General features: G+C 32.9%; 4 protein-coding genes and 1 pseudogene across 10 annotated transcripts; 3 read left to right on the top strand and 2 right to left on the bottom strand.

Moving 5' to 3' along the window:
- The first annotated feature begins 2,193 nt into the window (after positions 1 to 2,193).
- LOC105629127 (F-box family protein) lies at positions 2,194 to 6,626 on the top strand. Of its 2 annotated transcripts, none has more exons than XM_012210654.4 (3): positions 2,194 to 3,546; positions 5,777 to 5,862; positions 5,955 to 6,626. In XM_012210654.4, exon 1 carries the CDS (start codon positions 2,330 to 2,332, stop codon positions 3,512 to 3,514), a length of 1,185 nt encoding a protein of 394 aa, XP_012066044.1. In that variant the 5' UTR covers positions 2,194 to 2,329; the 3' UTR covers positions 3,515 to 3,546; positions 5,777 to 5,862; positions 5,955 to 6,626. The 2 variants fall into 2 exon arrangements, with proteins under 2 accessions (XP_012066044.1, XP_012066043.1); XM_012210653.4 differs by having other exon boundaries at positions 5,632 to 5,862.
- Positions 6,627 to 23,265: 16,639 nt separating this feature from the next.
- On the top strand, positions 23,266 to 36,108 carry LOC105629128 (serine/threonine-protein kinase STY46). 2 transcript variants are annotated; one of them, XM_012210656.4, is made up of 16 exons: positions 23,275 to 23,935; positions 24,639 to 24,753; positions 25,837 to 25,949; positions 26,158 to 26,277; positions 28,413 to 28,485; positions 29,499 to 29,609; positions 30,181 to 30,231; positions 31,457 to 31,596; positions 31,692 to 31,799; positions 32,957 to 33,030; positions 33,606 to 33,781; positions 34,057 to 34,152; positions 35,039 to 35,119; positions 35,236 to 35,286; positions 35,450 to 35,590; positions 35,682 to 36,108. In XM_012210656.4, the coding sequence occupies exons 1-16, from the start codon at positions 23,751 to 23,753 to the stop codon at positions 35,709 to 35,711; spliced, it is 1,665 nt and encodes a 554-aa protein (XP_012066046.1). In that variant the 5' UTR covers positions 23,275 to 23,750; the 3' UTR covers positions 35,712 to 36,108. The 2 variants fall into 2 exon arrangements, with proteins under 2 accessions (XP_012066045.1, XP_012066046.1); XM_012210655.4 differs by having other exon boundaries at positions 23,266 to 23,935; positions 35,450 to 36,108.
- A 562-nt stretch (positions 36,109 to 36,670) lies between these two features.
- LOC105629194 (DNA-directed RNA polymerases IV and V subunit 2-like) lies at positions 36,671 to 42,596 on the bottom strand (annotated as a pseudogene). Its single transcript, XR_016322590.1, has 7 exons — positions 41,839 to 42,596; positions 41,057 to 41,277; positions 39,734 to 40,611; positions 39,222 to 39,405; positions 38,087 to 39,043; positions 37,595 to 37,866; positions 36,671 to 37,331 (listed from the first exon to the last, which is right to left on the bottom strand). The product of XR_016322590.1 is annotated as a DNA-directed RNA polymerases IV and V subunit 2-like (transcript).
- A 2,693-nt stretch (positions 42,597 to 45,289) lies between these two features.
- LOC149493567 (uncharacterized) lies at positions 45,290 to 48,904 on the top strand. The gene is made up of 5 exons (XM_089725941.1): positions 45,290 to 45,815; positions 46,759 to 46,913; positions 47,311 to 47,823; positions 47,923 to 48,563; positions 48,628 to 48,904. The coding sequence occupies exons 1-5, from the start codon at positions 45,290 to 45,292 to the stop codon at positions 48,902 to 48,904; spliced, it is 2,112 nt and encodes a 703-aa protein (XP_089582067.1).
- A 3,916-nt stretch (positions 48,905 to 52,820) lies between these two features.
- LOC105629129 (Tetratricopeptide repeat (TPR)-like superfamily protein) lies at positions 52,821 to 57,731 on the bottom strand. Of its 4 annotated transcripts, XR_001046594.4 has the most exons (6): positions 57,448 to 57,730; positions 56,554 to 56,754; positions 55,034 to 56,461; positions 54,291 to 54,408; positions 53,758 to 53,798; positions 52,821 to 53,588 (listed from the first exon to the last, which is right to left on the bottom strand). XR_001046594.4 is itself a non-coding variant. In XM_012210658.4 (4 exons), the coding sequence occupies exons 1-4, from the start codon at positions 57,559 to 57,561 to the stop codon at positions 54,400 to 54,402; spliced, it is 1,752 nt and encodes a 583-aa protein (XP_012066048.1). In that variant the 5' UTR covers positions 57,562 to 57,730; the 3' UTR covers positions 54,035 to 54,399. The 4 variants fall into 4 exon arrangements, 2 of the variants coding, with proteins under 2 accessions (XP_012066048.1, XP_089582176.1); XR_001046595.4 differs by lacking the exon at positions 53,758 to 53,798; XM_012210658.4 differs by lacking the exons at positions 52,821 to 53,588; positions 53,758 to 53,798 and having other exon boundaries at positions 54,035 to 54,408.
- Between the last annotated feature and the right edge of the window lie 14,358 nt (positions 57,732 to 72,089).

Genomic DNA, 72,089 nt, shown 5'->3' with positions numbered 1-72,089 from the left:
TGATATTTGATTTTATTTAGTTGGAAAATTTAGATCATGGTTTACTAATGTGTGTTTTCAATCAATGGAGTCTATTGTGTGGCATGTTCATCCATTAATATTATTAATGCATAATGGCATGAACTCACCTGTATACGTCATATACAATAAGTTTTTGGAAAAGCAATCCAAAAGTAGAAGATTCGAAAAAGTTATTTTGTAGTCTAAATCAATTAAAGGACCAACTGCTTCTATGAAGATTTATATCTTCAAGTAGAAAAATCCTTAGTTTTAGTTTTATTATTCATAATAATATGGATAATTTTTTTGATTTGTTAAATGATATTCTTTCTCATCCAATTGAATATTTGTAATACTTGATTTTATTATTAATAAATTATATTTCTAAAAAAATAATTTAATAATTTAATTTTTGTTTTTAAAAAAATACATGTAAAGTAAGAAAATCTAATAAAAATTATAATAAAATAAAATTGAACAAAATAGTAAATCAAAGGTGTTAAAAAGTAAAAATCTTAAAAATTTTGACCAAAAATATAAAACTAATATTGATGGCTTTCTAATTTTTAGGATATCTATTTTGTTTTTTAATGCAAAGGAGGGTATTAAGCCCTTATGAAATCACACGAGGTCATATTGCTCCACAGGATCCACATCCAAATGATGTTTCACCCTATGAACAGGTTTTGCAAAATCTTTAGTCCCAGAGATTCAGATAATGCCCCACTCGCCAATCAGTCAGCCGCTGATCAATTAACCTCGCTGTACGCCTTAACTGACTTTACACCTTGCCAAGACCGTTGAAGAAGGCACTTACACTCTCTAAACAAAAATTAAATTAGCCTAAAATAATTTTATTAGACGAAGATACATCTAGAGATTAAAAATTAAACCAACATTTATAATCAAAATATCAAAAATATATACCATTTTTTTCATAAATAGATACATTTTTAGTAAACCTTGGTATAAACAGTCGATTACACCTCTTCAATTTGTAAATTCTTAGTTTTGGGTTATTGTTTAAATACATAAATGTTTTTTTTTTTTTTTCACTCTTGCATGAGTATGATGGTGCACTGTTAATCGTAAGGGATCATTTGATACCTTGTTGAACAATAAATCCCCTATCAGACAGGACTTATTTTCTAACTTAATGTTTATTAAACCATAATTTAAATATTTTATTTTGGTTTCTGAAAAAAAAAAAAAAAAAAAAAAAAAAAAGATAGCTCCATCATTAATAAAGCTGAGGGTGATACAACAGCAAATACTTAGAGGCATCCATCATATATTAATTTTTTATTGCAACTTGAGAATCAATTCTAATATTTTTAAATATATAATAAGAATTCTAGATGAGATTCAATTAGATTTAAATTCTAATAAAATATTATATATATTTTTAATGAATTATCAAATTATGATATGTAAAGAACCACAAAATTTTTTTTAGTTAATTTGCTCTCTCTCCTTTTTCTGAAAAACTAAAATCTCTTTCCTCTTCTTCTATGAGTGGTCATCGGTGGTTACCCATTTTCTTTTTTTTGTTTATTTTTTTTAAATAATTCTTAAATCTGTTTACATATCTGAATTATTGTTGTCTATATATTAAGATTTATTATTTTCTATATATTGAATTTTATCCTCAGATTTAGTTTTGAGTTATTATTATCACATTTATGATGATTTTGTCTAACACATTTTATTATTTGGATAATTATGTAGAAAGAAGTGCAGATATCCTTTCCAACAAAAGTAAGAAATTTGAACACGATCAAATTGGACTTGTAGACCATTGAGTTGAATAGCGGTCACCTGTGACACAAATATTATGTTCTGTCAACTCGATCTGACACTTCAAATCAAAATTATGTTTTTTTATTCTTTATATAATACAAATGGTTTATTATTAGGTTTTCCATACAAAAATATAGAAATATATTATTCTGTATCTATATACAGTTTTTAATTAATGAAATTTTAGTTTAATTTTTCTAAATAAAAAAAAACCACAAAATTGTATGACTTTTTCAAAAATACATTATCTTATTATTTAAAAATCCAAATGAAGATTATAAAAAGTTATCATAAATTAGATATTATTAATTCGCTGTAATTATAGAGAGTATTAAAATTATTTATATTTACATAATACTAATAATTTATATAGACTATAAATTACTTCAATTTTTAAAATACTTGAATCCAAATGACCGGAAACCCACGAAATTCCCTTCCTCACTTTCCTCGTTTATCTATTTCTTCTTCTTCTTCTTCTTCTTCTCTTTCTTGCTGATCCAGTACGTCGCCTGCTTATCTTAACGAAATGGATGCGTCGCCGATCAACAGATTACCAGAAGACACACTTCACCAGATCTTCTCATCTCTTTCGCTCCGTCAAATCATGATCTGTCGATCAGTCTGCAAGTTTTTCAATCAGATGTTGACTTCAGTACCCTTCATGGACCTCATCTCCACTAAACCTCCTCTTCGTTTCCTTGCTTTACGGCCTCCTCATCACCACCATCACCACCACCACCACCACCACAACCATCATCGCCAAGTGTCTCCTCCGCCTTCTCTCCACGTATACGACCCCGAGCAAAGCCAGTGGATTAGATTTAATTTAGGCTTTTTACCTTTCAGGTCTCCGCACCCTGTAGCATCAGCTGGTGGACTCGTTTATTTTTGGGGCGACTCACCTAACTCGACCGAGTCAAACAAGTCTCTTGTGGTCTGTAATCCGTTGACTCGTCAGTTCAAGGTTTTACCTCAGCTAGGCTCGGCCTGGTCGAGACACGGTGCTGTTTTGGTAGACTCAGCGAACCGAGTTATGGTACTTACTGAACTCGCTGCTTTATATTTAGCAAACACAAATGCAAATTCGTGGCTAACTTTCTCTGCAAATCTTCCATCAAAACCTAGAAGTCCGATTTTAGTTTCAGATTCGGTTTTCGCTTTATGTGATGTTGGGTCTCCTTGGAGATCTCAATGGAAACTCTTTACATGCAAGTTATCGAATCTGAATTATCCAAACAATCTCAAAAACAGCAACACGTCGTCGTGTTCGTCGAATCATAATCGTTGGGTTTGCTTGGAAAAGCACGAGTGGGCTGATCTGTTTGATATCATAAAACGGCCCCGTCTGGTTCGTGGGAAAGGGAATAAACTTTTGATGATTGGAGGGTTGAAATCGACATTCTCATTGAACCCTTCGTGTTCGACGATATTGATATTGAGGTTAGATTTGGAGAGATTAGAATGGGAGGAAGCTGGAAGAATGCCAATGGAGATGTACAAATGTTTTAAGGAGTCAAGTAAGCTGAAGGTGTTTGGTAATGGTGATAGAGTTTGTTTCTCAGCCAAAAGGGTGGGCAAATTGGCTCTATGGATTGATTGTGGTGGAGAAAGGACCATCTGGAGGTGGATTGATGGGGCGCCTGGTTGTGGTGGTGGAGATGGACTTTGGAGAGGGTTCGTATTTGAAGCCAGACTTGCTGCATTGCCTTGAACTGATATTGTTGATATCAAGCTTAATTCAAGGTATTTGTATCTGTACTTGTATTCACATGAATGTTTGATTTGAGAAAACTTGTTATCAATTGTCGAGCTATCTGTACTTGGTCTATATATGAAGTTTTAATGTTAAGAAAATTGTTGTATTTCATTTACAGATGTAAGTTGATTGCATGTAATGTTCTTTGGTTGTCCTGCATTTCCTTTGTTTCTTGCTCTGAATTTGGCAATGGGCAAACTTGTTAGCACCATCTTTGATGATTGATGAGACAAGTGAGTGTGAAGGGGGTTTTTTTTTTCATTCTTTATGGGTGTGTGTATGTATATTCCAAGAGAGTCGCACACTTGATACTTTTTGTTGTCATCATTTGATTTCCATGTCTTTGAAGTCAATGAGAATAGTTTTGTTTCACTTTTTTGTAGCATTTCAACGTCCAAGCTTTTCTATTCCCATTGATTTTCAATTTAGTACTTTTTCCAGTTTTGGCTGGTGTTCATTGCAATTCTATTTTTTTTCAGCTCTTGTTTTGGGATACCATATTGCAAGCCACATTTTAAAATTGTAACATTTCATATTAATTGTCAAGTTGATAGAAGTATTTGATTTGAGAATTGGTAAAGGCATATTGTCTGAGCTCTAATTTGTATCATCATCTTTTAGGCTTTTGTATAGTTCAAAGATGCCTTTGGTATACATGAGAGTAAACATGTTGGTATTATAAGCATTATACTTGGGAAATGCTAATATGAAATCCGGGAGTTTCATCTTGCTATATCAATTCTCCTTGCTATTAAAGTGATGTTTTTATTTGGTCTGGAGTTGATTTATTTTCTAGTTATAGAGCTTATTAAGCCTTTTACCATAGAGCTCATTTTTCATCTTCCCTTTGTGATATGGTCATTAATTTGGGATGTGCATCGTGGTTGTGCTCAAAGTTCACATGGTAAAAACTGGTGAACAATGGATACAGTGTATCTGTAGAAGTTATGTGGGTTCAATAACCAAGGAGATGGACATTTACATTCGACGATAGCAGCTTTCCTGCATTAACGTCTGTTTTTCCTTTTAATTCATAAGGGGATGTATGGCTGCTGGCTCAAATGCAAAACCTATCGGGGAAGAATGGATTTCTGCTTTCAAACATTAAAAATATGCTTAGCATAAACAATGACTTGCAATTCTTCTTCGGACTTGCACTTTTAGATGATTTGGAAATTTCATTTCAAGCATGTTAGGGATCATAGACTTTTTGTGGGCAGATATGGTAACCAAGTAGATAAAGTGCTGCAGTCACTTTCTGACATCTAATTATTAGGAAATGGAAATGCTATGTTCATGCATTGAAACAGATATTTAAGGATGAGAATTTCATAACATATGGGCATATGGCATAATTTCGGATCAGTAACTGCTTATGCCAAATTTTGAGGGCTTGAATATAAGGAAGCTGAAATGTGGTTAAGTTGTTGTTCAAATTGAAGTATGTTTCTTATGTGTTTCTGATTCTTCGTGGACAAGAAGATGAAAATCAGTAAAATGCCCTGAGAAACCCTTCCCATTATTCTTACTGTATTAGTCTCTTGCTTCTTTTCTATTTCTTCATAGTCCTTTTGTAGTAATGTTGGATGGCCTTATAAAAGAACTTTATGAAGGACATCGACGAAAATTAACAAAATTTGACACTTCTTAATACCTTGACTCGCCCTTGCTAGGGATAATTTACTCACACCATTTAACTCTTCACAATCAACAAATCTTAGTTGGTCATCTGAAGCTGTTGGATCATACAGTAAGGCATTGGCTATCTGTGTATTTCTCACTTCAATCTGGTTAGGGTCTCCCTCTTGCTCCATCACCATCAAATCTAAAAGGAATAGTTGTTTCTGCATGCTATACCAGTCTTCCGAATGTTGTCGCATCAGACCTGTATTTTGCGGGATTTCAACAATTGCTGTTCCTCTAATAGAAATAACTCTTCCTCTGCACACTTGCATTACTGTTGGTCACCAGATTCCTTTAGTGATGTTAATATCGACTTGAAGTTCATTTTCTTCTTGGTTTCCCTCAAGGATTTCTTGCTTGGTAGTGAATTTTGCAAATGTTATATGCAGGGAGGACTCCAGGAGCTTCTGGAATGTGAACATGGATTCTTTCTGTATAGTGACATGCTAATGCAGTATCAATCAATGAGAACCCTTGAATGAAATAAAAGCCATGTTACTGAATGGTTTTTCTTTGTCTTCTTGCTTTAAATAGATTACTAGTTCAGCAGCCATGTTTGTTTAAAAGCCCAGTTGGAGTCTTCAGCAGTCTGGACTCCTCATATGGAACATCAGTCTGAGGTATTGTCACCATAAATTCGTGGAGCCATGAAAATAATTAGCATCTCCAATTGAAGTAAAGTAACGATATGCTCTATTTTCTTGACTCGCAGGACTGTTTGATCCATCGTCACATTTTCAATACTCATCTCAATACTGCAGTCTGATCATATATGAAGTAAGCTTTTGGCTTTTCCACAAAAATATCATGGACAAAATAGTCTTGCATTGCATGCTATCTTGAGCTAAAGTTATTGCTTTCTCTGTTTGGCAATCTGAAGCAATTTCAGAGCTGCATTCTTGTGCAATATTTTTAGTTGGATATGCATGATTGGGTGGAGTAAACTGATACTTCATTCGTTGTATTTGGTAAAATGATTCATTAGAAAATTATTTTTGTTGGAAGACTGCTAGCACAAATTTGAGAATTTTTTGTATTTGGATTTGATCACTCACGTACATGTGCATTATTTTCGTGTATGCCCAGATGCATTCAATATTTTCTCCAGAAATTTGGAAAGTGAGGACTTTTTTTAATGGGTTTGGCCCAGAATTTTTTTATCCAATAGGTTTGCTCCATTAGTCGTTGAACTAAGTCCAAATGTTGATGGGCTTTGAAGATTGAATTTGAATTTCAATATGGCCATTGTTTGTAGTAGTTCTCTTTTAGTATTGGAAATTTTTGGTTGGAAGTTCGAACTAACATTATTTGAATTTCTCTAGAGCGTTTTACTATTGTACAAAATATTCTTATCTGTGTAGTATTACATTGTCTCATTCTTCTATTTAGTTTGAATTTCATTTACTGTTTAGAATCCGAAATTTGATGTATTTAGGTGGATATTATTATTAGATAAATTATATAGAAATGAGGATTAGGCTATTGAAAAATCTTCAAAGAGTAGAGCCCTGTTTGGCAACATCATCAAAATACTATCTATATTATCTATGGTGTTCGGTGGTGTAACATTTATATTAATGCTATCTCCGTTCTCCATTATTTATAATGTTCGGTAATATAACGTCTATAGCAGTGTTTAAAGTTTGAAAGCAGAGTATGAAACATTACTTCTTTTAAGGTTTGATAAGATAATTACTAAATGTGATTTTTCGAGAATTGGTTTGATTTTATTTGAACATAATAATGGAACCAATGTGCCATATTTATTTTACATATTTTAAGGACTTGTCAAAAAGCCCTTGAGAATTCTTTTTTTTTTTTTCCGTTTCTTCTTACTTTTCCATTTTTAGCATTTCTAGTTAGGGGTCAATTCCTTTTTGATTATCACAGGATTATCTAATTATCTTCATGTACAAGTTAAAGTGATTACAGTGATTGGATCTTTAGTAAAAATATCAATGGAAAGGACCGTTACAAATTTCAAAATGAAATTAGTCTCGTGTCAAATAATACAGGAACGCTTGTGAAAAATGCCAAAAAAGAAAGGAACCCCATAGCTCTCCATCATTAATTTTTCCAGATCATCTTGATGAAGAATAAACCTTTGACCCAGTTAATTTCAATGGTCTGTATGTAGAGTATAAATTTTAAGGAATTTGTAGATTTCAAAACTTGTTTCATCTCTTACAATTGGACTAATAACCTAGTAAGCTCAAGAAGTAATATAAGTTTAGTTAAATGCAAAATGCACCCTTCGAATTAAAAAGGAGATTAATGTTTTACTCTTTCTCTCTTTCAACTCATTATCTCTCTTCCCCTTACAGGAAATTAAAAGGATAGTGACAAAATAATCATTATATTCGTTGTTGTCACTCGTAAATCTAATTTGCTTTTTGAGTATGCTCATGAAGAGATCGATAAATTTTGAGTACCTAAAATAGAAAAGTCATTTTAAGATGAAATAATTAGCGGGTAACGTATTTTTCAATTTTAGGCTTTTGGAATCGATGTTTAAGAAGTGAGGTGGGTTAATAGTATTGTTCTCAAAACCAAACCGAACCAACAAAAACTGAATGAAAACAGGTTAAAAATCGATGAATCGAATTAACAAAAGGTTTTTTTTTATAAACGTGGACCTTTTTAAAATTTGGGCTTCTTAAAAATTAGATCCAGTGATTTTTAGTTTTAGAGTCTCTTTATTTCTGAACCCAAAGTCTTAATATGTTAATTAAAACAATTAAATTGACTAACTTTAAAGCCACATGTGAAAAATAATAATATATTTTATGGTAATTAATTAATTTTTTAATATTAAATTTAGTCATATTTTATACTTTTATTGAAATTTATTTATTAATTTTTTATTCTTTTTGTAAAAGTCAAATTTGAAACCGTTTTTTATTTGATATAGAAGTTTTTTTCATCTGTATTTTCAATTTTATTTAATAAATATATAAAAAATTTTAATTCAACTATATTGAATTCGGTCCAACTTTTCATTTCATTAAATTTTTATCTTTATCGGTTCATTAATCTCTCATAACACTAGTTAATAGTGCTAATGGTTTCACTTTCACGTTCTAAAATAATAAACCTGTAGACAGTAGTCACCAATAATAGTTAAAATGAAAAGGCCCAAAATTGAGGAATTATGCTTTTTTTTGTGTGGTCCCTCTCTTCTTTACACGTCTCCTTTGACGTGCATATTTCGTAGAAAGAGACATATATAGTAAAATAAAATTCAAAATCACCCTTAAACAACTCTCCTTGGCTCCTGTAATTTTAAATTCCTCTAATTACAGAATAAAGAAGGGGAAGTATGACTCATATATTCTGCTAATGGGATACAATAGTTACCACTAATGACAGTGAATTCCTTTTTTTTTTTTTTTGTATTTTCCAAACAATTTTTTTTTTTTTGACATTGAAATATTGCTCATATATTATTAAGAGAAGAAACAAGCAATATAAGCGGGAACAATATTCCAAGTTCGAAAATAAGCCCCACTAGGAACTGATTTAACTAAAACATGAGCTATATCATTAGCTTGTCTTCTAATCCAAGCCAAAATGACATTAGGCAATTGGACTAAGAGTAACTTACATTCAGAGATGACAACTCCAAACTCAGACAAGTCTTGGACAGAACTCCTCATAGCATAGTAAACTTGCAGGCAATTAGTCTCAACCTGAAACTGCAAACTAGAGTAGTCCAACAGCAACCATGACAAAACATTTCTAAGCGCTTGAGCTTCAGCTAATGCTGGAGAAGAACAACCCCGCAATGATGACGCTGATGTTGATGCAAATTCACCATGACAGTTTGAAATTACAGCACCAAAAGCTCCATGGCCAACAGAGGGGAGGAGAGCTGCATCAAAATTAATTTTGAAGGTGCCAGCAGGTGGCGGGAGCCATTGATTACCCGCAAAAACATCTATACCAGAATTAGACGACTTCAGCTGGGCTTTCTTCCAAGAGGCTAGCATGTTTCTAGCTCGAGTAATCACATGATACGGTCCTTCTGCTACTTGGTTCCATTTCAACTCATTACGGCTCAACCAAACACTCCAAAGTCCCATAATAAAACTCTCAAAGAACTCAATCTCCCACACCTTGTGTAAATGTTCCAACATCTGTAAGAAATTTGGAAAAATGCCAATATTCAGCTGAATACCAAAAAACTGCCAACAAAAACTTGCTCTTGGACACTCAACAAGAGCATGGACTAATGTTTCAACAGCCCCACAATAATCACATCCTGTATCAAGCTCCAAACCCCTTCTTGCCAAAGTTGCTTTAGCTAGCAGAATGTCTCTACAACACCTCCAGAGGAAATGCCTCACTTTCGACGGAACTTTCAGTGACCAAAGGGTTTTCCAAAAACCCGACTGCCAAGCTTCTTCAGTTTCCACATAGTGAGATGCTATTATTTTATATCCAGATTTCATGGAATATATCCCCGAGTCTGTCCAATGCCATATAAGGATGTCGTCCTGAACGGTTGTAGCTAAAGGAATAGAGGTAATAGCTTCAGCAATTGAAGAGTTGAAAAGACCATTTATCAACGGCAAGTTCCAAGCACGATCTCCTTGTGCCAAAATAAGATCTGAAACCCTTATATGCTCAAAACCAGGAAGGATAGGCAAGTTAACCTGAAACTGATTATCCCTCAGTAGCCACGGTTCATTCCAGACATTTACTGATTGGCCATCTCCAATTCGCCACCGAAAACCTGAACAAATAGCATCCTTAGCTGCACAAATTCCTCTCCATACAAAACTTGGATTGCTGCCAGTGCCTGCACCAAGGAAATCCCCATTTGGGAAATATTTGGATTTGAAAGAACTATAAAAGAGAGAATTTATATTGTGTAAAAGTCTCCAGCAGTGCTTTCTTAGCATGGCTAGATTGAAGCTTCGCAGATGTCTAAAACTCAAGCCTTCTTCTTTCCTCGCTACGCACAGCCTTTTCCAACTCAACCATCTCATCTTCCCTCCCCACCAATAAGAATTCATTAACCTCTATAACTCCTCTAAAATAGATGTCGGTATAAGGAAAGCACTCATATAGAATGAAGGAATAGTTTGTGCCACAGCCTTGATTAGCACCTCTTTACCTGCTTTGGATAAAAGTTTCTTGTTCCAACCACTAACCAACTTCCTCACACGATCCTTCAAAAAAGAAAAAAATATGCCTCTTGTCCTGATCAACTAATGAGGGTAGGCCGAGATATCTTCCATAGTTCAAAGGAGCAATCACATCAAAAACCCCTTTAACAACATCCTTATCCACTTTAAAAGTATTAGAGATGAAAAAAATACTTGATTTTTGCCAATTAACTGCTTGACCCGAGGCTGCTTCATAAGTAATTAGAATATGTTTAATCTCCAGAGCTTGAATTCGTGATGCCTCAAAAAATAACAAACTATCATCGGCAAACAACAAGTGAGATAACCGAGGAGCAGTTCTCGATACTCTACAACCTTGGATACGACCTTCAGTTTCAGATCTACTAAACAGCTTGGACAGGCCTTCAACACAAAGTATAAATAAATACGGAGATAAAGGATATCCTTGTCTCAACTCCCTTTTTGGGATAATTGGGCCAACCTCATCACCATTCACTCCAACCCAATAGTTAACAGAGGAAACACACAACATGATCAAGTCAATCCAGCGCTGGCTAAAACCCAATCTTTGCATAACAGCCTGTAGATAGCACCAATTAACTCTGTCATAGGCTTTAGAAATATCTACTTTCAGTGCGCAAGCTCCTTGTCGACCTTTCATTCTTGTTTGCATAGAGTGGATTAACTCGAAAGCAACTAACACATTATCTGAAAGCAAGCGGCCCGGGACAAAAGCTGACTGATATAAAGAAATAAGACGAGGTAGAATGGTCTTCCGCCTGTTCGCCAATACCTTAGCAAAGACTTTGTAAACTACATTACAGAGTGAAATAGGTCGGAGGTCCTTCACTGCCTCTGGTTCCTCTACTTTCGGAATTAACACAATTAAGGTATCATTTAGATTATCCGGAAAAGCACTTGCATTGAACCAGTCTCGACAACCTTGAACAACATCATGACCCACAATATCCCAAAACCTCTGATAGAATCTAGGATTTAGTCCATCCATCCCTAGGCTTTTATCCGCATGCATTTGGTGCACTGCCAATTTAACCTCATCCACTGAAATATCTCCAAGTAGCATAGTATTATCATTATCCGAAATCAAAGGAGAAAATAAATCCACGACAGGACGTAAGTCGACATCTCCTGCCTCGAACAGATTAACAAAGTAATCCCTGACCATACCTGTCAACAAATTACTGTCGTTTATCCACTCGCCAGTAGCATCCTTGAGCTGAAAAATCTGTTGAGATTTCTTCCATTTTTTAGCAGTTGCATGGAAGTGCCTAGAGTTCATATCCCCAGATTGCAACCAAAGGGATTTCGCTCGTTGAGACCAGTAGACCTCTTCGCGGTGCAGAACATCATCTAGCTTACGCTGCACAGTTTCAAACTGTTCAATATTCCTACTGAGCCGAAGGTTCTCGAGCTGCACAGTCAACTGCTTTGCTGCCTGTCTAAACCGAAGCTTGAGTCTCCTACCCCAACTTTGTAAACAGTTGCCACAAACCTTTATCTTCCCCGTTATATCAACACCATCATAACTAGTCCAACTCTCTCTAACCACAACACCCACATAAGATTCCTCTAGCCAGATATTTTCAAACTGAAAATGTTGATACCGTCGATTGTTGATTCTTGGAGAAGTAATGATGGCGTGGTGGAAAGGGCTATGGTTTTGATACAGAAACACGAGTGCTACAGTAACTTGCTACAGGAACTCAGAAGCATTCGTGCTACAGTACCTAAAAAAAAGATAGATGATTGTTTTTGGAAACAAACAAAACCCAATAGTTTTTGGAAACTAATAAAACCCAAATGTGATTAACACTTTCTTGTTATTCCAAATCTATCTTTCAAAGTACACAAAATCCCTTTATATAGGGAAACAAGAGATAGCCATAAACTCCCTTTGAATGTGTTGTTCAAAGACACAATTTCAAAGGACACCTAACTAGGTTGAAAACAACACATTCAAAGATACACCTAACTAGGTTGAAAACAACTTATTCAAAGGACACCTAACTAGGTTGAAAACAACTTATTCAAAGGACACCTAACTAAGTTTGAAATAACTCATTCAAAGGCACAATTCAAAGGACACCTAACTAAGTTTGAAAAAACTCATTCAAAGGCACAATTCAAAGAACACCTAACTAAGTTTGAAAACAACACAAATGAGCTAGAATTCATAGTCAATGATCAACCAAGTGCTCCTTGATTGTTGTCTTCAAAGATGATGGTTTGAAGGAACCTAAATGGCCCTAAAAGGAGCTGTATCTTCAGATTGAACATGTCACTCCCACCAAGCCCATCTTCACTTGGACTGTCTTCATCAACTTCACTAATGGAATCAAGACCAAGGCCCATGTCTAGGACAGCTTGTAAGGCTAGGCTAGATGGACCTCCATCATTCTCCCCTTCTTGAAAAGTTTCAACTTGGTCAGAAGTTGACATGGTGTCTTCCTTGTATTTGGCTAAGTCACTTACATTGAAGGTGTTGGAAATCTTGTAAGACGGAGGCAGCTCTACCTTGTAAGCATTCTGGTTTACCTTCTTGATGATCTTGTAAGGACCCTCGGCTTTGGGCATAAGTTTATTCTTTCTTTTAGAAGGGAATCGTTCCTTCCTTAAGTGAACCCACATTAAGTCACCTTCTTTAAATTCCACAACAGTTTTTAGCTTGGCTTGCATCTTGTAGGCTTCGTTCTTCTTCTCAATATGTGCTTTTGCTCTAGCATGGAGTTTGACAATTTCAGTAGCTCTGTCCTCGGCCTTTAAGTTAGAGGGGATACTAGAGTGTGCGTTGCTCAAATCAAGAGGAACAAGTGGATTAGCTCCATAAACTAATTCAAAAGGAGTAAAATTAGTGGTCTTACTCTTCGAACTGTTGTAAGCAAATTCAGCATGAGCCAACAAAGAATCCCAATTCTTTACTTTCCCCTTTAGCAAACTTCGCAAAATGCTGCCTAAGCTTCGATTGACCACTTCTGTTTGTCCATCTGTTTGAGGATGAAAAGCCGTACTGAACTTCAAGGTAGTTCCTAACCTTGCCCACAAATGTCTCCAGAAATGACTCAAAAACTTTACATCCCTATCACTTACTGTGCTCCTAGGAATTCCATGGAGTTTTACAACATTTTCAAAGTACAAATTCAGAATATGAGATGCATCATTAGTTTTGTTACAAGCAATAAAATGAGCCATTTTTGAGAATCTATCTACTACAACCATAATGGAATCATTATTTCGTCTTGTTCTCGGCAAGCCAACAATGAAATCAATACTTACATCTTCCCATGGTGAGCTTGGAATCGGCAAAGGCATGTATGGTCCATGAGCTTGTAAGGTCATCTTGGATTGCTTACAAGTATTACAACCCTCAACAAGTCTTGAAATCTCTTTCCACATCTTTGGCCAATAGAAATTTTTGCTTGCCAATTCATAGGTTTTGTCTCTTTCAAAGTGACCGGCTAGGCCTCCACCATGGACTTCCTTAAGAATTGCTTCCCTTAAAGAGTTTTGAGGAACACAAACAGCATCAAGCTTGAAAAGATAACCATCATGAATAGTGAAGTCCCTAAATGCACCATCTTTCCTAACTCTCTCCCAAATTTGACCGAAATCCCCATCACTCTCATACAAGGTCTTAATATTCTCAAATCCTATTACATGAGCATGCATGGTACTTAGAACCTCATATCTCCTAGACAATGCATCAGCCACTCTATTACTTGGACCATCCCTATACTTCGCTACAAAATCAAAGGATTGCATGTATTCAACCTAAGAAGAATCTCTCTTGCTTAACTTAGCTTGACTTTGTATGTATTTGAGGGCTTGATGGTCAGTAAATAAGATGAAAGAGTTGGCCAACAAATATGCACTCCAATGTCTTAGAGCACGAATCAAGGCATAGAACTCAAGATCATAGGCAGAATATTTTCTCCTACACTCATTCAATTTTTCACTAACAAATGCAATAGGTTTGCCTTCTTGACTCAAAACAGCCCCTATCCCAACCCCACTAGCATCACACTCCAATTCAAAAGGTAAGTTGAAATTAGGCAAGGCCAAAACAGGAGCTTTTGTCATTGCATTCTTTAAAGTGTTAAAAGCAAGGGTGGCTTGAGGTGTCCATTTAAACACCCCTTTTTTCATGCAGTCTGTTATAGGACTTGTTATAGTACTAAAACCTTTAATGAATCTCCTATAAAAAGAACAAAACCCATGAAAACTCCTTACTTGAAACAGATTGTTTGGAATAGGCCAATCAACAATGGCCTTGACCTTTTCAGAATCCATACTTATACCATCTTTAGATACAACATACCCCAAAAAACTAATGGTGCTATCACAAAAATGACACTTCTCTACATTAGCATACAACGATTCACGGTCCAAAACCTCAAAAACAAGTCTCAAATGCATATAATGCTCATGTAAACTAGTACTAAAGATCAGAATATCATCAAAGTATATCACCACAAATTTGTTAAGAAAAGGTTTGAGTACCTCATTCATGAGTCGCATAAAGGTGGAAGGTGAATTAGAGAGTCCCATAGGCATGACCAACCATTCATACAGCCCCTCATTGGTCTTGAAGGTTGTCTTCCACTCATCACCTTCTCTAACACGAATTTGGTAGAATCCATTTGCAAGATCAATCCTTGAGAAAATTGAAGCTCCATGCAATCGATCAAGCATATCATCAAGCCTTGGAATAGGAAACCTGTACTTGATCGTTATCTTGTTAACAGCCCTTGAATCTATCACCATTCTCCACTTGCCATTCTTTTTAGGAACAACAAAGGCTGGCACAACACAAGGAGAAACACTCTCCCTTATAAAGCCTCTCTTTAACAATTCATCAACTTGCTTTTGTAATTCATCACTCTCTTTAGGACTCATTCTATAGGAGTGCTTATGAGGAATTTGAGCTCCCGGAACAAAACTGATCTCATGTTGTATTGATCTTAGAGGGGGCAAACCGATAGGTAAAGTGTTCGGGAAAACTCTCTCAAACTCTCTAATAAGAAATTGTACCTCTTTTGGAATCACATGATTCTGTTTAGGCTCATCCTCCACATCAATTGGAACATAGCTAGGCAGCTTTTTCATGATCTCACTCTTCTCATCATTGGATAACAATCCAACCATTCCAACTTCTCTTTTCTTCTTCCGCTTCTCGGGTAGTAACGGTGTGAGCAAGATGGTGTTACCCTCATGGAAAAAGGTGTAAGTATTGGCCTTTCCTTGGTGTTGCACATCCTTATCATACAACCAAGGTCTCCCAAGAAGCAAGTGACAAGCTGTCATTGGGATAACATGGCAACTCACCTCATCCACGTATTGCCCAATTGCAAAAGGAACTAGACACTTCTTAGTGACTTTAATTTCATGCTCAGAATTCAGCCAAGCCAACCTATAAGGGTTGTCAATTGGCTCGGTTTTCAATCCCAACTTCGCAACCATTTCATTGGATACAACATTCTCACATGCACCACTATCAATAATAACTTCACACAATTTATTTTTTGTCAAACATCTAGTGTGAAATAGGGATTTCCTCCTCCAATCCTCCTCATTCTTTTCAATATTCAAAATACGCATCAACACTAAACACTCCCCATCTTCCATTGCATCACAAACTAGCATATCTCCCTCATCAACATTCAATTCACTATTTACTGCAACAGAATCAGCATGGTATATTTCTTCCTCAATCTCCTCTATCTCTCTAAAGGTCATTACTTTCCTTGAAGGACATTCAGATTGGAAGTGTCCATACCCTTGGCATTTGAAACATTTCAAAGCATTCTTAGAGGTATTTTTGGATGGTGGGACAAATTGGGTATTTCTTGGTGTGTTGAAAGTGTTTTTAAGAGGGGGTTTTGGTGAGGGTGTGTATGTGGTCTTGATAGGGGCAGAATTGGGGCTACTAGAGCTCGGTTTGTGGTTATAAGGTCTGATATTGGTTTTGTTTTGGTGTGAATGCTTCAAACTTGTCTCACTTCTTAGTGCTAATCTCTTTAATTCAATAAGAGATTCATAAGGGTAGAAGCTTACCATGTCTTGGATGTCGAATCGCAATCCTTGGAGAAAACGCCCCATGATCAGCTCCTCGGTCTCCTCGACCTCACACTTCAATAAGAATTCCTCAAATTCCATGGTGTATTGTTCCACGGTTTTAGTATCTTGTTTGAGGCTCAACATTTTCTCAATCATTTTCTATCTATAATGGGGTGACAAGAACACTGCATCCATCTCTTCTTTCATCCTATCCCATTGAGTAATTTGAGGCCTCCCTTCCCTCATCCTTCGTTTTTGCAAATTATCCCACCAAAGGGCAGCATATCCCTTCAACTTCATAGCAACAAGCTTCATTCTTTTGTCTTCGGACACCTCCCTCAGTTCAAAGGATCTCTCCATTGAGTATATCCATTCAAGATAGGCATCAGCATCGATCTTACCATGAAATTCAGGTAATTCGATTTTATAGTTGAAAGATTCTTCTTGTCTTTCAACACGAATGGGTGGTGGCAAACGCCTTGCCCCTTGGCCAAATCCTCCATGTAACAATCCTCTCCCTCTCCCTCTAAAACCTCCACGTCCCAACACAAGGTGTTGGTCCTCTCCATTGAAATCTTCATTAGTCAGTTCCTCTTCATGAGGACTTCGGGTATTTGGGGGAGTATTTTGGATGAGTGTTTCTAAGACTTCATTCTTGGCCTTAAGAACCTCCATTTCCAACCTCATTTTCTCAATTGCTGAGGCTAGATCTTGATCTTCTAACATGACTTGTTTGTCTTTGTTAAGAGATGCTTGTTGGTTATTAAGCATAACTTGAAAACAAATAAAAGTGAAAGAAGGTAAGATTGTTGGCTCTGATACCAACTGATGGCGTGGTGGAAAGGGCTATGGTTTTGATAGAGAACATCGAGTGCTACAGGAACTTGCTACAGGAACTCAGAAGCATTCGTGCTACAGTACCTAAAAAAAAGATAGATGATTGTTTTTGGAAACAAACAAAACCCAATAGTTTTTGGAAACTAATAAAACCCAAATGTGATTAACACTTTCTTGTTATTCCAAATCTATCTTTCAAAGTACACAAAATCCCTTTATATAGGGAAACAAGAGATAGCCATAAACTCCCTTTGAATGTGTTGTTCAAAGACACAATTTCAAAGGACACCTAACTAGGTTGAAAACAACACATTCAAAGATACACCTAACTAGGTTGAAAACAACTTATTCAAAGGACACCTAACTAAGTTTGAAATAACTCATTCAAAGGCACAATTCAAAGGACACCTAACTAAGTTTGAAAAAACTCATTCAAAGGCACAATTCAAAGAACACCTAACTAAGTTTGAAAACAACACAAATGAGCTGGAATTCATAGTCAATGATCAACCAAGTGCTCCTTGATTGTTGTCTTCAAAGATGATGGTTTGAAGGAACCCAAATGGCCCTAAAAGGAGCTGTAGCTTCAGATTGAACATGTCACTCCCACCAAGCCCATCTTCACTTGGACTGTCTTCATCAACTTCACTAATGGAATCAAGACCAAGGCCCACGTCTAGGACAGCTTGTAAGGCTAGGCTAGATGGACCTTCATCAAGTAAGAATTAAAAGAGGAGAGTGATCGGACTTACTTGAGACTAAATTCTGAACCTGATAATTAGGAAAGTGAGTCTGCCAAAAGACATTTCCCAAAGCTCTGTCCAATCTTTCCTCCACCTGATGTTGACCACGACCGTGAGCCCAAGTAAAAGGGTACCCCGACATGCCCAAATTAACCATATCACAGTCAGCCACAGTGTCCCAAAAACCCTGTAATAAATATGGAGGATGAGGAAGACGCCCTTTCTTTTCTTCAGCGTACATTAGATCATTAAAATCTCCACAAATTAGCCAGGGGAGATTTTCCAAACGAGCTAAGGAGCGAAGAACATTCCATGAAGCTTGTCTACGGTATCTTTCCGGCATTCCATAAAATCCAGTGAGGAGCCAAATAAAACCTTCAGTTTCAACAATTTTCATATCAATAAAATTTGGAGAATAACGTAGAACTTCTAAGTTAATAGGAGAATTCCACAAAATGGCTAAACCACCACTGTGTCCCATGGCATCCACAGTAAAACAACAATCATAATGAAGTCTGCAGCGGAGCTGTTCTATTTTGTTCAAAGCAAATAAAGTTTCAGATAAAAAAATGACAGTTGGCTTATGACATCGAATAAGGTCATTAAGTGCATTTACTGCCCAAGGGTTGCCAAGTCCTCGACCGTTCCAACAAAGAATATTCATGATATTCGGTGGGCCTGGGTTTCAGGTCCCACCGAAACAAGGATAGCATCTGAATGAACTCCAAGAATATTTTCATCAAGAGAGTCATCCGCAACCTCCATATTTGTTGCTGCAGAGTCATGTAAAATAATCACATGGTCAACCCTGGCCCTTTTTTTTCCTTCTGCCACAAGCATCATTTCATCTTCATTTAAATTCTTACCCACCAAATCTAGTACTCCACCTGCAGAATCCGTCGACATAAGCCCATTATTCGGTCCATTTTCAAATAAAGTAGGTGCAGTGGAAAAAGGTAAGTTGACTTTCAAATTTAAAGGATAGTTCTGATCCTTTGAACCATTAGGAGCATGCAACTGCACAGAAGCATCAATCACAGAACCAGCATACGGGGTTATCTGAAATTTTATGACCATATTTGTCACGGAACCAGCGTCGATCATCAGCTGCAGCACCTCCTTGCCGGACATTCGCCCTGAGCCAAGGACCCCAACCCCTCTCCACTTCACCGGCGACTTGAAACAACACTTCACAGATACTGTCACTATGGCCTAAACGACCGCATATGAAACAAAACGTGGGAAGTCTTTCATAGGAAAAAGCCACAGCGAAGATACGTCCGTCTGCCCTCCTCATCTTCTTCCACCTTTTGATCGGTTTTCGAATGTCTATAGCAACTCGAATTCTCATATACTCCCTCCTCTCCCTGTCTGATTTACCAGTGTCAAACAAAATAAATTTCCCAATGAAATCACCTGTCTGCTTCCCAAATTGCTCAATCATCATACCCACCGGAACTCCTTTGAGTTGAACCTAGACCTTCATGAAAAGCAATTCGACAGTTCGGGGATCTTATCCAGGGTTGATCTTTTCAATCATAAAAAGTTGGTTGTTGAACGTCCAAGGGGACCTATTCCAAACTCTATTAAAATCCACGTTCTGGAAGAAACGAATCAAAAATACCTTTGGATCAATCTCCTCAAAATGGATTCCTCTACCTGGTTGCCAAATTCCAGCCAAGGTGGACTTCATAGCACCTAAATTTACTCTTCGATCGGACAAAAGACGGCCCACCAAGCACAGAGAATAATCAACTGATGTCTCCTATATTACTGGGGCATCAATGATAGCATCCTCATCCTCATCAATCATTAATGCTGCAAGGTTTGGAACCTCATTCGGAGCCACAGAAGAACTAGCCATAATTTTGAAAATAAAAGACTGCTCATGCAAGAGACGCAAGACAACTCTGATCAAATAAACAGCTGCTCATGCGAAAAAGACGCAAGACAGCTCACATGCGAAAAAGACGCAAGACATAATAGGCTCACGTGCCAAGAAGACATAAGGCATAATAATAATAATGGAGGGCCAAACAACATGTGAATCGCTGCTTCTGTTCCACGTTTATAGTAATATTTGATTTTTTTTCAATATTAAGAAAATGATTGAAACATGTTGGTTTTTTTAAAAATACATAGTGAAATGTCTAAATTGCTTTTCTTAAAATTAAAAACTTTTTATTTAATTTTACTACAAAACACCTGATAAATATAAATAAAATTGAAAAAAAATTATTAATATATTCTCAAAATCATAAGTAGTTAAAGTGAAAAAAAAATGATTACTTGTTGCTATTAAAGTGGAACAGAGAGAGTAATATCTTTGAATAAAATATATTTGAGTCACTAAATTATATATTAATTAATACTGTTACCCTTTATTTTGAAAAAGTTATTACTAACATCTCCAAATTTTACTTAAATTCACTATCCGGTTTTTTCCAAAATTTTCCATTAGACAAATAGACTTTTTAGACGAAATATGCTCACTTTTTTTAATGGGATAGGTTATTTTTTTGACAGAAAGACTAGATAAAGAATTTAAACAAATACTACGGAATGTTATAGTAATTTATCAAAAATTGAGAGATAAAATATTAATTAGGATATAATTTAGGGAGCTAAGTATATATTTTACCAATATCTGGTAAGATTTGTTGGAGAATTTCTTAATCAATATCTTAAAAAAAAAAAAAAAATCCTTTGAAACAGTAATTGCACAGGCAGAGATTCAAACCCACTAACCCAATAATGCAAAAGCAGTTAAGCAAAGAGTCAGGATTCTGGCCATTTCTTGATAAAGAAACATTACAACAAGATAAATTATAGTAATGACAGGTCCCTATGCCATTGTCTATAATGCAAAAAGAAGACATATAAATTGACAGGAATGGGCCATTAGTATCTTCAGAAACAAACCCATTTATGAGAATCAAATCTTCATCGTCACTGTACTTTATTTAACCTACATCAACTTCAATCGCTTAACTAATTCGAAGCAACGTAAAATGTTAAAATATTTCGAATTAGATCGATTACATATTTATTAAATAATTTAAAAATATAAAAATTATTATTTTAAAATTATATATTAATTAAAAATTACGAATTAGATCGATTAAATATTTATTAAATAATTTAAAAATATAAAAATTATTATTTTAAAAATTATATATTAACCAAAAATTAAAAATCTTTAAAATTGTTGATTTTAGCGTAAAGAGATATTAGATTATTACAAAATAAATATCTATTATAAAATATTATAAAATATCAGTATTCCGAACTATTATAATCTTGCAACTTTTTTAGTTACAAAATATTTGAAAATACATATTGATAAATAAAACTATCATTGGGTAAACCAATAACTTAAACAAAAAAATAATAATAATATTAGTATAAAGATTTATGTAAGTTGAATTTCCTCAAACACATGGTAGAAAATTTCAAAGAAAAGAAAATTAAAGACGATGACCTAAACGTCGCATGCGTTGCTGAATGTTTAGTTACTTAAAAAAAAGAAATTTTAGTTCATGCGCATTGGACCTCCCTTTAGGCTCTAACAAACAAATAAAGAAAAGATAATGTTGAGAACGTCAGCTACCTTGCCGAATACCCTTTTATTTATTCCGACAAAAGCCTATTATTTAGGGAAAGAGAAGTCTGAACTAGTTGACAAATTCAAGAAATAGTATATTCCCTTGCAGAAAAGTGGAGGATTCCATGGAATCACTTCCCCCAATTTATAAATAAATAGCTAAGAGATAACCCACGATTTGAGGAACCTTCAAACAAACGCAAAATTACATCGGCTACGTGACTAGGACTTGTAACCAACCTAGATATTTTCTTAGTAATAAAGTATATAAATAAATATTTTTTAAATTAATTGCTTACCAAACTCGTTTAAATATACATGTTTAGTTGTAGAGTTCAGCATGTAAAAGACTTTTTTAAAAAATAAATAAATAAATAAACAAGTGGAATTTAAATCTACTTATTGATTATATTTAATAAATAAATAAAACTCGGATTCATACTTCTAACGAGACTTTTTTCTTTAAATTATAAACAAGTGGAATTTGTTTTTGATATATGTTAAGAATCTGAATCTTAAGAGTAAATTCATTCAATTAATAATATATTTAATTTAATATCTAAGTTTATAATAAGTTTGATTTACCTCTCGCACAAAAAAATTTAAGTCTTTTTGGTTAGTATGTCATTTAGTCGATGTATATTTATTCAACTTGGAATTACCCATGTCCTTCAACAATATGAAATTAGAAAAGTAATCTAAAAAGTATATATATATATATATATATATATATATATATATATATATATATATATATTAAAAAAAATTTGATAAATTTACTCTCACTTATTATTTACTTAACAGAGTGAGACAATGTTTCAAAAAAAAAAAAAAAAAAAAAACAGAGTGAGACAAACATCCATTAGAGAAATTCGTTGTCATTTGAAGAATGTTGTTGTATTATCAACCAAATAAATATAAAAAGGGGTGAAATGGATGGAATTATTATCCTTTCAAAAAGGAAAACAAATTAAATTATTATATGAAATTTATCAAGTTTTATTTACTTATTTAAAGAATAAAATATCAATTTTTCATTTGAGAGAAATTTCTTCTTCTTATGAAAAAAAGAAGAAACACTTATTTATCTAAGGATGACTATGCAATTAATCAAATCAAATTAGTTCAGTTTCAATCTATTATAATATATTATTATCGTAATCAAATTTGGTATGAAATTGTTATAATAATCGATTCAAACAAATGGAATTAGTTAAATTCAGTTTCGAGTCAATTATTTTAAATTAAATTAGTTATTTTGAATTTAAAAATAAATTTAATTAATTAATATATAGTAATGCAACTAAAAATTAAAAATTAAAAAATAAATAATTTTATATATTCAAACTGATAGATTGATATTCGAATTCTTAAAATAATTGTTTGAGTCACGACCGAAATCACTTGGTTTGGTTTTGTTATCTGTTAGAATGCGAGGACTGCTCACCCCTAATTTGTCCCGCCATAGAAGGAAATTCTGCACGTGGCTAATGAACAAGACGAACGAAACATAACCATACCCATAAGACGCCTGTCACTTTATATTATAACCATCATGTTATGTTATCGCATTCTCATTTATGAAACGCGTGTAGCGTGGGCAACGTAATTATAGCTCGTTTTCCTTTTTTTGTACGAAATAGCTATTCGAGTAATTTTCTTCCTAAAACCAGTAAATCCCCAAAATTATTGAGGGCAGTTTAGACATTTGCTCTGACACACCAAACTTAACAACCCTATCCATTTCACTTAAGAAAAAAACAAAAAAGAGAAGGAAATACAAAGGCGAAAACAGACCTGCTTCTGCTCTTCTTTGTTCAAACTTCGATTGAATGTTGTCTTTCTCTTTCCTAGCTCTAAGCCTCCGTAGCCTGCAACAGTTTGTTCAGAGGACGAAGTTGCCCTCCCTTTTGCTTCAATACTCCCAATTCACCCAATTTTCTTTCTCCTTATAGATTCTATCATCAGTCAAAGATCCTTTCTACTGATCAAAATTTTCTCTCTCCACACTGAACTTTCTCGTGCTTTCCTTCTTTCCTTCACTCTCTCCCATGGCAGGAGTAGCTGCTGGAGGCTGCAACTAGCAGAGAAGAAAAAGAAAAGAGGAAAAATATCCAATGGATTTGACGGAAGGAGTTGGTGAGAGCTCGTCGCCGCCGAGGAGCTTTGGGAGCTACAGCAGCTACGATGTGAGAAATGATGTGTTTAATCGCTTTATGGAGAGTGGACAAGAGGAAGCTGTTTCTAATCCTGAGTTGTTTCGCGAGTTACTCGATGCTCACTTCAATCGATTGCCTCCTAGGTTCGATTTTGTACCAGTAAAATGCATATTTGCATGTCTTTATGTTTCTGTATTTGGTTTTGAAATGGTGAGGCCGTTTATTGTTTTGAAAATTTGAGTTGTTACGACTTCTTGAATCTTTTGTGGCTATATATGTATATAACTAGAATGTGCATGTGTTATTCTATCTAATTTGTCTTTTAATTTTTTGTGTATATAGTTTTGAATTTCTGGTTAAGTGTTCGGATTTTGAAAGTAAGAACTGGTTTAGGTTGATAAAGCTGATTATGATTCAACAAGTTTTGGTAAGATGGTCTATGCTTAGAATTTTGGCTGGCTGTTTTCTTTAGGCATTCGGAGCATTTTTGTGCACTATAGTTACTGGAAAACCATAAGAATATACTTGTTAAGTTCGTGTTTATATAATTGCTAATGGTTTTTCATCAAGGGAAATTGAAATCGGGAAGAAAATCTGGAGTGTTTCCAAAAGGTAGGCTGTGTTTGGCGTTTAAGCATATATGCTTAAAATCTGAAAGGTTTTTTTTTTCCCCATAAAAATAGAAAGCAAGTTTTGGCCTGAGATTTTCAATGCCCTTGTGTGTCTGTGCTTTGCTGCTTATTTGGGTTCATCCGTATGCTAATACTTGGCTTCATGCTTTCTGCACATGGCTTTTGTCTTATGGACTGATGAACTTATTGCTTTCTACTTGCTCATACATTTCAGTTATGGACTTGATATCAACATGGATAGAGTAGATGATGTTCTGATACACCAAAAACTTCTTGCATTGGCAAAGGATCCAGAGAAACGACCAGCATATCATATTCGTTTCTTGGAGGTACTACCTTTTTATTTGGTTCATGCCAATTTTTTTGAACTTTTGTTGCTGAGGGAGCTTACGAAACCTGTATTTGTTTTTGGGTATGAATGTCACGTAATAGGATGAAGTGTCTTGATTTGGCTTTCCTTTTGAGTAATGTTCATAATGAAAGGATTGGAGAGAAAAATGGGACGGAAAATACTCCAATCTGAGTTTTTTTTTTTATTTTTTATTTTATAATTTAAGAGAGGATGCTATATGTATGCATATTCTCATACTGAAGATTAGAGATCTGTAAATATTGAAGGTGTTTAGTAGCATAATAATCAGGCATTCCAGAGGAATACAACTTTGTGTTACACTCCCTCTGTTTCAAAATCGAATCATGGCAAAAAGTTGTTTTGCTTGATGGAAATTGTTTACTGTTACGGGAATTGTTAAAATAGTAACATGGTTAAATGCTTGCTTTAAATAAAGGGGAATAATCATGTCAGTGGATGTTCAGTCTGAAAAACAATGAAGCTGCAGATGTTCAAACACATGTGTTAACATGTTCTTGGAGTGTACTATCATGGGAACTAGCTTTACTATTGGAACTTCCTCTGTACTGCTGAGTTGATTGAAGATATTTCTTTCTCTTATTTAGAAGTTATCTGACATCGTACTGTTACTGGGCCAATCCATGTGCAGAAGCTCCATTCCCTGCTTTCGGCTATTCAATTTTCCTCTACACTGCTTTTATTAAATGAAAATTTATCTTTTTTGGTTGGCTGGAAAAGTGAACTTGTTCGTGGTATCTTTCTCCTTCTCTTCTTTGTTTTAATGGGCAACTCTGAATGATGATTGTCTCATTAATTTCATTGCCCTGTAGAAGTCTCAGAAGCCTATTTTCAGAATATTTTATTATAATACTACATGTATTTCCACTTAACTGCTTAGAAATAAATTCAAAGTCCTATAATTGTGTTGAGATTTGAAAAATCACATAGAGGAACTTTTCAGCCAGGGTATATTGGTTTTGATCTCAACCTTTTATTCTGTTTCAATGCTGCAGCTAACATTTATTGTTTTCTATTTTTTTGTCCTTTTCACTTCTGGAAGGATCTTTGCACTAGGGCAGATGATGGTGATGACCAACAATTTATGGATATTATTTCTGCTGAAAGGCCAGATATTGATGCAGATAATGGAGGAGTTGCGTCATCGAATAAGAGGTATTCTATTTTATAGAGATCTCACTTCATGTGTGGCTGCAGATTTATAATACGTTTCTCCACTTTTCTTCAAGTGAGCAAATTTGTATATTAGGATATAAATGTTTGCACATTTTATGCATCACTGATAAGGTTTCAGTATGCAGGAAACTGTCAATTTGTCAATTTATCTTCTCCATTTTTTTTTTTTTGTCATTGTTGTATGTAGAATCAAGGATTGTGCAATTGACTTTGAACCCTGCTCCAAGCTCGAGGATTTAAATTTGGATGTCAGAAAGACTTCCAAGGGAAGGGAAGAAACATATGATCGAGAGGATGTTTCCAGAAGGTACTTCAGTAATGCCTATTCCTATTTCTTGTGTTTACATTTTTATTCTAAAAGTTCAAAAAGGCCATTGCTCTTTGTTAGCTGTACATGAAGAAATTGGGAATTGGAATGAATTTAATGCAGTGAGTTTATGATGTATATCTTATGTAACTGTGAATGCTTTTGGCTATTTTAATACTAGCATGTTCTTGTTCCTTGTTGGCATTTGGAATTCTCTCTTGTTAATGAGCAACACTAATTTAGATGACAAGTTGAAATGAAACTTATTTGGATGACAAGTTCAAATGAAAATATTTTCAATGATCTTTTCTTGTTCTGTCATGTACCTCACTAAGTCACTATAAAGGGTTAAAAAGATAATTAGTTTTTAATATTTTAAATACTTCAGAAATTTTTTTTCTTAAATATGTAAATTTTAGGAAAAAACAACCAGGAGTCATTATTCCAACAATCATATTAGAAAGGCCTAGTTGGAGACTAATTAACACGAAAATAAAAAATTTGTGTTAGAATGGAAAAAGAGAACTCTTTATGGGGGACAGGAAATATAAATTTTAATAAACACAAACCTAATTTTCCTTTTATTTTCTAGGTAATTTGGAAAATACATAAAATGAAGACATGTATACATTACATGTATACGTTTTTTTTTATGGCTAAATCATTAAATATATCCCAAACTTTGCTCTTGTAACAATTTCACCCCAAATCCAACTTAACCCCTTAGGCACTCCAATTGGAACTTTTTTTCACAATTATACTCTCATTCGAAATTGGTCAAAATTATTGAATACAATATATTGAATGTGGGACCTATAGCTCATACTTGAGTTAACTTAACCTAAAGAATGAATTAACTTAACCTAAAGAATGAATTGGCCAAATTATATAAAATATCCCAAAGCTTTGGCGGTTGTAACAATTGTACCCCAAAACGACTTTTATCACTTAGATACTCCAATTTTCACTTTTTGTCACAACTTCACCTCAAATTCAAATTATAGCAAATATATTGTTATAATTACACCATAAATTCAAATTAGGCGTCCCATTTAATTACAATTTCACCTTAAATTAAAATTTTATCATATTTTAATAGAGCAAACCCTAAATTACTAGAAAAGAAGTGATCAATAAGAGATGGGTTCGGAATAAAGCAAATTATGGCAAATAATTAAACTCTAATCAAAATTTCATCTCATTTTGATGTGCAAACCCTAGATTACTCAAGGAAACATGGTTTACCACAAAACAACCTTAAACCTCCAAACATCTAAATACAAATTATGACAAATTTATTGAATAAAAAATAGAAATTGTGAGTCCTACATCTACACATTACGTTAATTTAATCTAAAAGGTTGGTTAAGTGAAACTGTGTGTTTCATAAAACTTTTTCTATAAAGCCATTGCAAAGTATTTTGCTTTATTCTGAACTTATCTCCTCTTGATTACTTCTTCTCCAGTAATCTAGGGTTGTCCTATTAAAATAAGATAAAATTTGAATTTAGGATGGAATTGTAATTAAATGTGACCCCTTATATGAATTCAGGGTGAAATTATGACAATAAGTTTGCCATAATTTGAATTTGCGGTGCAGTTGTGGTAAAAAGTTAAAATTGAGGTATTTGGAGGTAAGGTCGTTTTGGGGTGCAATTGTTACAACCGCCATAGTATGTGGTATTTTATATAATTTAGCCAACTTATTCCTTAGGTTCAGTTAATTCAAGTATGAGTTATGAGACCCACATTTAATATATTTTATTCACTAATTTTGACCAATTTGGGATTAGGGTACAATTGTGACAAAAAATTAAAATTGGGGTGCCTGAGAGGTTAAGTTGGATTTGGGGTGTAATTATTAAAAGATGCAAAGTTTGGGATATATTTGATGGTTAAGCCTTTTTTATCTTAAATACTTATAGGTTGGCTTGAGATGGTGCTGTTTTTTTTTTTTTTTTTTTTTTTTTTTTAAAAAAAAAAAAATACCAGATAGCTTGAGATAGTGTTGAAATTGCATATATCAACAATAATTGTTTGTACACATTATTGTAAAAATAAAAATCTGTTCTATTAGATTTTTAATTTGCATTTTATGCTGGGAAATAAGCTGTATGTTTGAAAATTAAATGCAGGCAAAAATTTATGCATGTTCCACTTCATGAAGTAATATTTTCTACTGTCGACAAGCCAAAGCTTCTTAGTCAGGTATGTTTGGGAAGAATTATATTCAGTACTTGTTTGTTGCCAGGGTTTGAAGCACTTTTGATTGATCTTGTATGACAATTTTTTGGGATCTGTAATTGGTGACATCACATGAGCAAAATATAGATATGAAAATAGAAGTAGGATTTAATTTTCTTCCTTTTTTATTTTTTCCCCAAAACCTATGTTTTTCTTTTTCTCTCTGTATTTACAAACCAACATTGACAACTGTCAGTAGTAACATTAATAAGAATATTTTTCTATTTCACAGCAAGACCTAAGTATTGTACTCCCTCTATCCCAAAATAATAGTCCAGATTACTGATTTGGGATGTCCCAAATCAATTGCTCACTTTTCTATTTTAGTTAAAAGTCAACCAGTCAAAAGCATCCCAAATCAATTGCTCCCTTTTCTTTTTTAGTTAAAAGTGAACCAGTCAAAAGATCATTTATCAATACTACCCTCCAAATAACTCACATTCATTTCTATGCCACTCCACTAAGCTATTTATTAGGTTTCAGAGAACACTTTTGTTGGTATGGGTGTCCTAGCTCTTTTTTCATTTGCTGGTGGCATTACAACCAATGTTAGGGCATGGCACTGTCACTTTGGCTGTCTGCTTGGTAGTTCCCCTAGATGCAGTTTGCTGGATATTTTTAATTGTATCTTATTGCAGTTTAGTATATTCTTTCCATTTCAAACTTTAACTGAAGTGTTAAAGGGTAGGTGCGGTTGTTGTGATTATTAGGTTCATTATGGGAAAAGGAACAAAAACGAGATGCCCCCTTATAGGTATATCTTTAATGAGATCAATGGAGGTTGTGAAATGCTCTTGAAGCAGAGTAAAAGGACTCTTGGGAAAAATGTCAAGTGTTTAAAATAACAAATTTCTGGGAACTGTGGGAATGTGTAACATGGAAAACTATACTGATGAAATCAAACAGCTAAGCTTGATTAAATTTGAACAGAATCAATAATCATGAACTATTTCTGACAAGGTGCAATTTTCTTCTAGCTTTCTGCTTTGCTTTCAGATATAGGACTTAACATACGTGAAGCGCATGTGTTCTCGACATCTGATGGCTACTCTTTGGATGTGTTTGTGGTGGATGGATGGCCGGTTCAGGTATTTATTACTTGATATTTATTTGTTATGCAGCTTGCTTTTAATAATTCAGAATGTTAATTGTTAATGCTGTTTGGGAAACCATTTCTTATTCTTTTTGATGCTAGTATAGTCACTATCAGTACCTAAGAATCTTCATGATATGCAGCTTATAGGATATCTTCGTTCTAGTCGTGGCCACTATTGGTCTCTCTCTCTCTCTCTCTCTTTTGTGACTTCCTGTATGATTTAATATTTTATCACTAATCTGTTTTTTTTTTTTTTTTTTTTTTTTTTTTTTTTTTTTCACGAATTGCCAATATCTATCTTTTCAATTCTATGTGCCTGTGTTTACAATTCCTTGAAATTATTAGATATTGAACTAAATACTTGAGTTGTTACCTTTGATGAATTCCCACATATATATTTTTTAATCTTAAAAAATATCAAATTAATTTATTTAAAAAAAGTAATGTTTTTATCCCAGGGACAATGGCCTTATATTATATTAAGGAGCATTGTGATTATATTTCTTTATGACAGGGATCTATGCTGAGTCCAAATGTTGCTGACTTTGCAATGTTGTGGCCAGGATACAGATGGTTTGTATAAGGCTATGGAAAAAGCAATTGCTAGAAGTGAGGTAAAGCCCGTCTTATTGTGCTTTTCTGTTTAGTTTCAAATAGGTATTTTATTAAGTCATGCTGGTTTTATAAAGAAGTTAAATTGCTCTATATAAGAGAACTAAGAAAATATTTTCTTAATTTCCAGGAATTGGTTATATATACTTTTTCCCACTTGTATTGTGATGACATATATTGCTGGAGAAAATTTAGTTGTCTTGGTAATGAATAAGCATACTTGTCAGAGACAGTTAATTTGAATTGGTGAAGTTGCCTGGTATAACTTGACATTTGTGCCGTCTTAGTTATAGACAGAGCGGAATAGAAATAAAGTATTCATATAGTTGACTCCGACTAGTTTGGAATTAAAGCTTAATTGTTGTTGTTGAAGTCATTTGGTATAACTTGGGACAGGTCTTGCTCGCACCTAGGATTTCTTATTTTATTGATTATTCTTTTGTTGTCAGAAGAATGAACGGGTGCTGGCTGGTTTCATTAGGATATCATGTATGAGTAAATCCCACATCAGAAAGACAAACGCTAAGGAAGGAATCAATATGTAAGAAAGACCATAGACTCATCATCTTGAGGTTGCATTTTGTGAGCCCAATGAAATGTAATATAGTGTAAAAAAAATACATTTATGGTTTCTAGAAATGTGGTCCCTGCTTTGACCTTGTTGGTCAGCCGTAAATTAAGAAGCAGCGTATCCTCTTAGTTCTGGGATTCTGGGTTACTAGACTTCTTGCTATTTAGAAGTATATACAGTCTTCAGTCAACATGGACAAAATGTCTTCTTACCAAAAAAAAAAAAAAAAAATTGTATCCTGACAGCCAGATGACAAACTTCATCAGTTCATCTTGTTAAGTTGTTCTGGCTTAGAAATTCAGCTGGTTAGTATAATGAAAATTGACAGTGGTCAAGTTTGGAGAGGTTGTTTGTCCCTGGCATTTTGTTTATATTTCTCAATTGCCAAGACAAATAGAAATCCAGTTTCATATCAATTGAAAAATTGAAACTAAATTTGCAAAATTTCTGAGCTAATGAATGGATATTATCTTAAATTCTCATCTTTTAGGTTTTGTTTAGCAAGTACCACTTGGTTTGATATGATATTTGATGCCATTAGACCTTTTGAAAATTGTAATTGAATTTTCGTTTCCTGCTTGTGCCAGTTTCTTCTTTGTATGAGGAGAAAAACAATACCTGCAAAATTTTTATGACTACAATCTCTGAAAATATAGGGGTCATGGTCTGGTTCATCACTTCCTTGTTCAGCCGTGGATAAATATTCAGCGGTGCAGGCAAAATCTGGAGACTGGGAAATTGATAGACGATTATTGAAGATAGGAGAAAGAATTGCATCTGGGTCTTGTGGAGATCTGTGAGTTGGGATTTCTCAAATTTGCTACTTTTACTCCTCTTCATTTCTTTGTTGTCCTTTCTATTACTCATCTTTCATCTTCGGTCTGTGTGAAGGTACCGTGGAGTTTACCTTGGTCAAGATGTTGCTATCAAAATTCTTAGATCTGAGCATTTAAATAATACTCAAGAAGAGGAGTTTGCTCAAGAAGTTGCAATACTAAGGTGATACCTTTACGAACTGTTTTAGCATTTTGTGCTCTGAAATTGTCTTGCTGAAAACATTACTGTGAAATTTCAAAATATGAGTACTTCTCTTCCCAATCTTTTTTTTTTGAAAATTTCTCTTCCCAATTCTAATTATATCATTTCTTTACATATCCTAGCTTCCAGAATGTTGAAGATGCTTCTAATCAAGGTCACTTTGAACATGAAAGGAACCAATTTTCTGGAACTTTGCCATGATGAACTCTTTACTAACAAGATTCAGTTGTTTAACACAAACTCTCATGTTTGTTTTGTTTTTTCACTTTCCTTTATGCATTCTCACTACTATGATACTGGAAGCTAATGGCATTCATGCATCTATGATATATCTGTGTTATCAGTTAATTTTTTCATTTTTGATACTGTACTTATCCTCTGGCCACTGCATGAGCGGACTCAATGGTTTAACTTTTGTTGATTCTGTTTTTCTGGTACTTGCTAAACACTCAGATAATATGCGTTTGCCTATAATGCAATGTCCTTGGGCATTATATGCTAGCTACTAATGATTCATGCTCAACTTTACTCTACTAAGCCCTAATCACAAACTGGTTATAGTTTAGGTCTATATATTAAACATATCTAAATTTTCTGAATCCTTTCTCACTATTTCCTCCATGTCATCCTAGGTCTTCGCTTTCTTTCTTATCTCCTTTAAACTCAATATGCTCAACCTTTTATATTGGTTGATGGTTTAGTGGTCTTACAATGTACATGCTCAAGACATCTCAATTTTCCTTCTCTGAACTCTTCATTTGTAAGTGCCATTTCCACCTTCCTGTGAATGCTGTTGCTCCTTAGCATGTCCATCATTGCATTTCTGCACTTGCATCTTAACATCCTAATTTTTGCTGTCCGAAAATTGCAAGCATGTTTACTTCTTAGCCCAACACTCACTGCCACATCATCCTAGGTTGTATGATGAATAACAATAGAATAAATATTATCACTTAGTGATATTTGAGATAACCTTATTTGAAATCATTGCCTAGTCATAATTGTAAGCTTTTTGTTTTTGGTATTTTTCTGTTTCTTTTAGTTGTATATGTGCGCTCTGTATTTCTTTTCATTGATTACCTTTTTGTTTTTGTCCTGTTTATGTTTTCTTGATGAAGGCAAGTCCAACATAGAAATGTTGTTCGCTTTATTGGCGCATGTACAAAGTCTCCGCAGTTGAGCATAGTAACAGGTATATATTCCTGCATGAATATGGCTTTTTCTTTTAGTTCTTTTTTGTCATCCCATTCCCATTTTTGATTTGATCGACAGCCAACTAATACATATAAAGAACAAGAGTGATAGAATTATTGGGACTTAAAATTCAAAGAAATACTCAACTGAGCTTCTGCAGATGTACCTACAATTTAATTTCTTCTGGGACTTTCTTTCATTCATTAATGCTTCTTTGAATCCCCTAATTTATTGTTTATGATCATATTTAAGTCAGTTGTTTGTCTTTATATGCGTTTACATTATTATGAATATGTAGTAATAATGATTCAAGTTTTTAGGTACATTTTTTTGACCTGGAATTTCTTTATAATGCATTAAGACATTAACTTGAATAAAAGGTGCTAACATGATACTTGACTTGTTTTTTTTGAGAAACGTGATATTAGACTTTTTTTGTTTGGAGAAATGCGTCTTGCGTTTCTTCCTGTTCCAAGTAGTATATTTTGTTCTATTTTTATGTTTTCTTTTTCTTTTTTTTTTTTTTTTTTTTGTTTGGTTTAATATTTTATCATTGCTTGTTCTTGCTTGCAGAGTATATGCATGGTGGAAGTCTCTATGATTACTTGCATAAGAACCATAATGTATTGAAGCTCCCTCAGTTATTGAAGTTTGCAATAGATGTTTGCAGAGGAATGGAATATTTGCATCAAAACAATATAATTCACAGGGATTTGAAGACAGCGAATTTGTTAATGGACACACAAAAAGTAATTCTTTTAACTTTGATTGATTGGATTCCAGTCACATCTTTGTCGGCCCCTAAATTATGTAAATAGAAGCTATGTTTAAAAGCAATCTTAATTTTATAACAATTTGGTTGTTCTAGATTTTAGAGGTTTGGAAATACAATAGAAGATAAACGAATAGACCAAAATCATGATAATGGGAAATGACTTGGTTATATGTTACTAATCAAACCAAGAAAGCCGTTCTAGTTTCACATCTCTTTACCATAATAAGAAAGACACATTTTTGTCTCAAGGTTGTTAAGGTAGCAGATTTTGGAGTCGCTCGGTTCCAGAATCAAGAGGGTGTAATGACGGCAGAGACTGGAACATACAGATGGATGGCACCTGAGGTTTGTATCTTTTAGGTTTGCTTTATTCTTTTGCCTTTTTGACTTGACTTTTGAAGAACAATCTTACTGCCTTTTGGTCTGATGATTTGAATTGCCAACTCCTAATTGTTTTTTTTTTTTTCCATTGGCAAAAACTATTGCCTTCTGCTTCTGTTTTATAAAGATACTATTATGTAACATTGGCTAAAACTTTAGCCATAATAATAGGTCTTCCCTTCCGCATCTTCTGTTCTCTCCCCTCAAGCTGAACAAGAAAGACGGTGTTCATAATTTTTTGAGTAATTATGGCTAATTTGTCTTCAGTAACTATAGGTCTTTCCTCCCCATGCTTCTGTCTTGTGTTTCTCTCTTCTCTGCTAGCCCTATATAATTCTTCTTTTTTATTTTTATTTGGTTATTTTGTGCATGTTTCCTTGCATGCACTTGTGTGTTAAGTAGCAAGTAGCAGAGTACCATATGTACAGCAACACTGTAACATTTTCTGCTTGGTTTTGCAATTATTTGTTTGGTAATTAGATGATATATTTCAATTTCATAGAGAACCAACCTGCATCCTTAAATTATGTTCAACTTCTAAATGTATTACTGAACATTTACTGGATTCCCTTTTCATCTCAGTCTCCCTGCTGTGCATTTTGATTATCGTACAGTGTCTACTGTTGAATGATATCCAAAAATCATAAATACATCCAATCTTCAATATTTTTATTTGTTGTCAAGACAAATAAAATCTCTATCTTTGTGATTTGTGTTTCTGAAGTTTGTCCCTTATATTTATCTTTTTTTAAAGAAAATTTTCCCACCTTCTATGTGCTTTCTAGTGTACTGTTCTCTTTAGCACTTGCATCCCTTTTAGGTCTCTTACAGCTAATATACATGTTGCAAGGTTATAAACCATCAACCATATGATCAAAAAGCCGATATATTCAGCTTTGCTATTGTACTATGGGAGCTGGTAACAGCCAAGGTATTTGCTAAACCTATGCTTGGCTTTTTGCGTCTAGAAAATATTCAACTTTCCAGAAATACATACATTACTTATCTGAAGGTAATTCTTACTTGGTAGTTTTACTGTTGTTGCAGGTGCCATATGATACCATGACTCCATTGCAAGCTGCGCTGGGAGTAAGACAGGTTTGCATGTCTATATGTTAATTCATCTTGCATATGATTCATTGATTTTTCTAGAAGCACAGGACACCATTATTTTTCATCTTTACTGTGAAAGTGAATTTGTCTGGATGTCATGTATACAGTATAATGCACTATAATTATGTTGTTTAATCTTTTACTCCAGGGGCTGCGTCCAGAACTTCCTCAAAATGCACATCCAAAGCTATTAGACTTAATGCAGAGATGTTGGGAAACAATTCCTGCCAATCGGCCATCATTCTCGGAAGTATTAGTCGAACTTGAAATATTTATTCAAGAAGTTCAGGTAAAGTTCTTCCAATGCATGCAAATATTTCACTCCAAAATTTTAAATGTGCTTTGCTTCCCTTAAATCTAACCAGGCATGCAAATATCAGGAAGCTAAGGATGCAGTGAATGGCAGCTGAAGCTATTGCTGTTTGCAATTTGCAATATTCTAACAGTTACATTTTGTTGTTTCTTTTTGCTGTGGTTCCTACAACTGAGGGAGAAAGTATTTTACAGATACCGTCTATTACAACACTCATGAAACAAAAACTGCCATGATTTGTATTTTTAAGGCACCAGCGGTTAGTGTTTCTTATAGAGGAATTCAGTTTTATTACACGGGTGGAAAGCTTTTTAGTAGTTAGACACGTAGGGTTAGTATTATCTATCTCTTGTTTATCACTACATTTCAGCACCGTTATGGAATTTCAATTTGTATAAGCAAAACTACTCTTTTCTTTTTTCTTTTTCTTTTTGTATAAATTAAAGTTTGAATTCTTTAATTACTTGATTGAAATAGCAACTACAATTGCCGCTTATGGGTCTCCAACCCAGAGAACTAGAATCAGAATTGGTTCTTCTGGTCATGGGTTTTCTTCCTTTTTTTTTTTTTTTTTTTTTTTTTTTCCTAGTTGGTTCTGGATGATTCTTCTGCTGGTTGTAGCTGGTATATATACTGAACCACCCCCTACAAACCAACCCCATAACCCACCCCCCCCCCCCCCCCCCCCCCCCCCCCCCCAAAGGGGTTAAGTTTTAGTTTCATTTTCGGGAGAGTTAGTTTTGGTTTTGATGGCTTCTCTATAGGCTAGGTTCAAGGGTTGGTCGAGTCACTTACATACCTCTCGCTATCGCTCAAACCTTCCTCTCCCTATCGGTCTTCATACCTCTCCTTTCAGGAGAGGATATGGAATGCTCTAAAATTATTATTATTTTTAAGTATAAAACTTGTTGATGTTTTTATTCGGGATTTCATTAATCCTTTTAATTTTTAAAATTAAAAAGAAAAAAAGAGTAATGCTACCTAAAAGCGCCCGTTGGAGCCACTGTCTAATAACTTCTTTCTTATTGTTGAAATAAGTTAATTATTTTTTAAAACTTGTTACCGATCAAAAACATGTAAATTAAAAAATATGTATATCATTTTTTTAACTCTATACGTAACATAGTCATTGGGGAATATGCAATTAAAACATGTACAGGTTAGAAAGCTGAGTAAGCCCATAGACAAGTCACAACAGCACAAAACCCTTACCAACTCAGCAAAGCTGAGTTTCAAACTTCAGACTTATACCCATGCTGAAAAGCTCCTGGCATAATACCTTGGCCCCATAAGGTAAATTAACCTTCACAGTATCATCAGCAGATTCACAAATTCTGCAATAAGGGGCCTTAATCTTGCGGCTTTGTGGCACTGTCCGTTCAATCACATTCGTGAAATTTTTGCAGTCTGGCAAATATGCATCTGCTAAGAGTCGCTGAGAGTAAAAAGTCGCTCATGCAGGTTTGCAGATGCACCGTGAGCTATGAGGCAGTCACGCTCCATCTCACCAAACTTGATACCACCAAAACGCTTCCGGTCTGCAACAGACTGCCTGGTAAGTGGATGGACAGGCCCCGTGTTGCGAAATTTTACTTTGTCTTAAGCCATGTGAACTAACTGCTGGTAGAATGTTGGTCCCATAAATATGAGAGAATGAACCATTTCACCGGTTCGATCATTGCAAACTTTCTCATTTCCCCATCTTGAAAATCCAGCTCTGTCATGCACATTCAATAGAACAAATCATCCTGGCTATCATTTATTCAAAACAAGGAGAAACACACAGATACTTGTGCAAGTGAACAGCTCAAATATAAAAATTATCTGTACGGGCATAAACTCAGAAATGACCCACATTCGCATTCTCTCATTCCTAAACTCTAAAGCAACTTGGATAAAATAAAATTTTGAAAACGTTATGTATCAACAATTTCTGCATGGTGCAATGCATATTATGACATGAATCAGAGGCATTGTCACCTGTGAAGCTGATCTGTGATGGCTTCAACAGACAGTTCGGCGAAAGGGGTGGCATATCTCATTGGACCGCGACAGGCAATTCCCTTTCCTAAAGCAGCCTCTAAGAGTTGACCCGGAGTTTGTCGTGAAGGAAATGCATGTGGATTTATAACAATATCAGGAACGATTCCGGTTTTTGTGAAGGGGAAGTTCTCTTGGGACTCCAAAAAGCCTAGAACACCCTTTTGTCCATGTATGCTAGAGAATTTGTCTCCAAGACATGGAGAACGAACCTGCAGTTGTAAGTCGGACGCTTAACCTATGAGCAAGTAATTATTTTCTGATATCATATAACAAAGCAAAAGGCTAGATAATCAGAGTATAATCTACCATGTGGATATGTCATGTGTGCATGTACGAGTATGTAGGAAAACATGCAAGAGTATATAGTCACATACATACAGATGTTAAATTCATACATGTGCTATAAATGTCATGTGTTCACAAACATACCTGTCTCAGAGAAACCGCAGCAAAACTTTTTCCCTCATCATTGGAAGATAATACAACTTTTTGGACCATACCCCTTTCTGTGTGCTTCAATTTTATACTATGATCTGCCCCAGATTCTGCAAACCTCCCAATAACAATATCACCATTTTGTAAATTTTGGATCAATGAAAGGAAAACCATCATCATCAAGGCTGTCAACACGGCCAATTTTACTCTATATCTTCCCAAAATTTACAGTATCTTCAAACTTTCGCCTTTTGTCTAATGATTCCTTATTATCAACATCAGCCTTATAACTTCTGATATGTTCCGAGCGAAACATACCCTGCTCCAAAGAGGCACAATTCATTACCAAGGACTCCTCTTGGTTGTATCCTTGATAAACATTGACTGCTACAATAGCATTCTGGCCATTAAACAATTCTGGCTTCGGCAGCATTTCATGATGGCCTCATGCTTGTGTGTATCTAGGTTTTCCAAGACAATCTGCAGTCGCTGTCCGAAAAAGTGGCCTCTGAGGATAGTGCAATTGATGAGACAAAGTGTCCACTCTACTGTTGGGATTTGTTGTGGAAAAGCCAATAGCCTGCTGAGAATGTTTTTGAGACTGGTATAGAACTCTTCTTGCATGGTCATGATTGGCAAAGGGAATGATTCCACAACTTAAACCTAATAAAAAGGACATGTCAAGTTCACAGTGCGTGAACTTCAAAGGTTGCTTCTTATCAACTCCTGCTATGAGAAATTTGATACCCCATGCAGTGCTGCAGTCCTCTTCTTCTTTGGTTCCAACAAATTCAGTAATTCCCTTGTCCAGTAGAGATTGAAAGGTGAAATTTTCATCTTTAAATGCTTTTATTTTATGTAAATTCTCAACAAAAAAAGGGGACGTAGAATCCTTCCAGCATCAGAAAATATGCGTACTTCTTTTTGCTGTTCTTCTCTTTTGATTTCCACCTATCAGAAATCAATACCAAATACATCAGGAAAGCAACAAAAACAACCACATAAAAAAAAAAGAGCAGCTCAGGTCACACAATCAAACTCTCTCAACTCTCTACCATAGGCCCGCAAAATGGCTTTAGCACTCAAACAACTAAAAGTTTAGTATCATTGATATATTGAAAAGGAGAACCTGTCGAGGCAATTTCTTCTTCTGTCGCAAATGTCTAAGCTCAGCTACAACCAAATCAGAATCTTCAGACTCCAACCCATATCTCTGTACTGACAAGTCCAGTAATGGCCAAATTCTTGACAAGTCCACAGTTTTCCCCATCCGGAGTAGAAAGAAAGCTAACCCTACCCAATGAGAAGGGTGCCTGCATGCAGTAACATTATATTAGGAGAAAAAAGAAGCAGAAATTGCCAAACATTTCATATGAGCAAACCAAGTGTTATATTCTAGATACGAGATGTATTTGCTGGAGCATATACAATTCAATATCTCCACAAAGATGCAAAATCTTTTTGCCAACAATGGTTTGACCTTACCCTTCTTAACAATTATCCAGGTTTCCAAGAGTCAGCATATGGTGAATCATATATGAATTATGTAGTTAACCAATCAATCAACTGCAGTTTATTTTGGCTATACAGTTAGTATATCAGATTGATATAGTGCATGAGAAACAACTACTGTTGACTTACGGGTATCTAGCATCCCCAACATTCCCTGTGTACTGAACCTGCTGTCGTGTTTTTTGCAAATCAACCAGTGTTTGCAATGGGACTTGTATGCCCCAGATTTGCCACAACACCAGATATTCTTTCCATCCACTTGAACGGATGTGACCATGCCCCAGTTGAGAATGTTCTCGATAGACCATTTGTGACCATAGAAGAAGCATCCAGATAATGCTCAATTCGGCGCACATCATGATTTCCATAGAGGTCTTTTTGCAGAGCCTTGGCCATCCGCCTCCATGCATGTGCAATGTGTACTTTAGATCAAGGTCAAGCAACTCACCAGCCAACTCAAGTCTCTTGTTCCTAAAACTATCCCGATTATCACACTTTCTTTGGCCACTATATGCCTGCAAGAGACACTTTACCATGTAACCCAGAAACCGAGCCTTTTGCCTAGGGCTATGCAGACTGGGAAACAGATATAGGCTAATGCAGTCTTCAGTTTCCCCTGGTGGGAATCTAGTTTCCGGTATTTGTTTAATCACATATCCAAGAGCTTCTTTATCCTTGTGACTGTTCACATTTCTCATCAGCATCATGAATTGAGGCAAAGAATATTTATAATGCTGGCATCTCCTGTACTATAATCAATCAAATCTATAACTTCTTTGTCCGAAGTGAGGCCGAGTGCAAAAAGCAATATCCATACAGGAATCTCTGTTGACAAAAAATATACAGTGAGGCCTTTCTTTTCTCCTTTAATGTCCTCAAGTTTAGAAAGATCCATTAGTCTAACAATTATCCTATTCGTCTTAATTTCGGACTTGTATGAAACAGTCCATCCCTGAATATTTGAAATCCATAGTCTCTTCAAACAAATTTGCTCGTGTAATAAAAACCTGCAATAAGAAAAGGATAGAAATCAAAATATTTGGGGAATAAAATTGTTTTAAAACCAATTACGCGATCCTTCAATGAAGGTGCATCACTTGTGTGAAAAAATAGACTGCAAAATTAATAGACTAATATAGCAAACCCTAACAAAAATTTATTGTATTTCTACACAATATAGAAAAGAAGAATGGTTAGTGATTACAGCAAATCTAAACCAAGGACAAGCAATTCAAATAACTAATAATTTGACATACCTAATTCTTATAAGTACTTGTCATCTTGCATTCCAAGCTTCAGGGAAGGGAAAAGATTAGTTTGGGTTTTCATTTGAAATCAAATAAAAAAAATGCATTCCATAGGCATAAAATGCCTCCTGATATGCCGAATTTTGGGAAATGTAAGCTTAACTACGTTATCAAAAAAAAGAAAAGGAAAAAACTAATAGCAAACTTTAGACTCACATTCTCTGCACCCTTGATCAAAAAATAACCTCCATGATCAAAGTCACAATCAGATCTTTCAGCTGTCTTCATCCAGCAAAGATCAGTCATCACCATCACAGGGATCCTCCCAATTATAATATTGCTGTTATCAGTACTCAGAACCACCTTGTCAACAAACTAATCTTTCCCAGTTTTAAACTTGTCTCTAATGACTTTCTGAGTGTACAACTGATTTTTTGCAGAAAAATAACAGAAATTGAAAAATTCTTAATAAGAGGAGAAATCAATCTATAACATTCTCCAGAGCATTCTTCCTCAGAAAATGGCAAACAGAAAAGAACATGCCATGGTTGCAAACTCAAACAGGAAAAGAAAAAATAAAAGATGTTCAGACTATGAAAATGTTAGGGGGCTGCATCTTTATCTCTCTATCAATATATCCACTAACAAACAAAACAGTTGAATAATATTCAAAATCTGTGAGCCCCAAACAGAGCAGAAAATTTATGAACGTAAAAAAAAAATATATATATTTGAATGCCCCTCAAGCTTAAGCAAATCCCAATTTTATTCGTGAACCAACACAAAGCAATAATATCAAAACTTCATTTATAAAGCCTTAATTAATATAACTTCTAGCTTTAGTCCGTTAAAATTGAGTGTTATGTATCGGGAAACACCCCCATCAAATAAAGCACATACCATATCCAAGCAAAGCATAAATAACAGATGCAAAAAAACAGGGAGAAACTCAAAGTTAAACGTTATAAAGTAAATTATTGTACTCGCCTCAGCAGTAACATTCACTTTCATCCTCGACGAATATGTCATATTTTGGAGTCTAGCATGCCTAGGTAGCATTACATGTTCACTACCATCTGCACCACCCCAAAAGCTTGGTTTGTCAACCGTTACCTTTCCGAACCTAATAGAAGCATATCGCCATTCATTCTCTCCTTTATTGGATGGATCATATCCAGGCTCAACAACCAACTCCCCAAACGAATCAAAGGCCTTCTGCAAACCATTGTGGATGAAGTAATTGTAGGAGTTTATCTGGTGACTAATTAAACCATACTCTTTGAAAAATGAAGTTGCGGCCCTTTCACAGAAATCTTTAACGCCTTCTTCACCCATTTCGCGTAAGCTAGAGTTTAATTCCATAAAATTAACATCAGCATCAGAATCATAATCATCATCATCATCATCATTCATATCTATATCCATATCAAACCCATTCGAGAGCTTCTCGCTCTTTCTACTCTTTCCTATGTCCTCTTCCATAGCGTCCACTGATTCTCCCATTTTAATTCAGAATCTGAGAAGAAAAACAAACCATTTGAATCAATTTTAAACCTATAGAAGGTTGTAGCAAAATCACCCAAAAATAATGCTCAAAATAAAGAAATATCCAATCTGCCATGTGACCTCATACTCACACGCTCACACCTCACAACCATTTCAAAATAAGAGGGAAAGAAAAAATTGTAGTGTTAGAAAAAATTGTAGTGTTAAAAAGAGGTTGCATAAGCCGTAAGGTGAGAATACTCTACCACAGCAAGCGCATTTTATCTGGAGGACAAAAAATCTTTTATACGCTGCAGCTCAAGAGATTAAATCTCATGGTTTTTTACAGAAAGGTAAAAAAAACTTACAGTGACTTCTAAAGAAAGCACTTCTCAGTGCAGAAACAGCCAAAAAGCGTTTCCCTTTAAGAAAATTTCGGGGCTTAATAGAGAATTTGAGGACTGACAAACAGTTAAATATACAATGTGGGTTTTGTTTTTGATTTTATAATCTTCTCAACACAGCACAGAACGCGGAGCTTGCGAAAAGTTACTGTGTGTTTGGATAGCATATCCTATCTAGGAATAAGATAAGTTTGAAGGTCAAGGTTTTTTTTTTTTTTTTTTTTTTTTTTCTTCGTTACTCGAGGATGAGATATAATTAGCTAAATTTCCGTGCGCGATATTTATACATCTAAAATATTATGATTAAAATAATCTTTAATTCTTTTTTCAAAAAATTATTTCTATTTGTTTAGAATAATATACTTAAATTTCATACAGTATAAAACAAATACTTTTAAAAATTAAATATTAAAATTCAATACACAACAATTAAAAAATATTATTTTTGAAAAATTTTAAACCCATTGGAAATTTGATGAATTTCATTAAGACGGAGAAACGACTAAATTAGCCATAACAATAGAATGAAAAGGATGAGGAAGATCCTCAGTCCATACATGCTCCTCAATAACAGAAGAGAGACTACTAGCAAAAGAGCTTTGAAAGAAAGAAAGAAAAAAAAAAAAACACGAACCAAAGAAAGTATTTGCAGAATTTGTGTGCCAAACTCGGTTGCTGGAGCTTCACTACTTCTCAAATGGTTTACAAGCACCTGGCAGTCAGATTCAATCATGATTCGAGAAAAACCAAGGTCAACAACGCGGTTAAGAGCAAACAAAATAGCTTCTGCTTCAGCGTTTTCAGGAGATAAAGAAATAGCTAATATGTGAATTCCTACCGCCATTGTTTTCCCTCTACAGTGGCGTGCCACAAACCGATATATAACCACAAGCAGCCCTGCCTGAACAGCTGCATCAGTATTAACTTTAATCATCAGATCATCACAGGGGGCTATCCATCGATGCACAACAACAGCAGTTTAAGATTCCGGTGCTGCGCAAGCATGTAGAGTTGTATCTGTTTCACTTCTGCAAGTGCTAGAATTCCGATAGCAATGAAACAACAAGACTAGATACCTGCAAAATGGACATTTGCTTACTCTGGAATATCATCAAGTTCCTTGCTATCCAGAAAGCCCATATGACCATAACGAGAAGAGCCAGTTGTCCATCCATCAAATTAAGCGAAACATCTTTCAACCAGCAACTTAAAGAAAGAAAAGTTTCATTGAAATTTAATAGTAAAGGACATAATCGCCACACCAATCTTGCAAAAGGACAATCGAGCAAAACATGAAGGCACTTCAGATGCTTCACCGCAATTGATACAGATTGGATCAACTTCCATTTCTCTTTTCCTAAGATTAATTTTTGTTGGTAGACAATCATTGTATGTCTCGGTTGATAAAATGCTTCACCTTTTGAGGAACCTGATGTTTCCAGACCTTCTTTTAAAAGGATGTTTCCGTATCAATAGAAGGACCAACTTCATTAATCTCCATTGTCGAACCAAGAGCTAACTGATAAGCTGTTTTTGTTGGCAATAATGACACTTTGGCTGTCACATGTCATTCATCTTGTGTTTTTGATAATTTCCTTTCTCGTAAACTTGAACAAGATGATGGCAGCAAAGCTTACTTAGTTTAATTTAACTCAAGTTATTGGGTTTGGTAGAGAGTTGGTAAAAACTAGATTGCATTTCTTTGTATAAATGTAGCTGCTGGCACAGATTTGAGAGAAGGAAAAAAGAGAAAGAGGAGAGAGCTGGATAGCTATGAGAATGAAGAAGAAGAAGACAAAAACTTTGTTTTTTATGCTTTGTAAATCCTTTTACTATGAGTAATGAATTTATGTTTTTCCCCTTCATCTTTATCTCTTCTTTGTTATGTGTTTAAGATAATACTTTTTGTTGTATCTTTTAAAATTCTAAAACCAGCTCTCCTCCCCCATTTTCTAACAGTTTTAACCGAAAATAATCCATTCTTATTTGGTATCCAAATAAGTTAATTTGAGGCTCTTCTTCTGGAGAGAGGAATAGCACATACCAAAGATGCCTCAACTGGAGTGAATAAAGAACGAATAAGAGTTGTATCCCGACAACAAATCTCGTGATCCATTAATTCACTAACTAAAGAATTTGCAGGAATAAAAGTTGGAGAGGATATAATTCTTGGTTCTCGCCAATTAGGAAGCCTTTTATCCTTCCAAATCCGAATTTCACTCCCATTTTAGACCGGCCATCGCAATTCTTTATCAATTACCCATCTCGCTTGAGTAATCCGAATTGTCAAGGAGCAGGCAGCTCCTCTTTCTTTAGGACCCTTAAAGCTTTTTTAGTGATTCATAAGCCTAATATTATTATCCTCTTGGAGCCTAGAATCAGTGGGGAGAAAGCAGATGAAGTTATTAAGAAAATAGGTTATAATTATTCTCATAGAATAGAAGCTTCTGGTTTTTCAGGTGGGATTTGGATTTGTTGGAAAAATGGATGGGATATGGTCATTCTCAGTAATAATAAGCAGTGGATTCATATAAAATCGTAACTGTTTGATGGAAGCTACAGCCATTTATGCAAATCCTCATATTCAAAAAAGAAAGGGTCTTTGGGATGAGCTAGACCAACTCATGACTACAGTTGTTAATCCTTGGCTTCTTATCGGGGATTTTAATGCTATCAAAAGCAAGGAAGAAAGTTTTGGGGGATCTCAACACCGATCAGGCATCGATAAAAATTTCTCTCAATGGTTTTTACAGTCTAAATTGGTGGCTATGGGTTATAGGGGAGCTCGTTTCACATGGAAAAGGGGTACCCTCCTGGAGAGACTTGATAGAGCACTATGTAATGAAGCTTGGAATCTAAGGTTACCCGATTACACATTTCTCCATCTAGCTCGCATATCCTCTGATCACAGGCCTATTCTAGTTAAACTCATGGACGAGGCGAATCGGGTCAATAGCAGATCAACTTTCCGTTTCCAAGCTGCATGGCTTACTCATGCAGAATTTAATCAATTTGCTGGCTCGGTTTGGAAACATTCTATATCTCTGTCTGAGAATATTTCTACTTTATCTCAAAGTTTGTTGAACTGGAATGCTAACATTTTTGGAAATGTTTATAGACACAAAAAAAAAAAAAAAAAAAAAAAAACTCTTATCTCGTCTTGCAGGTATACAGCGGGCTTTGGAAATCAGAGATAATCCTTTTCTTTTTAATTTGGAAATGGAGTTAAAAAGAGAAATGGACCTATTCTTCATGGAGAAGAGTTAATCTGGTACCAAAAATCACGTGATCAATGGATTACTTGCGGTGACCGGAATACTACTTATTTTCACCTTAAAGCTGTCCAGAGAAGGAGACGGAACTGGATTACAGCAATCAAAAATCAGGCCGGGGATGTTGAGATTTTGGAAGGAAGAATGGAAATAAACAAGATGATTAATAATGTTTTGCACTTCATTGAATTAACAAAAAAATATGCTTATTTATGGACCTACGAGTGAATCAAATAAGACTTAAAAATACTTCTAAAAATCATTAATCTTAATAACAAAAATATCAAATTCTATGCAGAAAATCTGCACTAAATAAAATTGAAATCTCAAAATATTTTTACTAATATTATTTTGAATTAATCTTAACATTCTCTCTTAATTCAAACATAATATTTTTTATTATAATAATTAACCATTAAAATTTTTTAATATAGCATCTGAAGCATCTCTATTCAATTAATTTTGTTGAAGCACCTCTCTCCAACTCATCGTTTTGATGCACTTCTCATTAAATATTGATGCACTTCTCATCAATCTAGCAAATGAATTTTAATTGTTTTTTTTTTTAAGCACTTCTCTTCGAATATTAATGACCTCTCATCATTTTCTTTATTTTGGAGCACATCTCTCCGATGTTCTTTTTACACGGAAGAGATGGATGTATCTCCAACCTTCTTCTTACAAGGTTGTTTCCCTCCTCTCTTAAGCTCTCATTATGATTTCACTGCTTCTGACTTCTTTTGCAGAGATTAAACCAGCTTTATTTGATATGAAGCCATGGAAGGCCCCTGGACCGGATGGTTTCCATGCGGGCTTCTTCCAACATCAATGGAGCTTAGTTGGTAATTCGATATGTACAGAGATAGAAAAATTTTTAGGAGGTGGCTCTTTGAGTGAGAACGTAAAATGATACTCTTTTAGTTATTATTCCTAAGGTTACCAGTCCTATCTATTTTTCTCAATTTCGGCCAATTAGTTTATCTAATGTTAGTTATAAAATAATAACTAAATCTTTGGCTAATAGATCAAAATTAGTTTTACCTCATATTATTAGCCCCACTCAGACGAGTTTTGTTCCTGGGCGTCATATTACAGATAATATTATTATTGCCCAAGAAGTGATTCACACTATGAGAAATAGGAAAATTCGTAAGAAATTGATGGCTATTAAAGTAGACCTAGAGAAGGCTTATAATCGAATTAGATGGAGTTTTCTACATGATTCCTTGAAGGATATTGGTTTGCCTGATTTATTTATCTCTGCTATTATGATGTGTATTACATCTTTGTCTATGCAGGTTTATTGGAATGGAAGCGTTTCAAACAAGTTTTGCCCATCCCGAGGACTTAGACAGGGAGACCTTTTAAGCCCCTATCTTTTTGTTATTTGTTTACAACGTTTGTCTCATGCTATTATGCAGGCAGTAAATCAAGGCAGGTGGAAACCTGTAAAACTCTCGAGAAGAGGTCCACCTCTTTCCCATTTGTTCTCTGCGGATGATATGATTTTACTTGCGGAGGCATCCTTGGATCAAGTTACAGTCATTCAAAGGGTTCTTGGTGATTTTTGCATGTGTTCGGGTCAAAAAGTGAATGCTTCCAAAACTCAGGTTTTTTACTCGTGCAATGTTCCAGGCAATCTTAAAGGCCAATTAAGCAGACAATTGAATTTTCAATCTACGGATAATTTAGGGAAGTATCTTGATGTGCCTCTTCTTCATGGAAGGGTTAAAATTTCGTCTTATTCTTATATTCTCGATAATGCTTATAAGAAATTATCTGAGTGGAATGCTTCTCATCTCTCCTGGCAGGTAGAATTACTCTTGCGAGCTCTGTTGTAGCGACCATGCCACAATACACAATACAGACCACAAAACTCCCTGCTCGAGTGTGCTCGGATATTGATAAAGCTTGTAGGAGCTTTATTTGGGGATCCTCTAACCAGAAGAAGAAGCTTTATGCCTTGGAGGGATATCACTCAATCAAAGGATACAGGAGGCTTAGGAATGCGAGACTTAAGATTGCTTAATGAAGCCTTTTTGATAAACATTGGATGGGGTCTAAAAACCGACATCGAGTCCCTTTGGACTCAAGTTCTTAAGAGTAAATATAAAGTGCAAGCAGATTTGGGTTTCTTAGACTCTTCACAGAAAAATAACACTTCTTTACTTTGGAAGGGTGTTGTCAATTTTTGGGATAATTTTTCTAATTGTTCAATGATTACTATTGCCAATGGCCTTGGTACTAAATTTTGGAAAGATAGATGGGTTTTGGAGGATGTTTCTCTCATCCAAGTGGCTAATTTAGAGATCCCTATAAATATTAGGGATGATTTTGTTGCAGACTATGTTGTTAATGATTCATGGAATTGGGATAAATTTAATGCTTTTCTTCCTAACTCTATTCTTGCTTGTATTGTAGCTATCCTACCCCCTTCGCCGGAAAGAGGTAGCGATACCATCTATTGGAGACTCAGAAGCTCAGGAAAATTCTCCATCAAATCAGCCTATAGTTGGGTAGCTGAGCTGCGGGAACCGGACAAGGCAAAGAGGTGGAATTTAATTTGGAAATGGAAGGGGTCACAAATGTGCTGGACGGGTGAATTTAATGCAAAGGGGACAATCTGCTTATGGTGGTGGTCTTCTCCGGCACAATGCTGGACGGTGGCTTGGAGGTTTTGTTGCAAATATTGGCTCCTGTTCTATTCCAAATGCTGAACTGTTGGAAGTTCTGGAAGGCCTTCAGATGGCTATAGGCTTAGGGATAGGAGATATCCAAGTGGAGTGTGACAGTTTGACTGCTGTCCAGCTTATTTCAGCATCCGTTCTATCTGCAGGGGCAGTACAACAGCTAGTGCTTGTGATTCAGCAGTTGTTTCACCAGTTTAATTAACAGCTGTGTTATCAAGCACGTTTATAGAGAAGCAAATCAATGCGTAGATTATTTGGCTGAGTGTGAAAGAACCTATCCCTTAGGAACACACTACCTCAGAGATCCTCCTTCAGGAATGGCAGACTGGCTATTTCATGATAGTATGGGTGTATCTTACACTAGATTAACTATGTCTTCTTAGAGCTTTGCTCTCTCCTTTTTTACCAAAAAGAAAGAATAATTTGGAAAATACTTGGCTTTCAAGAAACGATAGAGAATGGAATTCTCATCATGACATAATCGGCAGCGTTGTTTAGCCAACATAGTAATATTAAAGCTCTGTATATCCCAAAATTTAATCACATTAGATTTTTCTTGATTTTAATTTATTACATCCAATTGTTTTGTTTTTATTTTTAGTTTTTCTTGCCTTTTCGTATTTTCTTTTTATTTACACATATGTTAGAATCAAATTGTGTATATTTTCTTTTTTGTTATTAGGTCTATCTTTTTCGCATACAATTTATTTGATTATTTATATGAAAGGAAAATAGAATAAAAGTGAATTTAAAAAGTATTAAAGGTTCAGTATATTTTTTCACTATGTAATATCAATTATTATAAAATATGGTGGGCAATATGATAATATTATCAATGGAATAACAAAATAATTGTGGACAATTATCTGCCTTTATTTTTATAAAATATATTTAGATAATTTTAAATATACTTGTAGAAACTTCACAAAATTATTTTATAAAAAACTAATAAAAACCATTAATATTATTATTAGTGTTAATCAATCTATATATATATATATATATATATATATATATATATATATATATATATATATATAACTAAATATTATAACTACACAGTAATAAATAGAAAAATGATAACATTAAAAAATATATAATTTTAATTTTCAAATAAGTCATAAACATGATAGTTTGATTTTTTTTAATAAAAACTAAATAAAATAATAATTAAAAATGAAATATAAAAAACATATAAGTAAGTATTCGAGTTGAAAAAATAAAACATGAATTAAAGAAAATAAATGTTTAAAATTTACATCAATAAATTAAATTATTCTAATTTTTCAGAAAGTATTTCTCATTTTTTAGAATAACACTAATATTTTAAACAACATAAAATAATTACTTGCAAAAATTACATATTAATTAAAATTCAATGCTTGAAAGTTAGTAGAAATATTAAGTTTAAACTCACAAAAAATACCGTCATAATTCATTAACAAATTAAATATTTTTAATTTTTTTGTTAGGTAATGTTTTTTATTTTATTAGAAATAGAATAGCAATACAAATTCATATAACTTATAATAATTATTTTCAAAGATTAAATATTGAAATACAATATAATAATTTTTTGGGGTAGAAAATATTTCTAATATTTTTAGAATACCACTGAAATTTTATACAATATAAAATTATTTTCAAAGATTAGTAATTTCAATAGGCAACAAGAAATACAAGTAAAATATTCTTAAGCATACATATAAGAAAAAAATACTAAAAATTTATAAATTGAAACAAAGAAAAAGCAAATTTGAAAAAGATAAAAGAATAAAAACAAAAGAAAACACCAAATAATTTGCCTTTAACAGGTTCCAAATCCACACCAAAGTAACGAACACCTTCAGACATAAATCACTAAACAATACCTTAAATCTATTTAATTAGTCACATGGGATAATATAAATTTTGTGTTGGAGAGGATGGCCATGAACAGTGCTTATTCTGCAATTTTCTCATCAAACAGAATCTAGCCAATTTTTTCATTTATCAATAAATTATTTACTTCAAAATTCATTTGTACTAATAAGGGAGTAAATAACAAAAGTTAATTGGCAAGCGTACGTACCTTCTAGATTAATCCAAGAATGCGTTCGAAATCTTCTTGTCTGAAGATAATCTGATTATCAAATTTCAACTCAACATTCAAATTTGTTTTTACTCACCTAATGAAATCATATAACTGCCTAGGCATGGCAACTTTTCAATATTCAAAGAAGCAAAGCCCTTTTAAAAATTATTAAATACTTTATTGGGTTCTCCTTTTTACAAATCATAAAACAAAATACTACAAACACGGCTTAATATGCACTTATATCCTGAATTTAGAAATTTATTGCACTTACACCCTAATTTAAATTTAGCACAATCATACTAAATGAAATGTTAAAAGTGTTTACACCCTAAAATTAAATTAAAAGTTGATTTGCAATAAAAAAAAACATTAGACCTAATAAAAAATCCATTTTTTATTTGTGAACAATGAGAAATATATTCCGAGATAATGGAGTACATAGGCTAATGTTAGTTACAACATAAATTCTAAACATGCATAAATTATTTCAAATTCATCAAATCCTAGAATTTTCAAATTGTTAAAATTTTTGTTTTCCAAAATTTATTTTCAATTATACTTCTCACGTACAATAAATATATAAATTAATACACAAATACCACATATGTTTATCACCGTATATAAACATATATGAACTAAAATGAAAGAAAATCAACATAACAATTTTAATAACTATTGTTCAAACTCAAAGTGATTTCTACGAATTAACTGCTTTTTGTGAAAGTAAAATTTTGCAATAATCAATAATATATTCGAGTGATAGACGAGGAAAATTTAAAATTTGATTTTTTTTCGTTTCAACAGTGTTGTTTCGAATTTGGGTTTAAGTTCTAATTAAATTAATCCAAACTCAGTTATCGGTTCCATAAAAATATATTTTTTATTGCAAATCAGCCCTCAATTTAATTGTGGGGTGTAAATACTCTCAACTTTTCACTTTAGGGTATGGTTGTTACAAAGTTCAAATTAGAGTGTAAGTGCAACATATTCCAAAGTTCAGGAGTATAAGTGTATATTAAACCCTATAAACACAATGGAAAATGAAAATCCAATAAATAAATAATTTATTCTAAAATACTTATCACATTTGTAATTTCAAAAAATAATAAATATTTTTTTCATGTTTATCCTTTTTACGTTACCAACAATTATTATTTAAGTTTAATAATTTTCTTATAGAATTAGAATTAAGGTAATATAGTGACTTATTCAATAATTTATAGTAACTTATATAAATTTAATAGTTTTCTTATGAAAAGTGAACTTATAAATTCCAAACGAGAAATATACATATTGTTAAAAAACATATACGGAATAATTAAAAAGAATAATTGACAGACTTCAACTAGATAACGAACAGACACAACAAATATTTCCAATACTATTGAAATTAAAACCTCAATCTAATTAATTATCATTAAATGAAAGACCCAATGTACAAATTTACCATTCAACTTTAAGATTTTATCGGCATATTTTCATCCATTGCTCCTAGAATATAGACCTTATCACTTTACTGTTTCTAAATTTCATTTCATCATTTAAAAATCCCTATTTTAATATAAAAGCACTTTTTACCAGTTTTAAGATATGAGCCGGTTGAAAGCTGACGTGGAGATGCTTTCACCGAACAATTGACAAGAAAAAAAAAAAAGCAACTGATGGAGGAAAATATTGAAAAAAAAAAAAAAAAAAAAAAAAGTGATCGAGTTCGTTTCATTGTTTCAATACCAGCAAATATCTCAAAAAACAAACTTGAAGCCTGCTTCATAAACCCATTTTGTATATACCTATCTTTCATAAACTCATTTTTGTACATACCCAGCAACCACCACATTCCAAGTTACAACACTAGTCTATGGCATTGTTTTGAACAGCTTCCAAGCATCAAGAAATTACCCACATTTAGAATACATAGCCACTAGTGTGTTGGCTACCATAGAATCAAACTGAAACCCACATCTAACAGCAAGCCCATGAAGCTGAATATCTAATTCAAGCATTGCCTCTGAAGCACAAACAAAAAGAACACAGGCAAACACAGTCAAATTAGGCTTAGTTTTGTAATTCCTCATTTTCTCAAAAAACTTTTCCAGCTGTAATGATCCCCCACATCTTAAAGATAATTGAGCATCACATTTCATAAAATACAATCTTTACCAGGCATCTTATCAAACAAAAAACATGCATCTTCTGCACCACCATTCTCTGCATACAACTTATCAATATACCCACAAGCTCATCAACAATAAAATCCATCAACAACATTATATCACAAATCATCTTGCCCATCTCAGATTATTTAAACCACCCCAAGCATAATTACTGGAGGAAAAGTATACTTATAGGAAAAACTCAACAGATCTAAAGAAATCTCCGAAATAACAGAAGAGGCTCTCTTGAACCCATCTTAATTTTGGTATAGAGAAATAATAAAAATAGATACGGGGATGTGGGTGTGATGGGTCGAAGGAAATAGAAAGAGGATGGTATTGGCAAGTAAGGAAGATTCAAGGAGCGACAAGAGAAGGGAGAAGTGTGAGTTATGGGCCTTGTGGATCGTGCATGTGAAATAGAGAGGAAGAATATTTTGTAAAAGTTAAAGACATCTGGATCCAAGAGCATAAAAATAACTTCAAAACAGCAGTGTCGACAGCAAGTTGATTTCTGCAGCAATCATAGATCATCTTAACTTAAGAGAATGGTCAAGTGAATTCCCATGCTGGCATCTAATGTGCTGCTTTCAAGACATCGGGTAGGGCAAGCACAATCAATCCCAGAATTACTCCTAACATCATCCGTCCTCAACCTGCAGCATGGGACAATTCTCAAACCAGATCTGTTTTCTGGCAAAACTGAAGCCTAAAGGCTAATCCTTGCCAACAATAGCTATTATGTGTGTGGTTATGCTGGAAACTAAGATCTGATAACCAAAAATAAACTAAAAGGCTAAATTTCATTAATTGAGATAGACTAACCCAAACGATCCATGATGGCCAACTTCCATTACAGCCGACATCTTCTTGCATTAAGACAATGGGCAACACAATTATGAGAAAAGCTTGAAAGACTCATTGAATCTTAAAGGAACAACAAAATCCGTACATAGAATATCAACAGCTGCTGCAGTTTATTCACTAGAGGAATACATATGCTATATGTGCATAAATCCAAAATTAGTCTCTCTAGTTACATTCAAGCAAAACTCCATCTTAGAATCAAATTGGTAAAGCCAAATGCAACGACAAACAGAAAAGATCTAATGAGGGCAATGATTTTCACTATCACGGCAACAAATTAAATCAGGTACATCAAAAATAAAAATCTAAAAAATGGGTCAAATTAATTAGATGTTCTCCATCTATAGGGATTGAAAATGTCCAAGTACTGGTATCAACCTTTCTATTCCAATTCAAAAATTAAGAACTCATAAAGAAGGGAAGAAACCTATGCTTGTATGCGTGTTTCATATACACATCTAAACAAAGCATTGTAAGATGGATTATTGCACCTTTCTTCCAGATCAGGTAAGTTCTTTGATTCGGAACTTGCTTAAGTTCCTTAGCACAGCAGCCATCTTCCCAGGGTCTCCAGTAACTTGAGACATCCGCATGGCCAACTTAAACAGTCTACAACAATCACAATCCAGATTGTTAGGAAATGCACCCACCATTGGAATATAGATCTAGGGGTTTAATATTTGTTAATATGTTATCAACAAAAAGGAAAGATCATATGTAAAGCTCAAATATTAATAACATAAATTAATCAAATCTCAGTAGAGGGAGATCTCATGACAAGTACACAGTGAAAATACTCGGGCTTAAGCCTAAATAAATTCATGAAAATTGGATTCATGTAATACGAGGCATCCTTGCCTGAAAGCTACATCGCCATGAACATTCACACACACACGCACACACACACACATATACACAAAATAAAAAGTCGGACATTAAAGACGGCCAATTAGTTTTGATCCCAACACACAGACACACACAAACAAAATAAAAATTCAGAAAGACTAATTAAAGCACAGCCAATTTGCTCTGATTCCAACATCAAGCTTTTTCATCAAAGAAATGAACTATAACAGCCAAATTAAAACTTCTTTTTCATTCTAATTCCTGCCCACAAAGCTAGAATACATGCACAGAGCTTAAACTCATTTATCTTATGGAGAAAAGAAAAAAGAATTAGAGATTTTGAATTGACATCAAGATGGAGAAAAATAATTTAGGCTTCCATGCTTACTTCTTCTTCAAGCTCCTTGACTGCTCTTATAAGGCCTCGTGTGATCCCATTTAAATGCAAGCCATCATCCTTCATCTTCTCCATCAGCTTCTCTGCCTTCTCCCAATCTAAGGCCTTTAAGCATAGAGATTGGATCAACTTATTGTACTCATCTACATTAGGTTGGACACCAAATGCCTTCATCTCTGCTACTAACTCCAAAGCCTTGTCAAACTGTTCAAGTTTGCAATACCCTCGAATAAGTGTATGGTAAGTCACAGGACTCAGCTTAGAGTGCTTCTTTTTCGCTTCTGACAGCATTTTACAAGCCTCCTTCATCTGACCCCCACTTGCATAACCACTCATAATAACTGTATAGGTGTAAAGATCCGGCCTCAGCCCCCTCTTTTCCATCAATTTTTTTATCTTTATTGCTTCTCCCACATCTCCATTCTTGGAATAGCCATTGATAATGTAATTGAAAACAGCATTTCCAGGAGGTGGGCCCTCTTCAATCATCTTACAGAGTAAAATTTTTGCCCCTTCCAAATCTTTGATCCTGCACAAACCGCAAATAACAGATGAAAAGGGCTTGATCGCACGCTTCTGTGTTTCTCTAGGTAAGGTATTCAATGTCTCCAATGCTAATTTGACTGTTTCATCTTTCTGACTGAGCAAACTAATCAAAAAATTGACTGCAGGCTGAGGTGGATACTTGTTCTTCTCCTTTGCCAACATATAAACCATATGGGCATCTTTTGCCCTACTCCCTTTGCAAAACCAACAAATAACCTTACCGACTTTCTCACTCTCAGGCAAAGTTTCAGCATTAAGCATCTTCTCACAAACTGACCAAGCCCAGTCGAAAAAAGATCGCCTACAAAGGGCTTCAATTGTATAATAATAAGTATCTGAATCCGGGACATACCCAAAATCCACAAACTTGTTGAAAACCTCATAAGCTGCTTTCCCTTTACCCAACTTTGAAAACAAAATTATCAGCTGATTAAGAATCACAGTATTCAGAACAGCAGCATCCTTCTGAGCAACATCCTGGACCAAATCCCACAATGCATATGCGTTTTTCTTCCTAAGGTCACTACAGATAGATTGAACAAGCAAATCAACTACACGGTTAGTCACACTAATTTCTGGCTTCTCAATTGCCCACCTGAAAAACTTAATCAAATTATCGCCCGAAACAAGAGGAGTTTCCAGTACTTTCACTATAAACTCCTCATGTAAATCCAAATCCATACTATCAAGGCTCAACTCTAAGGAACCATCACTGCGGCTCTGTAACAAAGACAACACATTTTCTAATTTCTCTGTGTCTATCACATAAAACTCTCCCTCATCTACATCTTTTGCATTAATATGGGGATCACCATCCTCCAATGAGTCCCACAAAGGTTCACTGCTTCCACTCTCAGGGGCAAAATTTTCCACCTAGTAATCAACATTCACTCAAAAATTGTTAAAACTATTTGATTCCACTCAATGCAAAATGAATTGACTCTGTTGTTCAACTGTTATCATACCTCAGATTGATATTCATATTTTTCACCCACTGGCGGTGGGGGAGATGATGCATCAGTTTCTGCTGCAGTGGACTCACACCGATGACCCAAAAACAAACCATGTTTCAAGTTCAAATGAGTTGAAGCGCCAGCTCGATTTGGTATCAGATTCCTGGGGGTCAACAATGAGTACCATCTGACTCTATTATCTCCATCTACAGCCTGCTCAAAGCGCCAGCTTGATTTGGTATCAGATAAATTACGTAGCTCTTTAATTCAAGAAAAAAAAAAAGGCAAGATAGTAAACATAACAACATAGACATTCCAAAGAAGGATTTTATTTCTTAATAAACAGAACAATATACAAGCAATATATGCAATTCAATATCAAAAGTAGACTAGGAATTGTACAACAGCATACTTTTCCCGAGGGAAAAAAAAAAAAAAAATCAAATTTGCAAGTTTCAACTGTCCAAATTCATTTAAAAAAAAAAAAAAATCTGGCAATTGAGAATCGATGATACCCCAGGATTGGAATGTCAGCTTATTAAAAGTACAGGAACAATTCGACAAAAGTCATTATGTTAAACCCCAAATTATTTAAACAAACAAAAGTAATTATGTAAGTCCCAAATTATTTAAACATATGAGCATCACAAATTACCGGTACAAAAACTATTATTAAACCCATTTGAGATCAACTAAACCTAGAACTACCTACAAATCAATAACAACAACTCAATATATATATATATATATATATATATATATATATATATATATCAGTATTATAATCCGCTCTCCACTTTAGACAATGAGTACATTCAAAAAAACGAAAAACAAAAGAAGATTCAGAGTCTAGAAACGAAACAAAGTAATTGAATAATAGAAGCAGTAGCGAGTTGGAAAGTGTACCAAATCGGCCAAGTCAGAAGAACAGGCGAGCCAGGCCGCAGCTGCGCTTCTCCGGTAATTTGAGCCACCGGAGTGAAGGATAGCAGAAACGGAGCGTTTAGATAGCCTATGCATTATTGAGGAGCTTGAAACTGGAAATTAAATGCAAGAGAGGGAACAGTGAAGCGAACTCGGGGAGAGCGAGTTGTGATGGGTTAGGGTTTTTCATATATGGGGTTTTTGGCAAGGCTTTGGAGACAGTGGAAAATGGAAATAATCTATTTAGCTCGCTCGTTCCACGCTAACTATTTTTGTCATTTTATAAACGTAATATTTTCAAAAACTATATATATGGATTTTTTTTTTTTTTTAATTTGACAGTTCAATATTATTTTTAAATAATTTTGAAATAATTCCTCTGTTAGTCTGATTGTAAATTTTCTTTGTTCACTCCAGTATATTGATTTCTTCCTCATCTTCTTCTTTTTATCTATGTATAAATATATAAAAGCTAAGGCATAAGAATTTTTGTGGCACTATTCCATAGTATTAAGATGCTTATGTGGCAAAAAATTAATCCATAAAATTGAAAATAATTTTTATATTTTTAAAATTTATTTTTAATATAATTAATAGGAAACTTAATTAATATCATTAATAACATTTTAGGTTTTTAAATAATTAATTAAATTAATAATATCATTAATATTTTAAAAATTTAACTTTCTTCTTTAAAATAATTAATTTTTAATCTCCTCATTTTCCTTTTTCCACTGTTACGGAATTTTTATATATATCTATTTCCGTATAAATGAAACCTTAAAGAAAATCAAACTTTTTTCTACTGTTACGGAATTTTTATAGATATCTATTTCCGTATAAATAAAATCTTAAAGAAAATCAAGTCATACTTTCAACAAAAAGAAATGAATTATTTGCAAATAATATAAGACTATTTCCATGGCATTTTACTTATGTGTGCTTGATTAATGTGGTGATGTGATGAAATTACAGAGTGTATTCAATTTTTGACTATCGATTAAAGTATAATTTTGTAATTTGTAATAAATTATTCCATAACTATTAGCGTATTTTATCCATGTAAAAACATTTTACTTATTTCTACTATAATTAAGTGTTTACTTTTTTTTTAGAAATATAATTCATTAATAATAAAATCAAGTATTATAAATATTCAATTAAACCATACATAGAACTTACTATCATAATTAATAAAAAGTTTGCTGATTCTCTAACAATAAAAGAATTATCTATATTCTTTTGAATAATAAAATTAAAACTAAAAGAAATAATATCGGATTTTTCCACTTGAAGATAATCTTGACCAATATAAATCTTCATAGTAGTAACTTCATAGTAGTAACTGGTTCTTTAATTAATTTGGACTACAAAATAACTTCTCCGAATTTTTTATGCTTGGATTGCTTTTCTAAAAACACGTTGCATATGACGTACACAGATGAATTTATGCCACTTAATAATAACAATTGAGGAACATACCGTATTATCAAACTCCATTGATCAAAAATACACATCAGTAAAACAATATCTAAATTCTCCAATAAAATAAAATCAAATATCATACATTTTACTAATAAACCTTTACAAAAAAGAAACAAAACCCTCACGGAAGAAGGAACAAAAGAACTTCAAACATGGAGACAAAAACAACAATGAAAAAAAAAACAAAGAAAAAACAAATCTATTAAAAGAAAATAGATATGAGTTTATTAAAAACGAATAAAAGATTGAGAGCAAGAGAAAAAAAAAAAAGTAGGGGGCTACCGCTGATTAACAACAATAGCCCCAAATAAAAACTAAGGTTAGATAGACTAGAGAAAAAAGAAGAATAGGGAAACCCTAAAGCAAAAAGGGAGTTGGGATTTAGGGTTTCATTTTATTCGAGTTTCTTTACTATTTTGTTCAACGCAATACCACTTAAATCACAGAATTCACTTTTCGCAGTGCTTTTTTTAATAAAATTAAAACTAAAATTCGTTTTCTAATGTCATTATTTGTGAAATAGAGAGATATTTAATAATAAAATTGATATTTATATTTTGTTTTGTGAAGGAAGATAATAGTACTTCTCAACCTATTCTAAATCAGAGCAAACTTCGACGATTTTTTTTTTAAAAAAATTTAATGTTTATTAGATTTATGCCTAGATTTTAGGTTATTTATTCAAAGTGAATTCAATAGTTCATATTTAAAAAGATTATCGTAAAATCTAGTAAAATATTTATAAAAATTACAACATTTAAGCTCAATTATAAATTTGATTTATGTATGTATATGTCAATACGTTGATTCTTTTTTGGACATTAATTAGTACAATAAATTGCATATTTAGATTTTTATAAATAATTATTAATTATAATAAAAATAAAATTTTATTATATTGATTCTTTTTTTGACATTAATTAGTATAATAAATAGTATATTTGGATTTTTCTAAATAATTATTAATTATAATAAAAATAAAATTTTTATTTTTAAATATTATATAATATCCACACGGAAGTGCGGAATACGGTAGTTATAACCCTAAATCTAATACCCACCGCCACAACCACAGCAAATGTAAGTGGATCAAGTAATAAGGCGCACGAAAGATTAGTTGTCTTTTGCCATATTAGGAATTCAATTTATAGAAAATAAAATTTATGGAGAGAGATTGCTATAAACTCCATATGAGAATATGATAATAGTTTTATAAAGGACGGCTATAAACTCTGAATGAGATCAATTGTATAAATTTGAATATATCATTATTGATTATTAGAATTATTTATAAAAAATAAAAGAATTTCGACTTGTTCCATGCAATTGATATAAATACGTATAAATAATTCAAACTTTGCAATTTATTGTAATTACACCTTTCTTTTATTTTTATTTTTTTTAACAACTATATATCCCAAAACAAAAGTTTTTTTTTTTTTTTTGAAAGTAAATAAGATCGTATATTTATAATAAATCATGAAAAATAAGATCTGCAATACATTGGGGAGTCGGAGTCCCATAGACGAAAACAAGGATGTAAACATGTCATACGAGCAAGAGCATGTGCAGGCTTGTTACCTTGCCTCCTAACCCAAACCAATTCACTAGATGGTATTTGAGAAAGTAGTTGTTTAATCTCTTCTAGCATTGGTGCCCAATCGGAATAAGAATCAAAACCAGTAGTTACAGCTTGCACAGTCGTAGGCAATCTGTTTTAACTAGAACCCTACCAATAGATCTTGTGAGCAACCAAGATAAAACCTCCCTAAGGCCGATGGCCTCTGCGATGTGAGGTTTTAGCACCCCCGCAAAATGCCCCGTGCAAGCTACCAAGAACTGTCCAGCTTCATTTCGGACAAGGCAACCATACGATGAACGACCCTCAGTCATATGGACAGCTGCATCAACGTTACACTTTACAACCCTGGTCGGAAGAGGAGCCCATGTCGGAACTGAAGCTGACGATACAGAGGAATTGCTTCAATCAATTTGCGCGTTCTAGCGAAAGTTAAAAGAGTATTTCATCCCAAAATCTAATTAGGATTAGGTTTAACATTAAAAAACCATTCTCGTGGAGCTTACACACGCTGCAATACAAAACCCACTCACTCAAAAATGATGCCATACAAATTCAAAATCGCTCCTTATTCCTTTCTCAATTGCATCATCTCTCTCATTATAATTGTAAAAAATGAATAAGATAATAAAAATCACATGAATTGAGTCATTCTTCCTCTCTATGGATCCGCGGATTCAAATGTTCCTTACATTGGATCATCATTGTGCATTTGTGGATCAAAATTGCTTCTTCTTCCTCTATGGTTGTTGTGCTTCTCTCGAAATTGGCTTGTAACTTCTTTTTTTTTTCTTCTTTTTGTGTTTCATTTGAATGATAATTAAGAAAACCTGTCAGTTGCCTATTTTTGTAAAATCATTATGTTATCCTTTTTGTGTTTTACTTGAAATTCTATGCAAAATAAAAAATTTGAAGTGAAAAATCCATGGTGTATTGAAGTTATATATATAGATTTTGATTTTTGATATTCGATTACAAATGAGGTAGAAAGTTAAATGAAAAATCCATAAGCTGAAGCATTTGCCTGCAAGCAATCAATAGCAAAATTACAAAGCAGCAATTCACAATGGCACTTGCTATTAACAACTTTTAAAGATTTCCCTAAGCACTCAGAAAAATCCGTCCTTTCAGATTTCTACAGGACTGACTTTAAAAGATTTTTATCAAATTCCATTACTTCCATTGAACTCATGAGAATTCCCTCTTCAAAGTAGCGCATTGAATGCTACCTTCCGAAAAAAGGGAATCCTTTCCATATTCTAAGGCCAAAACATAGAAAAGACAGAAAATCTAATCTTTTCGGACTTTTACAATCATAGAAGAACTTACCCATGGGTTAGAAGAGTCTGAAAGCCAAGGATCATGCCAAATATAAATCGGCTCACCACCCCCAACACATAAAATAACACCAGATTTCACGAGGGAAATGGTAGCTTTGATACAACTCTAGATATATATAGCTCAAAGTACAGCCTAATTTGGCTTAAAAAATAGACGAAAAAATAGAAAGTAACAAGTCTTGTAACTCAAAATACTAAAGAATCATGATTTGTAAGGAGCCTACACGCTTGTTTACCCAAAAGTGTAATATTCAACTCATGTACCTTCTGGAATTCAATTCATCGAAAACTTTTGGCAATATTAAGCCTAATGAATTCCCTTGAAACCGTTAAAACAACTACCTCATCAATATCCATTCATTGTCGTTGTAGTATTTGTACATACATAAACAGGAAGCAAGAACGCACTCATTATCATCTGAAGGCAATTCTTACTCGGTAGTTTTAATATTGTTGCAGGTGCCATATGATACCATGACTCCATTGCAAGGCTGCACTGCGAGTAACACAGGTTTGCATATCTATACGTTAATTCGTCTTGCATATGAATTCATTGATTTTTCTAGAAGTGCAGGACAACATTATTTTTCATCTTTGCTCTGAAAGTGCATTGGTCTGTATGTTATGTATACTGTATAATGCATTAACTCCTGTATACTATAATGATTGTTTAATCTTTTACTCCAGGGGCTGCGTCCAGAACTTCCTTAAAATGCACATCCAAAGCTATTAGACCTAGTGCAGAGATGTTGGGAAACAATTCCTGCCAATTGGCCATCATTCTCGAAGTACTAGTTGAACTTGAAATATTTATTCAAGAAGTTCAGGTAAAGTTCTTTCAATGCCATTTGCTCTCCAAAATTTGAAATGTGGTAAGGATGTAGTGAATGGCAGCTGAAGTTATTGTTGTTTGCAATTTGCAATAGTCTAACAGTTACATTACGGTGCTTCCTTTTTGTTGTGGTTCCACAAAATAGTTAAGAACAGAGTTTTTATGTGCAACTGAGGGAGAAAATATAACGAGAAGGCCGTCTATTACAACACTAATGAAACAAAAAGTGTGCCATGTTCTATTTGGACTTAATCAAAATTTGGACTTAGGGTCAAATCTTAGTTTCATTTTCGTGAGCATCGGTTTTAGTTTAGTTTTGGTTCTAAATTCTAATAGCTTCGGACTTGTCTAGACTTGCTTATACGAGATTTTTTGTGTGCCATGTTCTATTTGTTATTATTGACATATTTCTAAAATTATTTGCGTAAAATATAAAAATTGGTTGATGTTTTTATTTGGGATTTCATTGATCTTTTTAATTTTTTAAAATTTTTTTTTTAAAAAAAAGAGGAATGCTAGTGAACTATATAGTTCTTTGAACATACATATACAAATCTTTTTTTTTTTTTTTTTTATGTCTTAGAGCCAATTACAAGGTTCTAATTAAATAACTTAAAATTTTATATGGCACAATGGTTTCAATATACTATATAATATTATACTATTACTGATATTCTTTATGCTAATCCACTATACCATTAAAAAAACATTTATTCACTTATTTTATGGAAATAAATTCAAATGGATGTTAATTAAACTTATGCAAACAAAATTAGCAGCAAAAAAGATAACACCAAAGACAAACAGACCTCTGTTATGCCACAATCAACAGGAATTGGCTATGGGTGTTCCTAATTGATTTAAAATAAAATTCTTAATCGAGCTACTTAGGAAGTAAAATATATTATAGACTATGGGTGTTCATGAACTGCACAAAGCAATCCAAACCAATCTAACACATAGAATGAATTGTTGGTTTGGTTTTACAATTTTGAGGTCAAAACTGTCCAAATTGAATCCCGCATACACATATATGCCATTTTTTTTAATCTTAAAATGATGAATAATTTGATGAAATTTTTGAACAAAAATTTCATTTGTATTGATTTAGAATATATTGGGTGCCATTTAAAATATAGTTTCATTAATTATGTAAATTATATAATTATTTTATGGTTTATGGAAAATACAAATACATACTTTGTCCAAATTATGTATACATGAACCTATGGCCTTTGATAATTTTTTAGTATTTGAATTATAGATTAATAAATTGTTTAATTTAATGATGTAATGAAGAATAAAAATGTGAAAAATTAATGTAAGATTGAAAAATTAAATAAATATATTTTAATTTTATTTCCAGGAAAAAGATGCAAATTATTTCTTTCTTGTATATAAAAAAATCTTCAAACTATTGTTCAGATTGATTAGCACGGGGATAGTGGGTAGTTGCCGCCCTCCTCTCTCTCCTTCTCCCGTTCACCATTAAAAATTTTTTTTTCATTTTCTCCTGTGAAACATAAATCAAACATGTAGATACGGAAGCGACACAAATCAAGCACGTAGGTATAGGAAGGAGTTGCTTCTTGTCTCTTGTGACAGTCCCTTCTCATATTTTTAATTTTGTTGCAAGTTTTTATGTTTTTTCGGTTAACAAATTACATATCTATGTCTATTTTGACATAGATGTATGTTATTTATGTTTCTGCTATTGTTTTGTGTTTTGTCTCCATCTTGTATGGAGTTTATGATCTCTCCATTTTATGGGGAGTAATTGTCATGTTTTTTCGCATTTATTTGGTTTTATTTGGACAAATGTGCAATTTGTGGAGAATTTTTCAATACGATGATATTTATCTTTTGGAGCCTGATAGTACAGCATATTCCTCCATTGGATTTAGTGGTTCAAATCTTATGCGTTCGTCATAAGCAACTAATTCATGTATAATTAATCCGTGTATAGAAGATTTGGGTAGTTTATTAAATCAACCACTTTTTAAAATCTATCTGTCATCTTCTAATTTTGATTAAGATTTCTTATTAAATCACCGAACATTAATTATTTTAATTATTTTATATCTTCTCTGTAATATTTGTATTGATCGAAATTTTTTAATGAAATCCTAATATATGACCTTCAAAAAAAAATCTTCAAACTAAAGCATGTTACATTGAGAATATTTTTCCTTATCCAATTATGTTTTCTCAATTTTCTTCAAAATTTGCCCCCCAAAAAGAATAGTAACTATGTGGACGTACTTGCATTGAACATGTCCATAAGGTATCACCCAGAAATAATTGAATGTACATTCATGTCTCCTATCCTAAGGATGGAAGCTTTCCAGGTATTTTAGAATACTCATCCCACTTCAATCTATTTAAATAGGATATAAGTAGTTATAAATGAGTTTGAGATAGGTACAAATAGTGAAATTATTACCCATAATAGATACATATAAGGTATAAATATAAGTCTTTGGATACCCTTTATTGGGTACCCACGAATATCCTATCTACTATTAATAAAAATTATATTTTAAATTAATTCGAATTTAGATAGTTAAAATTCGCGGATACCCTACTTATATAAGTGTATTTTAAACGGATACGGATAGTAAAAATTTAAATGGATTTAGGTACGAATATTTAAATTGATATTTAAACGAGTTTTAAACAGATATATATGGTAAAATTTTAAATGAATATAGATACAAATAGTTTAAATTTTGCGAATACCCACCTTGCTTCCATCCTTACCCCTACTCTTATAAACTTATGGCCTATCGCCACTTTATAAATTACGGGGTCTTCCCCATTTTTCTCATTAATTTGTCTTCGTACCCCTTCTAAAGAGAGTTGGACATCTTATTAAAGGAGTTGGCTCCGCCCAGGGTACACTGGCACATTTGTAGTTAATTAATGCTTATTAACTGAATTTCATTTTATTTATGTTTTTTTTTTTTTTCTTTCCAAGTGATTCTATAGTTGAACAATAATTGAAAGAAGAATTACTATTTTATCATTATATTTTATTAAAATACAAGTCATGTTCGACAAAATTAGCTGTTAACTATTTTATTGTCGGTTAACTATTTGAGTATCTTTTCATAAAACATTAAAAGATAAATATTATAAGGGTTAAAATTTTATAAAACACTACTTTAATTTCTAAAAAATAGTTCAAACGCTATGTTATCGAATACTATAAAAAATAGCGTTTAACCTTTGAGCTATTTAAAAAGTTGTTGTCAAACACTACCTTTATCTTTATACTTTTGAAAGAAAAATTACAATTTTATCTTTATATTTTGCCATAATACACAATATTGCTCCTATATTTTGAGAAATACATATTTTTGTTCCTATATTTTCATTCCGTTGTACTATTATATTATTCTGACGATTTTTTTTATACTTTTTAATCAATAAATTACTATTTTATCTTTATATTTTATCAATATTAACTCATATATTTTGTATTTTATTGACTATTTTGTTACTATATTTTGCCAAAATTAATTATGTGTCCTTTTATTTAATGAAAATAAGACAAAAAATTTTTAGACAAAAAATATTAACTCATAAGGATGAGTAGCATAAGGAAGGCAAAAGATGGAAACAAAACTATAAATTTTTAGAAATACAAAAGTAAAGTCATGTATTTTGATAAAATAGTAATTTTTATTTTTTTTGAAAATACATGATTTTATCCTTATTTTCTGTCTTTGTTATACTATTGTATCATTTTGTTAAATTTTTGTTTTTTCCATTATTAATATATGGATAAATTAGTTAACTTTGGAAAACGGAGAAGTAATTTATTGACGAAAGAGTATAAAAAGTTAACAAAAAGGTAAAAGATAAAGAAAAAATAGTGTATTTTCAAGAATACAGGGGCAATATTATATTTTTAGCAAAATATATAGACAAATAATAATTTTCATAACTTAATATATATTTAATGGGATTTTTCCAATCCATATTAAGGGTGGCCAAAATCTGGTTTTCGGAACCAGAACCGTCGGTTTCAAACCGGTCGGAATCAGAACTGGAACTGGTGGGAAACGAAATCGGTCCGAATAGGAAATGAGAATCGGTCCGAACCGGTTCGGTTCTGGTTCCACTAGTTTTGGAACCGTGAACTGGCGATTCCAGTTCCAGTTGGAACCGACGGTTCTAATTCCCATCGGAACCATCCGAAACCGTCCAGAACCGGTCGGAACTGATCGAAATCGATTGGAAAACCGATCAAAGAACCGGCTGAAACTGTCGGTTTTAGAACCGTTAAAGAACCGGAATCGAAACCGAAACCATTTGGTTCCAAACTGAAATCAGAACCGGAAATTTTGGTTCAGTTTCGGTTCCAAATTTTTTGGAACCGGAACCGTGGTCATGTCTAATCCATAGGGACAATAATTCAAATGTGAATAATGGGAATTAGGGCAGGAGATGGAGAAGAAGAGAACAATAATAATAATAATAATAATGAGGCAATGGTCTTCTTTGCATATCATAATAACGTTGAAGTTACATAAATTTAGTATATATACAGTTGCTGACCTTCTCGTTAAAAAACATATTATTACATTAAAATAAAACTATTAAGCCATTAATTTGGTATAAGAAAGTTTTATAATTTTTCCTTTGCAATTTTATATTTTCATGTTTGATATATATGAATTTTCAACTTTGATTCAGTGAATCAATGATTTTAAGCTAATGAAACTCGAAACTGCGAGTTAGTTCAAACAATTCGAGCTTACCGAATTCAACACTGATTTTAATTTCAATATTGTTTCAATACTTCTTTTTTTTCTTTTTGATTCGGACATTATCAAACTAGTTTTAATTTTTAATTTCAAACTCTACATTTTATTCCAATTTTGTGGGGTTAATTCTTCACCTATCCCATTATCCACGCATTGAACTGTAAATTTTCATTTGTTTGATTAGTATTACTTGATTACTTTTTCTTGATTGCTTAATCACATAATTCAGAACTGACAATTATTATTTTTAAAATAAGAAGTTTTAACTCTGTATGGCATTTACATATATTGAGCGATTAATTAATATTTTATACACTGATTTTCCAGATCCATTTGTTATGGAAGCCAGTTCACAGATAACGTGTTAGGGGACCATCATTATCACTGAAAGCAAAAGCAACTGCTTTATCCAACTTTCAATTTTAACTAGCTTTCTATCCAACTTTCAATTTTTAACTATTTTTATAGTCTTATAATATTAAATTAAACACATCAAAATTAAAAATTTCCACAAATAAAATAAATCTCATTTGTGATTTTCCTTAAAATTAAAGACATAATTATGATTTTAATGATTGAACTTTATCTATTTTTCTATTTTAATGTCTCAGTTTTATATTTTATTGATCAAATATCCGAATTGATTATGTTTTTTACAACCAAATGTATTTCAACGAAATTTCTGGTAGAAAATTAAAATAGACTATTTTATTCCATTCTTTTACTTTATTTATTTCTCTAAATTATTACCTTCTTTTTTAACCACTCAGTATCCAAAATTCACTCACCTACTCATCCAAATTCGCACCAAATAGGCCTATAAAAGGGTAAAACATTCTCTTTCGAGTGTTTAAACGGACTTTATACCCAGGGCTCGAACTCGAAACTTCTGATTAAGGGAGAAGGAATCTATTTCATCTCATCTCATCCCACGAGGATTTTATTTATTTCCCTTTATCTCTTTCTTCTCATAATGGAAAGAAAACTATATGTAGTGTTTAAAACTTTTATTTAAAGAAGAAATATAAGACAACAAAAGTTAAAAGAAAATGAAAAAAAGATGAATTAAATGGACATTTATATTTGATATTATTTATTTAGGAAAATAATCCATTTTAATTCTCCACCAAAACAATCCAGCTAAATGCACATAATTAAAAAAAAATGTCCATTACTTAAATACAGTTTAGACATTAAAATCGAAAATTTTTAAACACTAATTATATAGTTATACCAAAATTAAATTTCGATGAAGAAAATAAATCAAGCAAAACTTCAAAAATCAAATTAGTTAATCAAGCAAAACTTAAATTTTGAAGTTTATAGGTTCACAAATTAGGTAGTGTTCACCAATTTTGCCTTTGTTCACTTTTGTATTTTCAGATGCATCATACCCACTATTCTGTCTACGTTCACTTTTACTTCCATGAAAGACAAAGAAAATGGGAAAAAGGGGTAATGAGTAATGAATATTAATTGCAAATAGTTTTTGTAAGGTGACATCTTAAATTTCAGTTATAATACTTTTAATTCATAATAATATATATTTTCTATTCACCTTACTAATTAAATTCTAGCTTCAAAATAAATTATACAAGAATACATTTTTATCAATTTTTTAGTCTTGATACAAGTATTTTTTTATAAAAAAAATATTTCTTTAATTGAAATGAAGACATGAATTTAATAAAAAAAAAGTTTTTTTTTTATTTTGTATCCAAAATTTTTTATAATTTAGAGGTGTTCATGGTTAGGTGAGAAGATTTATACATACTAAATCAATAACAATGTTTATAAAAATCTAAATTGAATCAAATCATGAAAATGTAGTTTAATTGGGTTGGCAATTTGAGGGCAGTTTGAAAACTACTACTATCTGCGTTCCATAATACTTGTCACATTTGAAAAATAGTTTGTTCTAAAATACTTATCACATTTGTGGTTCCAATGAGTAATAAATATTTTTTTTTTCATGTTTATTCTCTGTATATAACCAATAATTGTTACTTCAATTTAATGGTTTTTTAGAGAATTAATATTAAATTAAGAGTAATATAATTAATTTACTCAATAATTTATTGTAATTTAGACAAATTTAATATTTTTCTTAAGGAATTTAAAATTCCAAAATGTGAGAAGTATTATGGAATAGAGATAGTAGTTGGTATAGAAAGAAAATAATAAAAATTAGCTTAATTATTAAATTCTTTACTAATAACAATTTTTTTGGGTCAAATCACTTAAAAGAAAAATCTTAGCCGACTTTCTTTTGTTTATATTATAGGTATCTTCGCCCATTGAACTAGATCTAATCTTGCTCGCATTGCGTCAAGTCCATAAAAAAGACGTATCGATTTATTGATGTGTGAGATATGAATAAAATTTTGAACAAAAAGAATTAAGTTATTTAATACTCTCTTTATCTGAAAATATAAATCGTTTAAAGTTTTCGCACAATGATGGAGAAAACAATTAATTTTCTAAATTATAACAAAACTGAGTACTTTGACCAAATTATAATTTATCTCAAAATCAATAGTTACTCATGAAGGTAGTTATTGTATTAGAGTAATATTGAAAAACTATCATTTATTACTTTTTAAAATACTCAAAACGACTTATATTTTAAAATAAAATAATCACTCAAAAACAATTTATGTTTTGGGATAGGGAGAGTATAATATATAATTTAGACATTAAAATACAGTTTAGACATTACTTAAATATAGTTTAGACATTAAAATAGAAAATTTTTAAACACTAATTATATATTTATACCAAAATTAAATTTCGATGAAGAAAATAAATCAAGCAAAACTTCAAAAATCAAATTAGTTAATCAAGCAAAACTTAAACTTTGAAGTTTATAGGTTCACAAATTAGGTAGTGTTCACCAATTTTGCCTTTGTGCACTTTTGTATTTTCAGATGCATCATACCCACTATTCTGTCTATGTTCACTTTTACTTCCATGAAAGACAAAGAAAATGGGAAAAAGGGGTAATGAGTAATGAATATTAATTGCAAATAGTTTTTGTAAAGTGACATCTTAAATTTCAGTTATAATACTTTTGATTCATAATAATATATATTTTCTCTTCACCTTACTAATTAAATTCTAGCTTAAAAATAAATTATTGAAGAATACATTTTTATCAATTTTTTATTCTTGATATTAAGTAATTTTTTTTATAAATTATTTCTTTAATTGGAATGAAGACATGAATTTAATAAAAAATGTGTTTCTTTTTAATTTTGTATACGAAATTTTTCATAATTTAGAGGTGTTCATGATTAGGTGAGAAAATTTATACATATTAAATCAATAACAATGTTTATAAAAATCTAAATTGAATCAAATCATGAAAATGTAGTTTAATTGAGTTGACAATTTGAGGGTAGTTTGAAAACTACTACTATCTGCGTTGCATAATACTTGTCACATTTGAAAAATAGTTTGTTCTAAAACACTTATCACATTTGTGGTTCCAATGAATAATAAATTTTTTTTTTCATGTTTATTCTCTGTATATGACCAATAATTATTACTTCAATTTTTAATGGTTTTTTTAGAGAATTAATATTAAATTAAGAGTATATAATTAATTTACTCAATAATTTATTGTAATTTAGACAAATTTAATATTTTTCTTAAGGAATTTAAAATTCCAAAATGTGAGAAGTATTATGGAATAGAGATAGTAGTTGGTATAGAAAGAAAATAATAAAAATTAGCTTAATTATTAAATTCTTTATTAATAACAATTTTTTGGGTCGAATTTCTTTAAAAAAAAAAAATCTTAGTTGACTTTCTTTTGTTTATATTATAGGCATCTTCGCCCATTGAACTAGATCTAATCTTGCTCGCATTGCGTCAGGTCCATAAAAAAGATGTATCAATCTATTGATGTGTGAGATATATATAAAATTTTGAACAAAAAAGAATTAAGTTATTTAATACTCTCTTTGTCTGAAAATATAAATCGTTTAAGGTTTTCGCACAATTAAGGAGAAAACAATTAATTTTCTAAATTATAATAAAACTAAGTTTCTTAGATTAAATTATCATTTATCTCAAAATCAATAGTTACTCATAAAGATAGTTATTTTATTAGAGTAATATTGAAAAACTATCATTTATTACTTTTTAAAATACTCAAAACGACTTATATTTTAGAATAAAATAATCACTCAAAAACAGTTTATGTTTTGGGATAAAGAGAGTATAATACATAATTTATTAAAAAGAAAAATAATTTAGTTAATCTAAATGTATGTAAAAAATTATATATATATATATATATATATATATATATGGTTCAGCTTGATTTGCATGGTTTTGATTTTAAAACCATAAATCAACTTTACGTGTTGAGTTTTATAAATAAAATCAAACTATTAACTTTTTAAAATCATGATTTAGAATTGATTTGAGCGGTTTAAATATCCTATGGCTATACAAAAGCTAGAAGCATGCAAACGGTCAAAGTAAATATAAAATTCAACCAAATTAATTTTAATTTGCTCAATTTTTAGCTTTTTGTTTTTAATTATTTTGGATTTATTCTCTGAGCTTCATGAAAATAGAACTGAACTGAAAAATCTTCAATTTTTATC

This window comes from Jatropha curcas, chromosome 9 (assembly GCF_041381405.1).
Source record: "Jatropha curcas cultivar XTBG-Jc1 chromosome 9, XTBG_Jcur_1.0, whole genome shotgun sequence".
Taxonomy (NCBI): Eukaryota; Viridiplantae; Streptophyta; class Magnoliopsida; order Malpighiales; family Euphorbiaceae; genus Jatropha; species Jatropha curcas.
This window is presented reverse-complemented; position numbering and strand designations above follow the sequence as displayed.

What these genes read in the sequence shown, in the direction of transcription:
- LOC105629127 (XM_012210654.4), top strand. Translation starts at nt 2,330, where the DNA reads ATGGATGCGTCGCCGATCAACAGATTACCAGAAGACACACTTCACCAG.
- LOC105629129 (XM_089726050.1), bottom strand. Translation starts at nt 57,561, where the DNA reads ATGCATAGGCTATCTAAACGCTCCGTTTCTGCTATCCTTCACTCCGGT. An exon ending in CTTCTGACTTGGCCGATTTG is followed by an intron (nt 56,755 to 57,447) that starts GTACACTTTCCA and finishes CGCTTTGAGCAG; the next exon opens with GCTGTAGATGGAGATAATAG. An exon ending in AATATGAATATCAATCTGAG is followed by an intron (nt 56,462 to 56,553) that starts GTATGATAACAG and finishes GTTGATTACTAG; the next exon opens with GTGGAAAATTTTGCCCCTGA.
- LOC149493567 (XM_089725941.1), top strand. Translation starts at nt 45,290, where the DNA reads ATGGAAGCTACAGCCATTTATGCAAATCCTCATATTCAAAAAAGAAAG. An exon ending in TATTTCTACTTTATCTCAAA is followed by an intron (nt 45,816 to 46,758) that starts GTTTGTTGAACT and finishes CTTCTTTTGCAG; the next exon opens with AGATTAAACCAGCTTTATTT. An exon ending in CTTCTCATCTCTCCTGGCAG is followed by an intron (nt 47,824 to 47,922) that starts GTAGAATTACTC and finishes ATATTGATAAAG; the next exon opens with CTTGTAGGAGCTTTATTTGG.
- LOC105629128 (XM_012210655.4), top strand. Translation starts at nt 23,751, where the DNA reads ATGGATTTGACGGAAGGAGTTGGTGAGAGCTCGTCGCCGCCGAGGAGC. An exon ending in AGCCAAAGCTTCTTAGTCAG is followed by an intron (nt 28,486 to 29,498) that starts GTATGTTTGGGA and finishes ATTTTCTTCTAG; the next exon opens with CTTTCTGCTTTGCTTTCAGA. An exon ending in ACAGATGGATGGCACCTGAG is followed by an intron (nt 34,153 to 35,038) that starts GTTTGTATCTTT and finishes ACATGTTGCAAG; the next exon opens with GTTATAAACCATCAACCATA.